Genomic DNA, 72,089 nt, shown 5'->3' on the forward strand with positions numbered 1-72,089 from the left:
TGCCATTCTGTAGACCACCGAGTCCCTGGCACAGGCTACTTTTCAGTCTCGCCAAAAGTAGTGGCCCCTTTACCCCACTGACCCCACCCTCGAGATTACCCAACATTTAATTTTACTTGCTTGCCATGCCAGAAAATATTGTCAACAGTACACTAAAACTCAGTGTACTGTATGTATTCATTGATGTTGAAGGTGGTGGTCAGAGAAGCAGGAGAGCTGAATTGCAGCAACTTTTGTCCCCACATTCTAATGATTAATCCTTTGCGCAGTAGTCATTGCCACCTCCAACTCTCCTTCCTCAGCTCTTTTAGTGATTTTTTTATAATGCCAAGGATTGGTTTCATTAGCAAAAGTCATTGACTCAATTCTCCTTTTTTATGAAGGAGAAGATATACTTTCAAAGCACAGACCTCACATTTAAAACAACCTGGGACAGTCACATTTTCTCCGCTTGTTCCTCTCTCCCTCTAACCCTCTGTCTCTCTTTGACTGTGAAAATAACCATTAAAGAAGCTTCATATGTTTATGTGAGGGAAGTCATCAGCTCTAATGTTTATTTGCTGTATCAGGATGGAGGCAAGGTGACAAATGTGTTGACTGGAATGAGGAGCATTAGCAGGTGTGGCAATGCATTAAATTCTTCAGACTTAGTAATTTAGATAATGTTCCATTTGTTTTAGATTCATGAATTGTAGTGTCTTTTTACAGATGGAGTGTGGCCAATGTGAATCTCAGGCTGCCATTATCCTGTAGTGTTTCACACGGTTTATACACTGATGTCCATCTCATCATTTGCTGAAAACCAGATAGAAGTCAGCTGTGATTTACAGGTTGGACACTTAGTTTTATAATAAGGGAGTTGCTGGTTCAAAACTGTATGTGTAATAAGTTCACTTGTTACTGTCCAGGCACAGTTGAGCAACGCCCTTCCAGAGGCTGTAGTTCAGTGTACTTAGAATAAAATGTCTGTCTGTCTGTCCAAAAGTCATCTGCCTTCATATGCATGTGAAACTGAGTGACATCCTCTTCTTAATTCATAGGGTTTAATGGTGTTTACTAATGGGAATTTTTGATCATTCTTCCTTGCTTTCTGCACTGGTGCACAGTCATGTTGGAATAGGAAGGGGCCACCCCCAAACTGTTCCCACAAAGTTGAGAACATGAAATTGTCCAAAGTGTCTTGGTATGCTTTACACTTTAAACTTGGCACAGTGCAGTGAGACAAGTACTGTTTTCCTAGCAATCGCCAAACACAGATTCATTCATCGGACAGCCAGATGGAGAAGCGAGATTCGCCACTCCAGAGAACATGTCTCCACTGCTATAGAGTCCATTGGCAGTGTGCTTAAAAACACTGCCTAGGAGGCTTGGATGCAGCTGCTTGGTCATGGATGCCCTGGAACCATGAAGTTCTCTATCCCTTGTTCTTGTGCTAATCTGAAGGCCACTTGAAGTTTGGAATTCTGTAGCAACTGAGTGTACAGAAAGTTGGCGACCTGTGCGCACTATGTGCCTCAGCATCCGCTGACCATGCACTGTCATTTTGCATGGCCTACCATTTCATGGCTAAGTTGCTGTTGTTCCCAAATCACTTTCACTTTGTTATAATACCACTAACATGTATATATCTATACTGTAGAGATAAGACAAGATAGGCTTTGATTGATTGATGTAATGACATTTCAATAATAAATTGTATATCTTCACTATCTGGTAGATGATTCTTTGCCAGACATATTTAAGTTTTCAATTTGCAGCCAATCACAGAGCCCGACCATTTCATTTAGTGTGCTGGGATTGACAACTCATTGACAGCACAGCAAAGTAAACCATGCTTGCCACAACACACTAATAGAAAATATAAACATTTTGATGCACACATTAATGTATCTAAGCTTCCAGACTGAAACTGCCCATCCCCTTGTTGTATATAGCCTGAGTTGGTCTTCCAGTTTATGAGGAAATTGTAATTCAGTGGTGGCAGCATGTTGGCAGTCCATTGGAAACTAAAGACCTCAAGCACCTTGTGGCAACTGTTTGTTGTGATTTGGCACTATACAAATAAAAATTGAATTGAATGAAATTGTACTCTGCATCTACCTGCAAAGGACATCTGTTGTCAGATGGGACCAGTGTCAAAAATATGTGGTACAACTGGTATGTGGGCTATTCCTGCTTGTGGTGTTATTAGTCCATTAGGCAGCCACAGAGATGAGCAAATTTATAACATACAAAGAGCTGAAGTGAAATGTTAAGCGTGTTTCTTTTTTTATTTGTGAAGGAAGACATTTAGTTTAACTTTAAACTAAAGTATTTAAATTTAACTTTAAACAAAAGTATTTTAGTTTAAAGTTAAAACACTTAATATATTAAAGAATCAGAAGAATTACACGTACACGGGCAATCTTTATTCATGAAATCACAGGCCATCCCAGCAGCTGGCTGTGACCCCCCCCCAAGAAGAGCAAAGATTCTAGGCTAAACATAAGACTTTATACTACAAGCACTATCTACAAACACTATCAGTTCATAACAGCTGGAGAGAACCGTGGTTTAGACTTGGCACAAGCTTCTCCAATCAGCACTAAGAGCTCTGTAAAGCCACTTTTCCAAAGACAGGGTTCCGGTACCGGTGACAGTATTTGAACCATTCAGCAGTTCAAATACTGGCAATACCATGAACGCACTCGGTTCTCGGCTCAAAAAGGGGTTCAGCTCCAGCCCCGCAAGCTAGCTGGTCTAGAACCAAGAACGTGTGACGAAAGCGTCAGAAGGGACGTGACTTTCCCGTCTCAACATAAACTTTTCTACCATATTACACGTGTATTACATGAGAAAAGCGAAGCGATTTTCACGTCTGTAAATTAGGTTGTGCCTTAAGGCTGAAATTGCTGCTTTGTATCAGTTCAAATCACAGATAAAAGGCTGCAAAGTGTGTACCTGTCGTCTTGCTTGTAATCGCTTTCTGCGTTTATCTCTGTGCTGCACACAGATACTGCAGTAGTTGTGTTTGGACCGTAAAATGTATTTGCAGCACAAGAAAGGGGAGCGTGTTCTCCCACTTTTGCGCTCTTCGGCTTCCGTGTCCAGACGAGGACCCGCCCACACTCATGCCTAAAGGAGCAGTTTGCAAGCGCGGTGGAAATGCAGGCCCATTCTTAAGCTTTTCACTGGTTCTTTTGGGAACAGGATGGGCACTGACACTGGCACCAGAACCCCGGCAGTGGAAAAGGGGCTTAAAAGAAACACCTGCCTTCCTCCCCTCACATGTCCCTGAACATGACTTGGCAGTTTTATCCAGCTTAGTAACAGGACATGGTGGCATTTACTTTATGTCCTGTACACCTAATTGTTCATATTATGGCAAAACCCTCAAGGATAAGATAAATATATTTTTCCTCTGAGACTGGGAAGGCTATAAATAAGATAAACATATCTTCCAAAGGCTGTGAAGTTAGCCTGATGATCACTGGTCCACCATCTGTCTGCTCTCTGTCTAATTTATTTATTTAATTGTCTATTATTTGCTTCAGCCACTACTTATTTAATGTCCTGGAGTTTTACTTTTACGCATTTGTCATTTTATTAATTGAATTAAAAAACAAACCCAACAGAAACCACGTGTTACAAAAAAGTAAAAAAAAATGTCCTCTGCAGGTAATATCTGCAGTGTAGTTTTCATACACAATTTTTTGTTTTGTTTTGTTTTGTCACTCATATTTTTATCACACTTGCTCTGCTGTTACGCCCTTCCCTGTTTCGGCCTATAAAGCAACCAATCTGCTTCCATGTCAAGCAATGTGCAGTTGGGTTTTTGGAAGACTGCATGGAAGCACATTTGCATTGCTAAATACTTTTCCATTGGCTATCTGAAGGCAAATATAAACACAGATGGACTGTTGGCACGTGGGCAGCACGGTGGCGCAGTGGCTAGCACTGTCGCTTCACAGGTCTGGATTTAAATCCACCTTGGCTGGGGCCTTTCTGTGTGTAGTCCAAAATTATTGTGTCTCATCAAAATAACTTGCATGTATTGTTCAAAACGATTGACTCTGTTCTTAATGTCTCACAAGCTCTTCCTCTGGAAGCTTGTTCTGCAAATGACCCTTCTTCCCAGATAGCAAAACACTTCGGGGCGGATCCGCCTTCAAGTCAGCCGATCCGCCCCACCCTTCTTGCTCTCCGGACTGGGCCCGCCCCACCTACTGACAGCGGATTATCAAAACGCGGCTCCGCCACGGCTCCACGGCGGAGCCCTTCAGCAAACTCGCGCCTTTCCCCACCCCCCGCTTTTTTTCTTTTTCAAAAGTCAACGACTGCTGTCATAAGGAGCGCAGGAGCAGAGCTTCTCTAAGGTAAGAACTGTAAGCTGTTCTGTTAAATATTCTTCATTCATGGCTTTACCTGTACAGTAAAGTTATCCTGGTAGGAGATAATTAAGGTTTTATTTATTTTTTATTCAGAAATGTGAGATTGTGGCAGCGGAGTTAGCTTATAGCACATTAGCTACTGGCCTATTAGCTAACACAGCGGGAAGCTGTGAGGTTAAAAGAAAAAAAAAACCTCCTCCGGGATTTATTTCGGTGGGGAAGGCGATGTGATTTGGTTAACTGTCCAGGTAGCTGATGTTACAGCAGACTGAGCACATGAAGGATTTTATTGAGCCTCTCCAGGACTGACTGCAGGTAAAGTTAAGCTAACACAGCCTATTGTTCTCCAAATTTAATCTGAGAGCATCCATCAGGTTAAAGTGGGTCTCACGATTTCAGGTGTTGCTGTAAAGTATTTAATAAGCTTTAGAAATGGATTTAGTTATGTCTCTGCTAAGACTTTTTGATTCAAATTTAATTCTTTTTTTCTTATCCTTGAAAATGCTTCCATTTTAAAATTGTCCTTTCAAGGATTGAAAAGTGCTTGATTTTGGGGCACAGTGCTTGAAACTGCTTAAAACTGTAACTGCCTTAAAAAATATCTGAATAGTTAACTTATGAGATGGAAACGAACCTGCACGTCTGCATATGAGCATCTCCCCAGAAGACAGTCTGTGAGAGAGTGAGCGGACCTTTAGGAGGTCACATTTTTTTAACCGGCCAGAGTGGGGCTTTAATTATTGTTGGCTGGTTGGCTAGAAAACCGCAAATTCCAGTAATGGATAAGATCAGTATGGAATTATAATTAAGTCAGAAGAAAACAATCCTTGCAAATTCCCCAAGCGTAGGTATTCACTTCTCGCGAGTAAATTCAACAACTCCTGTGCGTTGAAAGTGTATGAACCCTATTTATTGTCTTTGCTTGACCTTAAACTTTTCCACAATGCATATTTGGACTCTGACTTACTGAAAGTCCCTATTGATACAATTAAAATACTTTAAATTACCAAAGTTTAATATCCAACATGCCACAAAAAGAAAGATTTTCTGTAGTTTCATCATTATAATCGTTAATTTTATTTATGTCTTCTGTTACAGATCAATTCAGCCTGCCTTCCTCCCTCCACCTTGTCTGCTACCTCACTGAAGTAAGCCAAAATTCAATCTTAGAGTTCATTTAGACACTTTTTCTAAAACTGCAAATAATTTCTGCCAGAAATATTATGTGTGTGTTACAAGGGGAGGGAAACCTGAGCTTGTAATATGCTATCAGAAATCTTGCACACGCACATCTGTACTTAAAAAGCAACTGTAATGGACGTTAAGCTTTGACTGTTATAATATATTCTTCATTTAAAAAAAATAGCTGTTATTGCCAGTATAAGTGGCTATAACAGCTTCTTCTCTGTTATAATGTGTAAGTTCTGTCATTTCAATGTTTTGTCCTGTGGTCTAGGTTGAGGCTTGTTTGCCTGCTTTAAAATCCTGTCTGGTCTCAGAATAATAACAAAAATGTGTTTCTAAAATTTTTATTTTTAGATAAAATTAATAGAAAGACTCTACCTGTCTCCAACTCCACCTTAAGAAGGAGGGCCCGTGTAGACGGAGAAAACCGACTTAAACAAATGCGGGATGACGCCACAAATTTAATTGACTTTCAGATGACAACAGAGAGGAACCTTGACCATGGACACATCAGTGAAGAGCATTTTCATGAAAGTCACACTGGAACTGATAATCCACACTGTCTAGACACTGAAACCGGTGCTGGTTTTAGTGAGCAAGATGGCATGGAGATAGATCTAGGCCTGTCTGAGGATTTTGAGGATGCTGCTTGTGATGTTCAGACTCAGACATCTGAGTCTGATCATTTTGATGATGAACTCCAAGACTCGGTTTCACTCTCTGACAGTTTATCCCACTGGGCCATACAATTTCGTATTTCCTTGGTCGCTTTGACAGCATTATTGGCCATACTTCGCATTTACCATTCTGATATTCCAAAGGATGCTAGGACACTCCTCAGAACTGAGACAGAATACTCAATTCTTGAAAGGGCTGGAGGACAGTACCACTATTTTGGCATTCTGGCTTCTCTTAGAAATACATTGTTAAAGTTCAAACACACGTTAGCAGACAGTTTCACTTTGAAGTTACAAATCAACATAGATGGACTTCCTTTGTTCAAGAGTTCTTGTCTGCAGTTGTGGCCCATCCTTGGTCTACTATTAAGTGTTCCCATGAAGGAACCTGTAGTTATAGGTTTGTTCTGTGGACCAAAGAAACCAAGTTCAGCAAAAGACTTCCTTGAAGACTTTGTTACAGAGTTACAACAGCTTGAAAATGGTTTTGATTTAGAAGGTAAACGGTTAAATCTCAAGCTGCACACAGTCATCTGTGACACACCAGCCAGGTCCTTTATTAAAAACACAAAGAACCACAATGCCTACCATGGATGTGACAAATGTGTGCAGCCTGGAAACTATATTAACAGACGCATGACATACCCATGTGCAGACTATGCCCTACGGACAGATGAATCATTCACAAACATGGCCGATGAGAGTCATCATCATGAAGGACCACATCCATTTATTGGCAGTAGTGTGGGTATGGTTTCACAGTTCCCTCTAGATTACATGCATTTAGTTTGTTTAGGAGTTGTTAGAAGAATGCTACACATCTGGCTCAGGGGTCCTCTGAATTTTCGATTGCCTGCGAGCATAGTGGAAAGAATGTCAGCAAAACTGTTAGAAATGCGTTCCTTTATTCCTGTAGAGTTTGCACGGAAGCCCAGATCTCTGAGGGAATTGGATCGTTGGAAGGCCACAGAATTTAGACAGTTTCTCCTGTACACAGGACCTGTAATGCTAGGCACATTTCTGGATCAAAATATGTACTATAATTTCATGCTACTCTTCTCTGGTGTTGCTATTTTAGTTAGTCCTAGACTGTCCTGCCACACACAGTATGCCCGTACTTTGCTGAAATGTTTTGTTAGTCACTTTGGTGAAATATATGGAAAAGATCAAATTGTTTATAATGTACATGGTTTGGTCCATCTAGCAGGTGATGTGCAACTACATGGTTGTCTGGACTCATTTTCAGCATTTCCTTATGAAAATTATCTGCATAAGCTTAAAAAGCTCATCAGGAAACCAGAGTTCCCCCTTGCCCAAATAATCCGTCGATTGTCTGAAATTAGAATTATGGAAGCTCCTTTAAGTTGTACCTCTTTTAAAAAGCCACATTATGTTGGACCAATTATAGGTGGACTGTCAGTGAAAGCACAGTATGGTGAAATGACCTGTGATAAGTGGACTGTTAAAGTTTCAACTGGGGATAATGTTTTTGTTATTGGAAATGATATTTGTTGTATACATAACATTGTAGAGTGCAGTGATGGAGTCTATGTGGTATACAAGGAATTCTCAGATAAATCTTTGTTCTTTGATTATCCATTTAACTCTGACTATCTGAATATTTATAAAATTTCACAAACATCAGATTCATTCAAGTGTGTTAAAGTGTCAGAGCTTGTTGTAAAATGTACTGTTTTGCCTCATAGAGATGGTTTTGTGGCCATACCAATGTTCCATGCCTTTTAGGGACACATCAGATTTTTCTCTGTACCCGTCTGTTGTCCTTGCTGGCAGTATAACTTAATAGCTATTAAGGCTGTTTTATTCTAACAGGCATTTAAAATGTCGAGGATGATACCATTTTGTTACATTATTTTCTAAGCAAAGCAATTGTGGTAGTGTTGCTTGTTGCAGCTCTTTTTTTTGTTATTTGTTGTTGTTTGATTTCTTTTTCCACTTCAAGATGTTCCATTTGGTCGAGTTCCAGAGCAACAAAGCAGTAGCAGTAGTACCAGAAAACTGGTGCTGTGATGGTGCTACCTACTGGCCCAACTATAGAAATGATGAAAGAGTGGATAAGGCAGTAAAAAATGTAGAGGAACCAGGACCAGACTGGAAGACATACGATATCAGAATTATCAAATCATGTGGTATGCAATTTCTAATACACCTCTGCCTATTTTAATTAAATACTGAAATATATTTGCTATTATATTTTATGTGTTTAAAGACAACTGTGTTATCTGTTGTAAACTCAAGTTTGTAATTTGTAGATCAGTACTTTGAGGCACGACAGCTTCTGAAGAAATCGCTTACATGCAGCACATCAGACCTTCAGTCAGAAGAGGAAGAGGAGGAAATACGACCAAAAAGGAAGCCAAAGGCAATGTTACTATATACATTTTTTTTTTCTTTCTAGATTTGCTTTTTTTGGTCATCATTATTCAAAACACAGGCAGCACAGTAGTGTGGTGGTTAGCACTAACATAACAGAATAACATCTAGAAGGCCTGGGTTTGATTCCCCCTTGGCCCGGGCCTCTCTCTCTCTCTCTCTCTCTCTCCCTCTCTCTGTGTGGAGTTTGCATGTTCTCCCCGTGTCTGTGTGGGTTTCCTCCCACAGTCCAAAGGCATGCACTTACTGGGGTTAGGTTCATTAGTCACTCTAAATTGCCCATAGGTGTGAATGGCTGTCTGTCTCTCTGTGTTGGCCCTATGACAGGCTGGTGACCTGTACAGGGTGTACCCTGTGACAGGTCACCCTATGACAGCTGGGATAGGCTCCAGCCCCCCCCATGACCCTGAACAGGATAAGCAGAAGAGAATGGATGGTATTCAAATCACAGAATTCGAAAGCAATTAGAGTAGTGTACAGCTTGAGTAAAGTAAAAAAATACATGTTTTAATAATGACAAATGAAGTATTAAGTATTTTTATTTTTCTATTCTGCTTGACAGTCATTTCTTTGGGGACTCTGACAGTGACACAGAAGAAGTTTACCTGAAAAGGAAAGCCAGAGCTGCAGTAAGACGCCCACTACAACCACCTGCTCCAGTTATCCAACCACCACCTTTCACTGGAGCTAGCATCCACACAATTGCTTCTTCTGCAAAAACTCCATCACCACCACTGCTTGCCCAGATGGAAACTAGACCAAGAGATGAGCCAACTCCTTCTTCAAGCCATGTCTACAGGCCTACTTGGAAAGGGGGACGGTATGGCTCAGACACAATTACCTGCTCTGGTAAGCAATCTCTTAAACAGCTAGTATTCACCTTTCAATGACTGATAATTACATCACAAATTCAGTTATTCTCAGTGTAACATCCAATTGAAAATAAACTCATCGAATGCAACAATGCATTTCTTCCTGAATGTACACTGATTTTTCCAAAAGTGTATACAGTAAAGCTTGAATAATCGGTATATTGTATTCTTTGTAAATATGAATACTACACTATAGCCATTTGCCATGTAATTCAGTTATTGGAAAAGATTACAGCAAATTTGTCTCATTTCTTCTTCCAACAGCTGCAGAAGTTCAAATATTGAGCTTACTGGAGTACATTAAACACCAACAAGACCAATTAACCACCAAAGTAAACTATCTGACCAACAAGCTGAACTCAACTGTCCAAGAAAGAGAAATACCTGACCCTGTACAGTTTCCACTACAATCAATGGAGGAAGTGGAGAATTTTGAGAAATGGCTCAAAGATCCTGCTAACTCTCACCTGAAGCAGAGTGTGGTGAGTTTTCATCTGATTACCATTCTACTTGACATTCAACACAAAAAAATCCCACTTTTGTCAATGTCATGGTTTTGTATAATACGAATGATGCTGTTTATAATGAAAAGCTGAATGTTAAATATTACGAACAGCCAGATCCAGGTTTTTACAGTCCGGATAAGATGTGGTTATTTGCCAATACCCGTGTTCAATTGATAATCTGTATCTCTCACTGAAAGACTGGAAATGCTTCTTTGTGAATAAGGAAATGTTCCACTTAACTCAAATGGCATTCCTAACTTTTTAAAATGAAATGTGAGAAATACGTGTAAATAAATTTACAAAGTATGTTTGCATTTATGTGTGTTGGCTGTGCAGCTGAAGTGAATTTATATTTAATCACACTGACAACAATCAGTTATGTTTAATAAAAGTATTAAACTGTTTTATGTGCACTGGTAAAATTAATTAAAGCACCTGTCATAAAAGTGAGGAAGACCATCCAGCAGCACAAAGTGCTTTTATGCAGACTCTGTACTTTCATATTACCATTTTGACCAGGGATAAGTAGTAAGAATTGCAAAATGAATAGCCCTTTCAGGAAAAATGTAAAATGATTATTTTTTAATTTTTCTATATACCCACATTTGAGCTGGCACACGGGACCTTTTTGATAACTCAAATACAAATGAAGCTGTCTTTTGTTGTTGTGTTTAATTGCCTGCAACTTATTTTTTGTGAAATGTGTTTAAACTTTTCCCATTATTTCCTCTCCATTTTTAGATTTCTTCACTGGCAGCCATCGGGGGGCTGATGCAAGAAGTATCACATGGAACATTCTTTCCCGCATGTTCCACAGTGACATTGGACAGAAGATAAATTGGACAGGGGCCAATGGAAAGGGAGGTTTCTCCCAGATGGCATCAAAAACAGTACTCTTGGGTAAGTAATTGTAATAGATTTTGCAAATGATTTGATTGTCATGGTTTAATGAAGCACAAATCTTTTAACTCTGAGAGTCGTATTGTATCATTTCATTGATAATGCCAGTTATGGGCTTTGGAGGACAGTTTTCAGGTGTACCTTTATTCCACTCACTGATCACAGCACTCTTTCAAATGAAAAACTCCCCTTTGAGATCTGTGATGTTCCTCTGTGGTACATAGTTGGATACCCGGACATGACTGCATTGATTGGCAATAACTGATGCTGTTAAATATTAAAGATGAGTTGTAAATTTTTGGAGTTTTTTCCCCACTATGTCCAAAGCTTACAATCAACATGCTACACTTGCTGGCCACTTTATTAGGTACATGATGCCAGCACTAGGTTGAGCCCCCTTTTGCCTTCTGAACTGCCTTAATTCTTCATGGTATAGATTCAACAAGCTGCTGGAAAGATTTCAAAGCTTTCATATAACATATACCTTGTGTGTATAGATGCAGTAAGAAAGACCCATGTGTCCCGTGCTGCCACAGAAGAGGAGATTCGGATTCGGAAACATGCCATACGATGGTTCAATCTGGCAGCAGACAGAGGAAGAAGGCGGCGTCCTCCTGTTACCATCCCGAATCAATGCTGAGGACTTCAGTTTGTTATTGTTACTGTTATTGTTCCAGAAATGGTTATCTTTCAGTTATTTGTCTGTTAATGTTTTAATGAAGTACAGTAATGAATCAATGCATCACCTGCTTAATTAATTTGTGATAGTATTTCCTTTCTTTGCCATTTTACTTTTTCCTTTACTGCATTTTGTTAAAGAATAAAGAAGTGTTAAAGGATTTATAGTAAATAAACAGTATTCTTGATACATTTATGATCCCATTATTTTTGTAATACTCATATGCTCATCTTGTTATTCAAATGGAAAATTAGGCTTTAGATAAGGATGCCGTAATTGTTAAAGATTTTTCATTTTCCCTAAAGTCAGTCTTCATGTCCAAATAGATATTTTAGCTTTAACTGTAGCTAGCATGGCTACAGCAATTTTTAATAAGGGATCCTGAAAATATTCTGGCCAAAATAAGCTGTTATATGAACGGATTCAAAACGGATCCGTGTCGGATCAGTTTTTCCACAGACGGCTCCGTAAAGGATCCGTTTTGGATAACCTGAAACGTGGACGGGTCCGATTTGTATCCGGTCCTGATCTGTTCCTCAACCGTGATCCTGATCCGTTACTGATCCGTCCCGCTGTGCAAGTGGACTCCGATACGGACCGGTTTTGCGGGTCCGTTACGGAGTCAGTGGCACATCCGGGGCGGATCGGGGGCGGAGTCATTTTGCTATCTGGGTTGTATGGCTTCATGTTCAGCTGTGTTAGATAAATTTGAACCTGTGGATCTGACCTTCTTACAAGATATAGTTGAACATATTAAGCCATCGGGCTCACCTCGTGATCCTATTCCTCCTCATTTTCTTAAGGAAGCCTTTTCTACTGTTGGTCAGTCCATTCTTACTATTGTAAATAGTAGCTTGTTGTCAGGTGCTGTTCCTGCGAGCTTTAAGCATGCAGTGGTGCAGCCGTTTCTTAAGAAACCCAGCCTTGACCAGACTGTCTTGGCAAATTTTAGGCCCATTTCTAAACTGCCTTTTATTTCTAAACTGTTAGAGAAAATTGTCTTTTCCCAGATCAAGCCCTTTTTGGATGAACAAAATATTATGGAGGTTTTTCAATCTGGTTTTAAATCCCAGCATAGCACGGAGTCGGCTTTGGTGAGAGTCCTGAATGATATATTCAGGGATACTGATTCTGGTGACTATGTTATCCTTGTTCTCTCGTTTACAAACCCAACTTGGTTTTTGTGGTACTGTATTAAAATGATTTGGGTCTTACTTGTCCGGCAGAAACATGTCAGTAAAAATTGCTGATGCTGAATCCTCATCCGCTCCTTTACTTTGCGGGATTCCACAGGGCTCAGTCATTGTGCCACTACTTTTCTCTCTCTATCTGCTTCCCTTGGGCTCAATATTCAGAAAGCATGGGATTTCGTTCCACTGCTATGCTGACGACAGTCAAATATATATGCCCCTAAAGAAAGGTGCCCTCTTGATCGAGCCATTATTGCGATGTCTTGAGGACATCAAAGTGTGGATGGCCTTAAACTTTCTTAACTTTAATGATAAAAAAAACAGAAGTGATGGTGTTTAGTCCGAGTAGTGCACATGATACATCTATAATTGACCTGGGGCCTCTGGCGTCCTATTTGAAGCAGACTGTTTCTAACCTGGGCTTTAAAATTGATACAGATCTGAAATTAGACTGCCAGGTTGGAGCAGTGGTTCAGTCTTGTTTTTATCATTTACAGCAGTTAGCAAAGGTTACGCCAATTCTTTTAAAGCAGCATTTTGAAATGGTGATTCATGCCTTTATTACAACTAGGCTTGATTATTGTAATGCTCTTTACTTTGGAATTAGCCAGTTCTCCCTTAAGCTCCTCCAGTTAGTTCAGAATGCTGCTGCTCGGCTTCTGACTTGGGTTAGGAGGAGGGAGCATGTTACTCCTATCTTGGCTTCTCTACATTGGCTGCCTGTATATTTTAGAATTCAGTTTAAGATTCTTTTACTTTTATTTAAATGTTTGCATGAGCTGGCTCCATCCTATCATTCTGAGCTACTTAATCCATATCGCCCAACTCGTTGCTTCAGATCAGCTGATCAGCTGTTCCTAGAGGTACCGAGGTTAAAATTGAAGCACAGAGGAGATAGAGCTTTTAGTATTGTTGCCCCTAAGTTATGGCATGACCTGCCATTACACATTAGTGTGCCCCTTCACTGTCAGCTTTTAAAACCCTTCTTAAGACGCATTTTTATTCCTTGGCTTTTAATACACATTGAGATTCTTATCGTCTGTTTTTATTGTTTTTGTTTCTGCTCTCTGTGTTTTTCTTATTTTATTGTGCAGCACTTTGTTGCAGTTTCTGTTTAAAAATGAATAAAGTAAAGTAAAGTAGTATGCATGTTCTCCCCATGTTTGCGTAGGGCTTCTCTGGGTAATCTGGTTTCCTCCCAAAGACATGCAGTTAGTGGGCTTAGGTAAATTGGTGTTTCTAAATTGCCCATAGGTGTTAATGTGTGTATGGATGGTTGTCTGTCTCTCTGTTACCCTGTGACAGAATGAGAGACCTGTACAGGGTGAACCCCTGTCTCTTTCCTTATCCATGCAGCTGTTACAATCTAGATGGGAGTGAGCTCTCTGCAGCATGTAGATAATTGTAGGGCTGCACCTAGCAATTCTTTTCATAATAAATTAATCAGCTGATTAGTTTTTCAATTAATTGATGAATCAGATTAAAAAAATGATTTCCATCTCTTTATTCAGAAACAGAACATTTGGAAAAACAGCAAATAAGCACAGAAACAACACGTTGCTTCTCCATGTCCTTGAAGGTTTCTTCATATTTTCTCTCCATGAGCTTTATATAATGTATTTTTCAGTGAAGTGTAACTTGGAAAAAAGGTGCGTATCATTTTAGTGAAGTTTTTGTCTTTTACCATCAACAGAGACCTCATGTCAGTGATGATCATGTTGAGGATGATTTCAGTCAAGACAGCTGCTCGCTGTGGTGTGCATATCTTTCGGATGATGAAAACTGCCACTGTTTGCTGTTTTGTCCTGGAATGAGATACAGTTGTACTGTCCTGCCCCAATGCCTTGCCAGGGTCGACAGCTAGTTAACTCCTCTCCAACAAACCACACAGATGACAGGTTCCAGTTAACTCTTTATATTAAGTTATGGAAGCTTGTTTCTGCCTCAACTCAAAATTTGGAGTTGTTTTCTCAAAATTTCGAGTTGTTTTCTAGAAATTTCAAGTTACGCATCTCAAATTTTCGCATTAATAACTTGAAATTTTGACTGGCCAATCAGGAAGATCCATACATCATTTCCTTGTTAACTGGAAGCTGAAGGTATCAGCTGTCCAACAGATAGACATAAAAACATTGATTCCTTACCTTGCAACTGTTTTTTGCTAGAAGACATTTTGCCCATTGACTGTGAAAAATGTCCCGACAATTTGTTCATGTTTGCTAGAAACTGCTAGCTCACTGATACTGTCACTACCCCATTTTGAGTGCGCATGCGCTGGCTGCATCTGTTTCTGGGTAAGAAGGAAATGACCTCTTTCTCGTAAAAAAAAAAAAAAAAAAAAAAGGACCTACAAATTTAAAAACTCAAAATTTCGACTTACAGATTATGTTTTTTTTTTTGGTTTTTTTTGTGGCAGAAACAAGCTTCCATAGTAAGTTGAAGTAGGGTAAAACTGTGAAACAAAATACATTTCCATTCAGAGGGCGATTTGACAGTGCCACAGAAAATAGCTTAGAAGCTAGATTAGTTTAGCCAACAGATAACACAAATATGGAACTCTACTAGAGGTTTGCATGGCTCTAAACTAGGCTGATTAACATTGATCTTGTTTTATACACACACATATGCATATAAGGAATACAAACATACCGGCGATGCCTTCAAGGGATGACTTGGATCTCAATAGACAGAGAATCTTACACCAAGCTGTTTCCCAAGTATAATAATGTCCACAGCTTATGACATCAGTTGATGCCCCAAACATGAAAAAACTACCATTATTTCCCAGTAGATGGTAGTAAAGGACCATGCAAACCTTATGAACACCAAATAGAATAAAACAGGAGTAGAACATTAAACACACAGCAAATTCAAAAGTGTTACTTTTCCAGAGTTCGAGTATGTAGAGTTGGTTTTTTTACACTGTGGAGTTCATTAGTAATTAGATACACTTCCAGTGTTGCAACAGTGTCTCCTATTGGTGTCAGTTATTTCTGCAGTGTTAGTGAAGAGTTTATATTAAACTCACTAACTCTCACGGTGTGTATTTGTGATTGAGTCTTCACGGTTCGCATTTTACGTACCGTGCGTGTGCACGTCGGGTGCGTATCTGTTGCGACGTACTCTGAATGCGCATGCGCCAAACAAGCAGACGGCGGTTATTTTTCAGCGGGATTAACTAGTTTGGATATAATGCCTTTTCAGACAACAGAAAATACAGGTAAGTACATTCAATTCAATTCAATTCAATTCAATTTTATTTATATAGCGCCAAATCACAACAAACTGTCGCCTCAAGGCGCTTTGTATTGTGGGTAAAGACCCTACAACAATACAGAGAAAACCCAACAGTCAAAACGACCCCCTATGAGCAAGCACTTGGCGACATTGGAAAGGAAAAACTCCCTTTTTTTTTTTTTTTTTTTCTTTTAGCCTGTCATGTCTGGCAGTTTTCGCACTCAGAATATGATCCGAATACGCTGGTGTACCAAACATATTTGCTTTTCCAAGAATAGCTCTTTAAGTTTTACAATACTCTTGTTAGCATGTATTTAGTTTGTATTTTGATTTTATTTTATTTATTTATACCAGGCGTGACAGGCAGAAAGGAAAGGGTACAAAAAGGAGTGAGAAAGAAAAACAAAAACAAAACAAAGGTGAGAAAAGAATAATCAAAGAATGATATCCACATATCTACACCTGCACACACATACGCATACACCCATACACACACATAATCCTGCTGTTGCTTGCAAGTAATGTGTGTATGTGCCTCTGTCATGGAACGTACTCACCAATGGAGGCAAGAAACTGCAATCCTGACCCTCGTGATCCAGAGGCGAACGGGAAAGGACCCAGGGGACGCGGCCTATCCACGGCCCACCAGGACATCAGAAGACGAGAGGCCACACATCCCGATGGCAACTGCGCACACACCCCAGAGGAGAAAGGAGGGAGACCCCAGACGGAACCCCCCACGGCCAAACGGCAAGAGTCCAGACTGCCAGAGGCAATGAGCAGCCAACCCCCGCCGCGGGCCGGCATCCTCCGCACGAGCCGCGAATGCGGCCCCAGGGCCCCAGGCGCCCGAGAACCGCCCGACACCAAGCAGAGCCCCCCCACGCCAAAGAGGCCCGAGCCACCCCCAGGCCACAACCGCCAAGGGAGCGGGCCAAGAACCACGCCAAGACATCCAGCCGCGAACCCCGGGACCCACGGGCACCCGACACTCCAGGGGCAGCAGTGGCAACCAGCAGGAAGTAGCAGGAAGCGATAGGGAGTGATAGGGAGGGGTGACTCCCACCCTCCGCAACCATGTCCCACAGGTGCCAAGGCTCAGTGAACCACAGGCCCAGACCCTGCTGTCCATACACTCACACACATGCACACACACACACACACACACACACACACACACATGTACCACACACATACATACGCACACACACGTACCACACAAACACACACACACACACATGCACCACATGCACACACATGCACCACACACACGCACACACATGCACCACACACATGCACCACACACACACACACAAATGCACCACACACACACACACACAAATCATATATTCATACTCACACATATGACTGTCACACATTCATGCACACACACAGAACTTATATGGACACCAAGTGTGGGTGAGAGGGTACCAGCACAGAGCCAGTGGCACCCCGGCGAAGCAGCCAACCCGGCCCCAAACCACTAGCCAGTCCCTACCCCAGGCGGGGTGCATGAAACTGGGGTGTGGAAGACTCGCCCTCCCCCTCCTTCCACTCAGCGTGTTTGGAGTGATATGTTGGGTGTATGTGAGTGTACGGAGTGGGAAGAATATGTATGTGTGTGTGAAAGCTACAGTGCTATTAAAATTGGAGGGACAGATGTGATGAGCACTGTGCAACAGCGCCCATCCACACCACCCCCCAAGGCCCTCAATGTCTAAGATGTAATTAAAATTGAGGAGCAGGCAGCAGTGAACAGAGGTGGGGCCACCTCAGCAGTTCCACACAATGACCACTGGGTGACACACCTGCCCCCCAAAGCCCTATGTGTACTATGACGTGTTGTGAGCTATATAATGTAATTAAAAAGGGAGAGTGGGACATCACGCAACGTAGCGAGCAGAGCCAAAGAAGTGGCCCTACTCACTGCAGCGCAAGTCCCCCTCACCCAAGACCCTACGTGTGTGTGATGTAATGTTTGACTGAGTGGGAGGAGGAGAAGGGCCAGGATATTTAAGACCGGTGGTAGAGAACTACCCCCAGAAGAAGAGAGCCAGCAAACTGCTGGCTCACTAAGCACCCCAGTTCCCTACACCCAACCACAGTGCAGGGAAGGCAGGTCCAGGGCCTGAAGTGGTCACACCCCCAGGGCACCACCGTGCCCAAGGCCAGCACCCACAGTCCACACCACAGACAAGCACAACACAAAAACACCCCCCCACACACACATACACATACAGAAGACAACATATCACACACACACCCACCACATTCATACAAATATCTCTTTCTCCTATACATACACACACACACACACACACACACCCACAACACACACAAATATCTCTCACACACACACAAATGTCTTTCACACAGACACCGACACACACAGACACACACACGTACGCACGCACACACACACACACACACACAGTTGTCCTGAGTCCGGAACCAACGGCCCCCTGTGGGAAACTACTGCTCCCTCGCCTGCGTGCCCCTCCACCCCAAAGGATGCGCGGGCACCCCAGAATCCCGGAATGACGGCCAGACATCCCAACGTGGTCCCACCCACGCCACTCGACGGTGTGCCCAAGGGGGCACAGACCCCCCCAACGCAGGGAGGAGCCCAACCGGGAAACGGGCGACCCCGGGCACCAGGGCCCCAGACCCCACACCCCGACCCCTGCGGAGAAAGCCGGCCACCCGGCCCGGAGCCAGCACCCACCACCACGGGCACCCCAGTCCTACGCCCCAAGACCATAAGAGCGCCCGTCCAAGCCCCCACCACCAACATCCAGGGCCCGTACACAGAAACCACAAGACGGCAGTCCCCGTCTCCCGTCCAAGGACCATCAGACACCCGAATCCCCCAGCCCACCCCCAGCCACCTACTGGGTACACTGCGAGACGAGACTACAGCCGATCACCCCCACTAAGTGATGGTGCTGATCAGTGGAGACCAGAGAGATTCGAATTTGTCCAACTGGTTTTTAGAGGTGGCAGACATTCTTTCTAGACTAATGTGCTCTAAAAGTAAATTCCTATAGTGAGTAATGCATAAGTCATTTTTGGATTTCCAGTTCATGAGGATAGTTTTCTTAGTGATGCATAGGGCAGTAAGAACTATGTGTGATATATCCGCTTCCATGTTTAATTCACTGATGTCGCCTAAAACACACAGTTTTGGTGATGCTGGGATATCGCAATTAAAACATGTGGATAGGTCTTCACATGTTCTCTGCCAGAACCTCTGAACAGATGTACAAGACCAAATTGCATGCATATAGTTCTCAGCATGATTGCCTGAACAGTGGGTGCATAAATTTGTGTCTCTGAGGCCCATTTGGAACATCCTGTGCCCTGCATAATGTATTCTATGAAGAGTTTTGTATTGTATGAGTTGTAAATTTGGACTTTTAGTCATTTTGAAAGTATTTAAACATATCTGTGTCCAGAAGTTTTCACCTAGGTTGATGGAAAGATCTCGCTCCCATTTTGCAGTAGGGAGGGAAATTGAACCATTCATTTTTAATAATAACTTAGATATTTTTGATAACAATTTAGGGGTATAGAGATTTAGAAATTCTGTTACCAATACAGGGATTTCTAATTTCAGATCATTGAAATTAAACCTTGCCTGTATGATGGACCTCAATTGTTGATATTCAAGAAATTTGTTTTTGCCAATTCCATATTTTGTAGCAAGTTCTTCAAATGAAATAAAGGTTCCATCTTGAATGACATGTTCTAGATTCTTTATTCCTTTCTCCTGCCATGCTGAAAAATTCAGTACTGTCTTTTGCTGACATATATCTGGATTGTTCCAAATGGGTGTCAGTTTACATGGGATAAGTGAAGACGTTGTTATCTTTAAAAATTCCCACCAGGCTGTCAGAGAGGTGTTTATGTTAAGATTTCTAAAGCAGCTATGATGTTTAATACTGGGGCCAATGAAAGGTAAGTCAGAGATTTTGACTTTTCCACAGAGTGTTTGTTCTAAATCCAGCCATGGGCTGTCTAAGGGGCTAGGTTTGATCCACCTTGAAATACACTGCAATCTATTGGCTAAGAAATAGTGATAAAAGTTTGGGAGTTCTAGACCACCACTGCATTTTAGCTTTTGTAATGTCTTCAAACTAATTCTTGAGGTCTTATTTCTCCATAAGAATTTTAAAATGTATGAGTCTCAAGACTTAAACCAAGTAACAAGGTTTATTAGGAATCAATGAAAACAAATAATTGATTTTAGGCAAAATCATCATTTTTAATGTGGCAACCCTCCCCATGAGAGATATAGGTAGAGAGTTCCAACGTGTGAGGTCATCCTCTATTGTTTTTAGTAGAGGAATATGATTTAATCGTACCAGGTCTGACAGCTTGGAGGAAAAATTTATACCTAAATATCTAATGTTGCCTGACTGTAGTGGGGTAGTAGTGATATTCTGAAAGTTACAATTCAGAGGTAAAACTGTTGATTTACTCCAATTAATGGAGTAGTCTGATACAGATGAGAACTTATCTATAAGTGAGATTGTCTTTAGAAGAGTCATTTGTGAGTTCCCAAGGAAAAGTAATACATCATCAGCATAAAGGCTTATCTTATGATCTGTGTTTTCTGTTTGAATTCCTTTAATATCTACAGTTTGTCGGATTGCTGCTGCTAGCGGTTCAATGAAAATAACAAAAAGTGAAGGAGAAAGTGGGCAGCCCTGCCTGGTACCCCTCTGCAGATTGAAGCTTTGGGAAATAAGATCGTTTGTCCTAACACGTGCATTTGGAGAACTGTATAGTGTTCTGATCCAGTTTATGAAGGATGAACCAAATCCAAATTTGTGTAGAACTGCTAATAAAAATTTCCAGTTAACCCGGTCGAATGCTTTCTCTGCATCTAAAGAGACAATTGTGGTTTCTGTTTTGTTAATGGAGCAGTAATCTATTATATTTATTAGACGGCGTGTATTATTGGCTGAATGCCGACCCTTGATAAAACCTGTTTGGTCTGGATGTATAATAGATGGAGTGATTTTTTCTAACCTTCTGGCAAGGACTTTGCAAATTAATTTAAGATCTACATAAATAAGAGAGATTGGCCTGTAGCTAGATGGGAGTGTGGGGTCTTTGCCTGGTTTAAGAAGTAGGCTAATATTAGCAGAGTTCATGTTTGGAGAAACCATGTGATTACTCTGAATCTGAGCCACCATTCTGAGAAAAGAGGGTTCTAGGACAGACCAAAATTCTTTATAAAACTCTGCTGGAAAACCATCTGGGCCTGGGGCTTTATTATTTGGGAGATGCTGTACTGCTTCGTAAAATTCAGATGGTGAGAAAGGTGAATCAAGAGCCGCAGCCTGTTCATCATTTAATTTAGGTAGATTTATGTTACTGAGATATTCTTCAATTTCAGCATCAGATGGATTAATCTGTGATGAGTATAAGGCCTCATAGAAGTCTTTAAAAGAGTTATTTATTTTTTGTGGGTCATGAGTAATATTACCAGTCGAGTCTTTAATAGAATAAATGGCTGTTTTTTCTTTATTTAGTTTTAATTGGTTAGCCAAGAATTTTCCAGATTTATTTCCATGTTCGAAGTTTTCTAAACGCAACCTCTGCAACACGAATTGTCCTTTTATCAATTATTTCATTTAACTCCAGTTTTAGTTTCCTCAGGTTGTTAATTATATGTTCTTGTGGTGAAGCAGCATAGGCAGTTTCTAAAGATTTAATTTTCTGTTCTAATTCTAACACAAGTGTGTTTTCTTTATTTTTCTTATGCGAGCAGTAAGATATTATTTTGCCCCGCATTACTGCCTTTCCTGCTTCCCAAAGAACACATGGTGATATTTAAGGAAGATCATTATTTTCTAAATATGCTGACCACTCCTTTTTGAAATAATTAATGAAATCTTGTTCTTTAAGTAATGATGTATTAAATCTCCAGTTCCTGATTGGTGGTGTGACTCTTTTCTGTGTCAGAGACATAGACACCGGTGCATGATCACTGATAGTGATACGGTGGATCTGAGTGTCTATGATATCCATCATCATGGAGCTGCTAACTAAAAAGTAATCTAAGCGGGACTGAGAGTGATGTACTGCTGAGAAAAAACTATAATCTCTCAGAGTGGGGTGATGTGAACGCCAAGCATCACAAAGACCAAAATCCTTCATGTACTGTTTAAGAATGTCTGCAGACTGCCAGTTCCTCTGACTCACTGCTGTACTGAGCCTGTCAATGTCTGGATTAAGTACCAGGTTGAAGTCTCCTCCTATTATAAGTGTGGTGTCAGAGTGATCGGACAGTAAAGTGAAGAAGGTATGGAAGAAGGAGGGGTCATCAACGTTTGGCCCATATATACTAGCAATGCATAAATCTATATTTTGAATAGTTAAGTTGAGTATTATAAATCTACCTTCTGGGTCTGATGTAGTATTTCTAATGATGCAGTTTATCTTTTTGTTAATCAATATGGCTACACCTCTTTGTTTGGAGTTATAGCAGGCTGAGTACATGTGAGGGAACTGTGGAGAGGAGAGTGTGTGCGCAGATGTTCTGGACACATGTGTCTCCTGTAGAAACACAACATCAGCCTGTAAATCATTCAACCGATTAATAATTTTCACTCTCTTTTCCCCCGAACCAACTCCGCATACATTCCATGAGACAAACTTGAGTGTACTCATGTTTAGATTAACCGGTAAAGTGTTGTGTGTTTACTAAAGATGTGTGTGCGCGTCCTCGCATGTGTCCTGCATGACCTTGTGTACGCATGTGTATGCGTCCCGCATGACTGTGTATCCTGTATGGCAGTGTGTGTGCTGTATGTCCATGTGGCAAACATGTTGGGTGCAAAAAAAAAAAAAAAAAAAAGAAGAAAAGGAGTGTAAAATGAGAGAAAAATGAGACAGTGCAAACACCAAAGAGCTGTTCAAAAGTGTCAAAGTATTAAAAAAACTCAACATGATAACAAAACAATGCGCTGTGCATTAATTGTTATATACAGACCTGTAGACCGGCCGCGGTTTAAGTTTACCTCTTATCTAATCAATTACATGCTTTAGATTAACATGAAGTTGCTCCTAATAAAGCCATGGGGTAACCTCCCGATCCCTGTACAGCTGATCGTTAACATAAAGCTTATCTACAGCCACCGTAGCTCTGACGCCCTCAGTGATGTATTTCTTCCTTATTGGAAATAATACTCGCCTCCGATCGAGAATCTCTTTTGGAAATTGTTCGTTAACACTATAATTTGTTCCACGCAGCTCTCTGCCCCGACTCCTGACCTGCTCTTTTTGCTTGTAATGTTCAAATTTAGCTACAATTGGCCGAGGCCGTTTGTTATCGGGCTTCTTACCTCCGAGCCGGTGAACACGATGGAAAGTTATATTTTTTACCGCTTCACTCGGGAGTTTCAGCTGATGCTGGAGGAATTCGCGAATCGAGGCTTCGGCATCCTCCTCTGCTTGCTCTGGGATCCCGGAGAAGACAAGGTTGTCCCGCATGCTCCGAGCCTGGATGTCCAGAATGGTCTCCCTCATTTTCTTGTTTTCCCCGGTCAGCTGTGTCATCCCATTGGTGAGTTGTTTCACGGTATCCCTCAGTGTTTGGTTCTCGACAGCGAGCGACACCACCTGCTCTTGGCTAAACTCCAGAGACACCCTCAGTTGTTTGAATTCCTTGTGGAGAACCTCCACCAAGGCAAGTCGGGCATCTAGGCTAGTTAGCTTCTTGTCGATGGAGTCCAGGACATCAGTGAAGCTTTTCTCTGGGGATAATGTGGATGTGCTTGTTGAGCACTCGGAGCGAGTGCGTTTAGATGTTGGTGTGGCCGTGGTAGCGGGATTTTTTTGTGGTTTGTTGACAAAACACTCGTCGACGTAGCTCTCCAGGCTGTTCAATGTTTCCTCGTCCAGTTTGTTATATTGAAAAAATTAATAGGCAGAGGTTAGTATTAGAAATAATTCTATTTTGGTATAAATATATTGGTTTGATTTACCTGAGTTGGACCGGTTTGTTTAATATACCGCCATATTACTTACGCACAGCTCTCGCGTGATCTCAGCAGTGACGCATCTCCAAGTCACCTGACCTCTCCTGTCTCTGTCCTCTCATCACTCCCTTTTAACAGGAAGAAACCTCCAGCAGAACCAGGCTCAGGGAGGGGCAGTCATCTGCCGCGACCGGTTGGGCTGAGGGGAGAGAAAGACATGCTGTGGAAGAGAGCCAGAGATTAATATCAATTAATGATTAAATGCAGAGTGGAGTATAAACAAAGTAAATAAGGTGAATGAGAAACAGTGCATTATGTGAACCCCCCAGCAGACTAGGCCTATAGCAGCATAACTAAGGGATGGTTCAGGGTCACCTGATCCAGCCCTAACTATAAGCTTTATCATAAAGGAAAGTTTTAAGCCTAATCTTAAAAATAGAGAGGGTGTCTGTCTCCCGAATCCAAGCTGGAAGCTGGTTCCACAGAACAGGGGCCTGAAAGGTGAAGGCTCTGCCTCCCATTCTACTCTTAAGTATCCTAGGAACCACAAGTAACCCAGCAGTCTGAGAGCGAAGTGCTCTATTGGGGTGATATGGTACTATGAGGTCTTTGAGATAAGATGGTGCCTGATTATTCAAGACCTTGTATGTGAGGAGAAGAATTTTAAATTCTATTCTAGATTTAACAGGGAGCCAATGAAGAGAAGCCAATACAGGAGAAATATGCTCTCTCTTTCTAGTCCCTGTCAGTACTCTAGCTGCAGCATTTTGGATCAGCTGAAGGCTTTTCAGCAGGCCCGGATTAAGGTGGGTCTGGGCCCCGGGGCAAGGAGATTGCAAGGGCCCCCCCTCCCGCTCCGAGCCCATACCGACCCAACCCCCCCCCCCCCCCCCCGACACACACTCCCCTACAAAAGTCTCTTTCTGCACTTCCTTCGTGCAAAATCATCTACCAACTCATCAAAGTTCAGCTGTTGCACAAACTGTGATTCAATTGCAAGAAGTGAGAGGGAGTTCAGACGATTTTGGGTCATTTTCATCCTGAGCTCATTTTTTATTCGAGCCATTCTGGAGAATGACCGTTCCCCTTCACAGTTCGTAATTGGCAGAGTCAAGAACAGTCGAAGTGCGATGTAAAGACTTGGAAAAGTGGACTGCAAATCCAAATTTACCACGGTCTTTAGCATTGTATTTGGGCATCTTTGTTCTTTTGGAATGAATGATTTGAATTGAACAAGTTCATCTGCCAGGCTCATGGTTAGATCAGTGGGATATGCTGCAGCAAGTACTTCGGCCCTTGAAGTGAGCTCACTGATTGACATATTATCAGGCATGAAAAGAACATGAAAAAGATTGGTCAAGTGTGTGTATGCAGTTAACCGATGGTCAAGACAGGACACAAGCTTGTCAATTAGAACATTGAACGTTTCAATTCGAAACTTTTCTTTTCCACCTAATTTAACATCTGGCTCTGCACTTTCATCAGCCATATGTTTGCACTTCTTTGTGCGCTGGAGATCATGTCTGTAGTCTTGGGAGACTGAATCAGTAACACTTAAGGCTGATCTTTCAAAATGGGCAAAATTGTCTCTCTGTGCTGCCACAAAATCACAAAGAGAACTGAGAAGCTGTGTTGCCGTATTTATGTTGATGTTAGGCTTCTGTAACTGCAGGCTTGTGGCTTGGAACCGCTGCAGTATTGTATCCCAAAAGTATGCCATGACAGCTATCTCTAGGGTGTCCAGCTTGCCACAAAGTGCAGAGGCCTCACTTCTAGTGTCATGTTTCTCCTGTGGATCTTTGGAAATATTGTTCAGTGAATCTCTCAGTTGTGCATAATATTTCCACAGAGCATTTGTTGATTCAGCTCTTGCACTCCAGCGAGTGCCTGACAAGGACTTCAGTGTGAGTTTCACATTTGTATTTCTGAAAACCTTTCCCCACCTGTGTGTTGAAGAGGCACAAAATGTGTACAAAAATTGCAGGAAGTCAAAGAAACGCCCAGCTTCTTGGCTACTGTCAACAGCATTGACACCAACTAAATTTAATGAATGCGCAGCACAGGGGACATAACAAATCAATGGGTTTATGCGTTTCAGATGAGCTTGAACTCCATTGTACTTTCCTGACATATTACTTGCATTGTCGTAAGACTGGCCACGACAGTTACTTATGTCTAGGCCCAGGTTCTCCACCATTGCAACAACACACTCAGCCAAATTGCTCCCGCTATGATTCTCAATAGGCTCGAAACCCAGAAACCGCTCAACAATGTCTCCCCCAGCTTCGACAAATCTGAAAATAAAAGTGAGTTGGTCCACATGTGCAAGATCGGGAGTGGAGTCAACGATAACAGAAAAGTATTTGGCCTCTTTTATCTCACTGATAATCGCTTCCTTTGTTCTTTCTCCCATTAAGTGGATAAATTCCCCACAGATTGTGGATGAGAGATAGGACACAGAGCCTTTGCCCTTGCCTCCAAACCTTTGGAGATGGTCAGCTAGAAAAGGGTCAAATTTGGCCAACAGTTCGATAATGCCTAAGAAATTACCATTGTGAGGTGATCCAAACTGCTCGTCATCTCCCCTGAACGCAAGGCCCCTCTCTCCCAAAAACTGAATTACAGCAACAACTCTTCTCAAAACGTCCCGCCAGTATTGCCTTTCTGCATCAATTTGTTTCATAAGATCAGAATCAATTCTTCCTGTGTCTTTGGAACGACTGTGTAATGCTAACATGCAAGCCCTATGCTCCTCCTTCCTCTCATGCTCACCGATACGCTCAGAATGTTTCCAATCAGAAAACCCATTGACAAATGCATTGCAATTACTTGAGAACAGTTTGCAAGCAAAACAATAAATGCAACCAGAGGAAGGTGAGTAAAGGAGCCACTGCCTTTCCACAGACTGACCATTAGGTAGACAGCATTTGACTAAGGAATTTGTGAAACTCCTAGTGCCACCCCCCATGGTCATATCTCTAATTGAGGCAGGGTACTTTTCACTCCGATTTTGAAAAGCAACTGCTCCTCTACTAACCAGAATCGACTTAGCCTGTTCAGTAATGGCATTTGGCCACAAAGCAGGGTCATTAACGGTTTCACACCAGGAGTTTGAGGTCCTAGCTGCTAATGGGATACTGGTCTCAGTGTACTCCTCCTGTCTGACAGTGAGTCTGCTGTTGTAAGAGTACACGAGTCTGGAATGGCTGTGGTATTTGAGCATGAAGCAGAAGATCCATGACTGGAGATGGTGTCCCCAGCTTCTGGGTGGAAACTGAGCTCTGTGTGTGGCCCTGAAGCCTGAGCCTGAGAGGCCAGGTCTACACCGGATTGGATCTGTGTGGGCTCCGGCATGATCAAATCAGTGGTGCTCTCTACACTGCTGCAACTCGGACCACTGATGACATTATCAACATTGGTATCAACATTGGAATCCTTTGGCTTATCAAAAAAGCCAGAAATCGAAGGCACATTTTTTAAGAAGTCAGCCTGTTTTGCCTCTCTGTTTTTTTTGGCTCTTTGCTTTGAAGCGCCACTTTTTTGTTTGCAATCCATAGGCCTACTATTAATGACAGTTGCAAAAAAAACCAAAAAAAAAACAAGACAAACAAAAAACCAAGTCGCCACTGGCTCTGTGAAAAGTCACTTGATGACAACACAATATATGATTAAGGGCAGAAGCTAGATAAAGGTAATATCTCAACCGTGTAAGACTTCCTAAGACAGAACAGAATATGATGAAATGATTAAAATGGGAAAAAGTCGCTTATCAGCTTTTTAGTTATTAAAGATGGCCAAAAGTTGCAGTGTGAAGCTTAAAGGCAGAAAGTACCTGTTGTTTACATATCAAAACTAATAGGCAATGTCGCTAAATTCACTAAATGAAGTTGCCAGAGAATGGCCAAATACAATACAACACTCCTTAAAGTTCGGAAGGTGTTATATTTAAACACGAAATACACTAGCCTTTTAAGGTAGGCTTTTAACCTTTAAAGGTGTAATGTGATATGCGTATAATGTGATATAGTATAATGTGATATAGTACACAATAATAAAATATAAATGTATACAAGCCTTTAAAAAGGCTGTTGAATATTAAACTACATATGATGATATAGTATGATATAATATAATACAATATAATATAAATGTATACAAGCCTTTAAAAAGGCTGTTGAATATTAAACTATACGTATAATGATATAGTATAGCTTAATATAATATGATACAAATGAATGCAAGCCTTTAAAAACCCTGTTGATTATTACAACTAAACAAGTGATGCTGCACAGGTTGAATGCAAAGCAATTTGTCAAGCAGTAAGCCAAGGTCAAGTTCTGAGTGAACAGAAGTGATGCAGGGGGTTATATATATAGAGACAGAGCCAAAGTCTCCGCCCCTTCTTTCAGTCCACTACTTGTGGCCAATTCAGCGACTTTTGATGGTCCCTGGCGACTAAAAATGTCGTGTAGCGCCTTTGGCAACTTTTTGGTCAGCTGATGACTCAACTCATCTTTTCAGTGGCATTGTCCGTTGATTCTCGCTATCCCGACATGCCGCTATTCCGACAACTAATGTAATAAATATTTGCCTTTACTGACGGTTAGGGTTAGGAATAGTTTTAGGGTAAGGCATATGCCTTTATTGACGGTTAAGGTTAGGAATAGTTTTGGGTTAGGCACATTTAATTAAACAGTGTGTCAGTAATAAACAAAACCAAAACATACCGCTATGCCGACAATAGAAATCAATGGCAATAGCGACATGCACCCGGCATAGTCATTGTTTTTCAGCATAAATGTAACTCTGTGCTGCTATCAGAAGTGTTTCTCATGGTGAAATAGTGCTGCAGATTAGCTCTAATCTTTAAAAATTGCTAGCATTGCCCTTTTGCATTATGAACGCAGCCATGCATGCACGTTTTCTAGAGATGAGCGTTGTGTATGACGCTTTGCCGTCATATGTCACGTCATGACGTCATCTGGCGATTTTTCAGAGAGCCAATAGTGACTTTCTGTGATTTCCACAGGAAAATCCATATTGGACATCCAAATTTGTTCATATGGACATATGCAAGCGAAATCTGCAAAGTTGAGAGGTACAAAACCTTGTGTTCTTAAGGTGAATATCTACTGGTGTATTACTCTCCCCGAAGAGAACTAATAGGTTATAATGACAAGTGAATCACCATGTCATTTTGTGTGCAAACAATATTGTGCAGGAGCGAAATCACTTCCCACAGAATATAGATACAAGTTCTGCTAGCTCTCTACTGGGGCCAGCGTTAGGCCCAGGATATGCGGTGGTCACAAAGCGACAGTGTTGCTAGGTCTAGTAACTTGTGCGCATCTCTAGCGATAAAAGAAACCATCTATTGACTTTGGCGATTTTAAGGCGAATCTGGCTACTTGTCTTTTAAGTGACAAAAGCATTATTTTTCAACACAACTGTAGCTCTGCGCCACTGTCAGAAGCCATTCTAATGGAGAAATAGGGCAGCAGATTAGCTCTGATCTGTAAAAAGCTGCTAGCACTGCCTTGGTTAGCAATACCTATTCCGACATCCCGCTATGTCGACATGTCGCTATTCCGACACTTCTTCACTGATGGTTAAGGTTAGGAATAGTTTTGGGTTAGGCACATATCGCTATGCCGACAATAGACATCAATTGTCGGCATAGAGCATGTCGCAATAGCGACATGAATCCCACTGCCTTCTTGTAGGATAGTCGTAGCCGTGCACCCGTTATAACGCTGTGACATTATACATAATGTCATGACTTTATCTGGCGACTTCTAGCGACTTTTGAGAGAGTCAATAACAACTTTCTGTGATTTTCTTAACAATACTGAGTCCACTGGAAAATCGACATTGGAAATCCAAATTTGTTCACTGAAAATTACAGTTGCTCTTTCAATGACATAAGTACAATATAATTTATTCCAATACAGTTATAATATTATGTAAATGTCTATGAGCTTTTAAACAAATTGTTGGTGGCTAAATCTGATATGTGAGATATTAATAAAATAATATTGATAGAAGTTTCGATAAATGGATTTAAGAATATTAGATTCAATTTTCACTTAACTGTGGGACATATGGAAGCGTAATCTACAAAGTGAAGTGGTACAAAACCTGTTGTTCCGAAGGTGAATGTCTACTTGTCTATTACTCTCCCCGAAGACAACTAATAGGTATCATGACAAGTGAATCACCATCGAAATCACTTCCCACAGAAAATAGATACAAGTTCTACTAGCTTTCTACTGGGGCCAGCTTTAGGCCCAGGATACGTTGTGGTCAGGAAGCAGGTGTTGTCAATTGAGAAACTTTGCCGTTAGATTTAGTGACTTGTGGGGGTTACACCTCTCCATTACGAAACCCCGCTACTCCGAAACCCGAAACCGGGGGTGCATATCCCTACCCCCTTACCCTAACCCTAACCCCGTTCAGAGTGGCGGGGTTTTGGAAAGGAAAAACGTCCGCACTTGTGGGCGTCCCTAGCGACAAAAAAACATTTAGCAACTTTCGCAACCTTTTGGTGAATCTGGCTGCTCGTCTTTAAAGTGACAAAAATCATTGTTCTCAACATAACTGTAGCTTTGCGCCGCTGTCAGAAGCATTTCTAACGGTGAATCAGTGCTGCAGATTAGCTCTGATCTGTAAAAATCCGCTAGCACTGTCTTCTTCTACTACAGACATAACCGTCCCCACACGTTTTCTAGAGATTGGCATTGCGTGCATGGTGCTGTGACATCATACGTAATGTCATGATGTCATCTGGTGACTTTAAGCGACTTTTCAGAGAGCCAATTGCGACTTTCTGTGATTTTTAGCAGGACTGAGTCCACTGGAAAATCCATATTGGTTTTTCTCTTACAATGGCTGCCGTTCCTCATGGCCCAGGGATCCTCTGGTTGTCGTCCCCCATGCTCCAGGGGCCCTCTGGTTGCCATATTCTGTGGCCCAGGGGCCCTCTGGTTTTCGTACTGCATGGCCCAGGGACCATCTGGTTGCCATATCCTGTAGCCCAGGGGCCCTTTGATTGCCGTTTCCTGTGGCCCAGGGGCCCTATGGTTGCCATATCCCGTGGCTCAGGGGCCCTTTGATAGCCGTCCCCCGTGGCCCAGGGGCCCTCTGATTGCCGTCCCCCGTGGCCCAGGGGCCCTCTGGTTGCCATATCCCGTGGTTCAGGGGCCCTTTGCCATCCCCCGTGGCCCAGGGGCCCTCTGATTGCCGTCCTCCGTGGCCTAGGGGCCCTCTGGTTGCTGTACGACATGGCCCAGGGGCCCTCTGGTTCCTATGTCCTGTGGCCGAGGGCCCTCTGACTGCTGTCACTCCCCCCAGCCCATTTCAGTTAACCCTTATAGACTAAAGAAGTACAACTAAAGAAGATCCTAGAATAGAGGGCTCTATCGCAATCAGCATCGACATCGGTATCTGGATTGTTGTTGGGCCCCCCCTGGGCCCCCTGGATCCATGGGCCCCGGGGCGCCAGCCCCACTCGCCCGGTCGGTAATACGGCCCTGGGAGGGGCCCAGAGAAAACTACAGAGTCCGACATTGTTTTTGCAAAGTTACACACCGAGTCAATATTAATTTTAGTGACCTCCGATTGGCGTAACCGGGTGTCATTACTGCCGACGTGAATAACGATCTTACCAAATCTACGATTAGCCTTAGCCAGCAGTTTCAAATTTCCATGAATGTCGCCTGCTCTGGCCCCTGGAAGACATTTGACTATGGTTGCCGGTGTCTCTAGCTTCACGTTTCTCAAAACAGAGTCGCCAATAACCAGAGTTTGTTCCTCGGTGGGTGTGTCGCTGAGTGGAGGTTAGAGACGTGAACAGGTTGGTGGTGTACCCGGGGCTTCTGCTTAGGACTACGCTTCCTCCTCACCGTCACCCAGCCGGCCTGTTTTCCCTGCTGCTCGGGATCTGCTCGGGGGGGGCTAACGGCGGCTAAGCTACCATGGTCCGCACCCGCTACAGGGGCCTGGCTAGATGCAGGATTTTCCAGGGTGCGGAGCCGAGTCTCCAATTCAGAAAGCCTGGCCTCCAGAGCTACAAACAGACTACATTTATTACAAGTACCGTTACTGCTAAAGGAGGCCGAGGAGTAACTAAACATGTGACACCCAGAGCAGGAAAGTGCAGGAGAGACAGGAGAAGAAGCCATGCTGGTAGTGAGTCGGCTAAGGGCTAAGCTACTAGCTGAGCTAAGCTAGCGAATTTCTAAAAACAATTAAAGTGAGTAATGTGAATACAGGTGATTCAGCAAAGAGTATGCTATTTAAAGTAGGTGAAGATTACACTAAAATATGTTATTATCCAGATAAATCGAGTTATACAGATATAACAGCTAACAGACAGCAAAACACTGTGCTCCGAAACAGGAACAGGAAGTGATACAATACCGCAGTGAGAGCCAACACCAAGTGACAGCGCCATTGACAGTTATGTATGTACATTTAATTTTCACCAAATGTTAGTGGCATCAGCTGACAATTAAATGTATTGCAAGACGTGTAAATGTCAACTCAAGGCAGATGTACAATTTATCGGTGCTAGTTGAAATTTTTTTTTTTTTAAACTAAGGAGACAGACACGTTTTATTCCCACTGATTTTCTCAAAAACTGTACTTTCTGTTCCCTCCATGTTCTGTTCGCTGTGTTTGCCCTTCTGTCCTGCTCCTTCACCGGTTGCTCTCGAGATCTAGCACCTGCTGCTGATTAGCATTTCCACCTTTAGTGGCTTCTTGACTTGTAGCGTAACTTAGGATGCCTAAAGAGTACCAGTCATAGCCGATATAATGCAATGAAAGCCACTATCCCATCCACACCCTAGTTCTTCCGCAATTTTGAAAAACTTGCTACGCCATTTTGACCCAACCCTGTTGCAGTGTTCTAGCTAGCGGTTGATCGCCAGGCGCCTTGCTGAGATGCCCTTGCACTGGGCTGAGGATTTCACCGCTTCACTTTCGGAACTCTGCTGTCACTGAATTTAATGACGAAACGCTATTATCGCTATTACTGCATTCCGTTTTAATTCTGCAGCTCGAGTATCACTGTGTAAACAGAGCATTCCATACTCTCTGTCGCTGTGACGGATTTCCATTATTTGAAAAAAAACAAAAAAAAAACCGACCCTTTAACACGAGTGGATCATCGCTGTTGTGCTCGCTGTGCTGAGAAGGTCAGCTGTTATTTTTTTTTCTTTATTGCAGCTGTAGCCACCAGAACAGGTTGCTATAACCACTGACTCTATAAACACACCTCGTCTCCAGCATGGTAGCCAAGCAGCATATCATTCGGCGCTGAATGGCTAATGCTACACAAACTATATAAAACTTAAAAATTTTAAACGCAGCAAGAAAAAAACAAACAAAAAAACAACACTTAATGGAAGCTGTCTCTCAGCCTTCATTGGGGATGGGCAAACATGGCATAGCTGCTCCCCCGCACCCCCGCCTCAATTTTATTTTTTTTCTTAGTTAGATTAGGCATGACCACAAGGGTCTGCCTTTACACTCTATGAACCAGTGACTGTTAAAACCCATAACAGTTTTGCTCTGCTTGTATGGTGGTGACACTGTTAACATGACCAGGTCACCGTTTAAGTAATGTTGAACTTATATTTTTTTCTCAGATATCTGTGACAATGCTCTTTAAAGTCCAATATGCAGGAAAGAAACGCTACATCAAACTCAATGGAGCGTCATATTCAACATTTTTGAGACAAGGTAATGTTTTTTGGTTTATTCAAGTTGACCTGCTTAAAATCCTACATTATATTTTTGCCTGCATTTTTAAATATTTGTTCACCTTTTCTCATAGAAGTAAATTTGCAGGAATATTAGTGATATATAAAGAACTGACAGAATTCTATATTTGAACAATTTAGTAATCTCCAAAAATGTATGTGCATTTACAGCCAAAGAGAAGTTTGACATCCTTGAAGAAACAAATGTATATCTTGTGGATTAAATTGGGACGGAGGTGAATGAAGACGTCTTCAGTGACGTTCTGGAGGAGAAATCTGACATTGTCTGGACTCTCACTGATGCCTCTTCTGTTGAGGGTAACAGTAGCACTACAAAATTAGGCCTATATTATTTCATACAACTAAAACTGAAGTATACAAAGTTCAGAAGGTTTTGTTTTTATTTATGTTTTTAGTACTTCAATTACATCACAGACAAAATCATTCTCTCATTGTAGGCACAGATTATGTAATGGTGGTCCACTATCTCTTTGTATTGCTGGTTTCTCCTTAGAATCTCCAATGCAGTCTTCATGCACAGACACTCTCTCTGTGTCATCACGTTCATCGGACAGTGATCTTTCGTTCATGTCCCCTAAACGAAGATGCATTGATGACACCTTGATGATGTCCCCAAGAAGAGATTCAAGTGATGACATTTCCTTACAAGCCAAAGAGGTGATATTTTCACTTTATTTATATAAAATTACTTGGTTTAATTATGTGGGAAATAGTTTCTGAATGGAGTGGGGCCAATCTAATAGCTGTGTGAGACACAGATACTGCAGTTCTCCACTATTTTACCTTTCAAATTAAACTTTACATTCTTATTTTAACACAGTTGCATATATTAGCTGCAAACTGAAAAAATGTGAGTGGGTTGACAAATGTATTGTGAGTGGGTTGACAAATGTATTTGGATGACTGAATAAACCTGTATATCAATAACTTTGGATGTTTCACACTTTTAAGCTTGTCAAAACACTCCTGGATGCTAAGCCAGGAGGAGAGAAGATACTCAAAGAATACACACAAACAGGGGAGGTTAAAGACCCATTACGAAGGAAACTGGTCAACATGGTTGTAGCAGCAATGATTGAGCAGTATGGGTAAGTTGTTTTTGTTACACTTGTAAAGACAGGATACTCAGATACACATGAAAATAAAAATGTCAGGCCATGGAAAAAAGAAACCCTCATCAGAGTCTAATATTAAAATCATGTTAAGGACTGCTCCACCGATGGATGTCAGGACACGTTATGCATTGGGAATTGTCACCCTGTTCCCTTGTCTGAAAGATCTGTACTCTGAAAAAGGATATGTGAGTATTCCCATTGAGTAAAAAGTTTTAGAGAAATATTGTGATGATTATTTAACGATTAACTTTTTTTTTTTTTCCTGGCAAATAATGTTATTCACTGTAGGAGCACTTCTATGATTCCAAAAGTAATGAAGGCTACATCGCTTGGAAACTGAAAAACATGCAGCGCGAAAGCAGTGGCAGCAGGAGGAGCAGCAGCACCAGTCGTGATCCATCGAGCAAGAGAGGACCACAGTTTGCAAGGGCTGTGACTGCGGAGCGTCAGTGGAGGGTGACCAGTGCAGAGAGGCCATTTCCCTTCTGAGGCACACCACAGATGAAAGGCAGATCTTCTTGAAAATGGAACAAACATTTCAGTACAGACAAGCACTGATTCATGATTCTGAGAAGTGTGAGACCCTCCTCAGCGTGTTCCCAAGATTCCTTGATACAAGAGGCCTGGTGAGTCCACTTTGAACAGAAAATCTTAAGATGAAGGCTTTGCTCTAAAATTTTTTTATTCTTCACAGCTGCTTTGACACATTAATAAATCCAGCAAAGCATCTCCCTTTTCTTAATGCTGACATGTACGCATGTGCACACGCCAATCAAGTTTGGCAGTTCCTTTTAAATTTACCTCCTTTAGGTCACATCAGTAATAGTGGCTAGCTGAACGTTATCTTTTCACCTCAACTCACTGTATCTTGTCTTGTTTTCTCCTGCATTGATGTTCCATGTAATTTATAGTTTAATGTAGATTTTTTTTCTTTGTTCTTTTTTTGTTGTTTTTTTTTCTTTAAGGTGCTGCAGGATTTCCAAATGATGTTTGGAGAGGAAATCTCATCAAAACTAATGGAAAAGTGGGAAACCTCTTTGAGGCAGAAAGTCATCAAAGAAGCAAACAACCTCACTAGGATGCCGATGCTGGAGTCTCTCCTTCAGTCTGCTCAGGAGAACCCAGAGGACAACGAAGAATCATCAGGTTAGTAGCTTTGGCATACTTATTTTTAAAATGTGCAGATTATTGGAATCACTTTTTCCATTACATTGACAAAATATCACAACTTAGTTGAATGATGTATTTTTTGCAAATAACCAACAAATGTCTTTTTTTTATAGAGCAATTATGAATAGCATATTTGATAGTGTTTCATTTAAATCTTGTAGAGTCTGCCTGGAACAGTGACATGGCAGCACTGTTGCTGTTGGTGTACCTCCTGCCTCCACCTCCTAGTGGGAAGAAGAGGGCTGTGAAAATCACTGTTCGAGAAGCTCTGAGCCACGTTGTCTGGTTTCACAAAGTAAGTGGCCCCAACCTTGAGTGAAGTGTGTGTTTATAGTGAAGTTGGAAAGCTGTTATCTGATTTTTATTTTTGTTCCACTGAAAATTTTCTTTCAGTCATGCCGCAACCTTCAAGAGACAAGCTCAGTCCAGGGGAGGCAGCCCTACATTTTAGCAGTTGGAACATCGCGTCACACCATCAATGACTACTACATTGTTGTGGATCGTCAACTCATTCCCTGCAAGGCTAAGTCTTCAATTTCAGCCTTTGATGAACTTTTCAAAGCACACTATGTGTTTGGCATTTCTTATGATCAGGCCCTGCACAATATGTACACATTTGTGCAGACCACCATTTATAATATTGATGTTGGTCTGTGTCATGAAAGCCCCAGGGTGAAGGATCTTAGAGTGAAGCTCCTTAACGGAGTGAACTAAATTAACAAATCAAACAAGATGCTTCAGTGTTTTGTTTGCAAGTGTTTGTTTTGCTCTGTCAAAGATTTGGTTTGCCATCTTAAGTTCTCTCATGGCTTTTACCCCGGTTTGAAATTTAAACTGTTATGTGACCAAGACGGCTGTTGTCAGAGATTTTGCACATTTTCAGGCTTTCGAAAACATCTTCATAACAGGCACAGAGCTTGTATTGTGGATAATTTTGAGGTAACACGCCCTAATTTAGCAGTAGATCAGTCATTTGAGCGTTCTTCTGAAGAGCTACCTTGTTCTTCTGAAGAGCCACCACATAGTTTGCAAAGCAGTGAAAGAAATAGGCAAAATACTCAAGAGATGTGTGCATCTCTGATTGGAAAACTGCTTGGCTGCGGTGTGGCAACCACTGTAATAAAGTCTGTTGTACAAACTGTAGAGGAACTTGTAGATGAAGTTCAAACAAATATACAAGATGATGTTCTAAACATATGTTCTGACAATGAGAATTTGAAAGTCCAATTCGAGGATTATTTCAGAAGTGTAGGAAATCCATTCAGTGCTGTTAACACAGAGACAAAATGGAAGAAACATTTTGTGGAAAAATGGGGGGTAGTCGAACCTGTCGAGATTGCCCTTGGTGTACGGTACGATGCATGAAGAAATCAAACCTCCTGTACATATGATCAGGTTCCAGTAACAGACAAGTTTGTTTACATTCCCATATTAGAGACTTTAAAATTTATTTTTTCCAACAAAGAGATATGTAGCCATTTTGTTCAGCCTTCAGGTCAACATGGAGTGTACAAAGATTTCTGTGATGGTAGTTATTTTAAATCTCATCCCCTCTTCTCCAACAACAAAAATGCTCTTCAAATTCAGATTTTCTTTGACGAGTTTGAAACTGCTAATCCACTTGGGTCTAAACATGGAATTCATAAAATTGGAAGCATCTACTTTGTTCTTAGAAACTTGAGTCCAAAAATTAATTCTGCTCTCATGAATATCCATCTTGTTGCACTATTTCACAGTCAGGATGTTAAAAAGTATGGCATCAACTCAATCCTGGAGCCCCTGGTACATGATCTGAAAATCCTTGAGTCCTCAGGAATCGGTGTCCCTTTTTCCAAAAATCCAGTTCATGGAACAGTAGCACAAGTCACTGGGGACAATTTAGGTTTGCATACACTGCTTGGATATGTTGAATATTTCAGTGCTAACTATTTTTGCCGTTTTTGTGTGGCTAAGAAAGATGTCTGTCAAAAGCTTTTCACTGATGATGAACCAGACTTGATACTGCGCAACAAAGAACTCCATGTTCAGCATTGCCTTGATATAGAGGACCCTACAGTGGCGTCATCATTTGGGGTGAAGCGAATTTGCTTACTCAATGATCTGCAGTATTTTAATGTCTCTGACAACTATGCTGTTTACATTATGCATGACATACTGGAGGGTGTCGGGCAATTGGAGTTAAAGTTACTTTTTGGTCACCTCTCGGACAATAAAATCATATCCAAATATGAGGCCATTAAAAGAATATACTCATACAACTATGGATATCTTGAACGAAAGAATCGTCCCAACAGAATAAACTTGGAGCAAATGAGTAATTCCATAGGTCTAAATGCTCTTCAGACATTTTGTTTGATTAGAAATGTCCCACTAATATTTGGAGATATCATGCCAGAAGGCAATGCTTATTGGAGACTATTGCTGCTGCTGCTTCAAATTCTCAATATTGTGTTTTCACCAGTCATTACAGAAGGGATGACCATTTGTTTGAAGCATCTCATTATTGATCATCATCAGCTGTTCAAAGAGCTCTACCCACAGCAAAACTTGATACCCAAACACCACTTCATGATCCATTATCCCAGGATCATACGAAAAATTGGCCCAATTCTTCACTTTTGGTCAACCAGATTTGAGGCAAAGCACAAGTTTTTTAAGAACACTGTAATAAATTTCAAAACATCACTAAGACATTAGCCCAAAAACATCAAATGGCAATAGCGTACCACTGGGAGTCATTGCCTTTGAAAGGTGTTGATTCTGGACCTGTAAAGACAGTGAAAGTATATGAGTTAACAAATGGGGACATGGTGGCAGAAAACCTGCATGCTGACATGAACTGTGAGGTGGATGTGGTGTCTTGGGTTGCCTGTTATGGCACAGAGTATCGCCCTGGTCTCATTGTGTGTTCCAAGATTGAAGATGGAATGCCAATATTTAGTCAAATAAGTGACATTATTGTTTTTGCTGGGAATTATTTTCTTGTTGTTGAACACTTTGAGACGCTTGGATTTGATGAGCATTTTCACTCCTACCATGTGGCGAAGGGAAATGAGTTTGATGCTTCTCTTCTGAGCGTTGACCAGTTGCAGTTTTTCCAACCTTTTGACCTTCAGACAACATATGGTTTTGAGAGGAATGATCTGTATGTGGTTCTTGTACATGTGCTGTTGTAGAAGACATTGACAGAGAATTTGTTCTTGTTTTAGACTAACTCTTTCCACAAACTTGTTCAGTACAAACTTACTTTCCTCAAGTTGCTGTATATTTTGAACTCTGATGACATAATGCTATTTTTAACACTTCAGTTACCTGTTTTAAAAATAAAGTCTACTTGGACTTTCTGTTGTTGGTTGCTCATTCATGTGTAAAATTATCTTTAAAGTAAGAGTTAATATTTCTAATTAATGTTAAATTGTAGCTTTGTAAGTGTGCATAAATGAAAAAGAGGGAGTTGTTGGATTTTAACCCTTTTACTACCGCAGGGGTCAGGGTCACCGTGACCCCTGTGGTAGTAGAAGGGTTAAAGCTATATTACGCAGTGATACAAGTGTCAAAGATCAAATCTATAAAGCTAGAATTCACTCTGTTTTGGTGATGAATAGTCTCTCTTTTCCATGGTACATTGTACTCCATATCATATAGATTAGACACCCTGTCAGAGTTTATTTTTATTCTCTGTCAGTCTGGAAAGAGTCGAATATCATTAAAAGAGTTCATTTATACTCTTAAAGTGTAAGAATGTTACACTATTCTGGTGTTATTTATTTAACTCCAATGTCCAGTGTGTTTTCAACACTCGGAATTTGGACCCAAATGATCACCGAGTTCGGTGTAAACTTTACTCTTAAAGTGTAAAATATACACTTCACAATTTGCTGTGCAGAACAACAGTATAATATGAGTATGTATTATAGCTCCAATAAATGCCATGGTTTTTTTTTGCAGTGTCAAATTAAAGCAAGTAAGCAGCTCACATAGCAATTAAACAGAAGATCCACACACATATTCGAACCAGTAAGAAGTTGTAAGTAGTTCAGGTGTTCTATCATCACCGTGGTACTCCCACACCAGGTCAAATCACTTTTGTAAATCTGCACATTACACGTGTTTTAATTCTGTGAAGCATCAAATGCTCCCACACTTTGTGGACTTGAGTCAAACAATTTTCTCCTTTTCATTTGTAGAAGTTATTCACTTTCCTTTTAATTTCCTTTGAAGTTACCACCTCCACCTCACTCCATTCAGCTTGTGCTGCAGGTGGAATTTTTTTTTAATAAACTTTATTAGCAAGCATTTATGAAGCTATGGGTTTGATGTAAATGGCCCTGCGACATGGTCAGTGATGCATAAATCAATCAACAAATCCATAATGAAATAATAAATTTTTATTGATTTATTGATTCATTATTGCCACCCTAGTTGAAAGCCATTGATTTGAAGTCCAATAACAAAACACGATTCGGGTTCAGGCAGGCTGTTTCTCTCAGTCATGCCCCCCCCCCCTTCAGGTCTCACTGTCATTGTCCACATGACCGCTGAAGTCTCCCAGTAGGACGATGGAGTCACTGAATAGAGTACCCTTGAGCACCCTGTCCAGCGATTCCAAGAATGGTGGGTACTCTGAACTGTCATTTCGTGCATAAGCGCAAACAAGTCAGGACCCGCAACCAGCAATCATATTCAGATGTCTTCCAGGAACCATATCAGGCACTATTCATGGAGATTTTAAAACTGCTGGCTAAGGCTAGATGTAGATTTGGGTAAGATCATAATTCATGTCGGCAGTAATGACACCTGGTTACACCAATCGGAGGTCATTAAAGTTAATATTGAATTGGTGTATAACTTTGCAAAAACAATGTCAGACTCTGTAGTTTTCTCTGGGCCCTTCCCCAATGGGACCAGGACCGACATGCTTAGCTGCATGTTCTCCTTGAATTGCTTACTGTCTGAGTGGTGTCCAAAAAATGATGTGGGCTTTATAGATAAATGTGAAACTTTCTTGGGAAAACCTGGTCTTGTGAGAAGAGGCCACATCCATCCTACTTTGGATGGAGCAGCTCTAAAAATCTGGCCAAATTTATTAAACATCCTAAAAGCTGACTACGCAGACCTGAGACCAAGAAGCAGAGTTGCAGTATTGCACACCACTCTGCAGCTTCTCTCCTCCTTCCATCATCCCAAAACCCCATCCTCATAGAGAAGATGCCTGCTCCCAAACCACCCAAAATCAAACCAAAAACCAGCAAAAACTATAAAGCATAAAAATTCAAAAAGAAAAACAAAACAATATAGCATCCTCTACTGCACCAAAGGATAAAATAATTACAACTCCCTTTCTAATGAAGTTGGGATGTTGTGTAAATCATAAATAACAGAATACAATGATTTGCAAGTTGTTTTCAACCTTTACTGTATTCAATTGAACTTTGTGCTGATAACAATCCAGACAGTCCTTTTCCACTTTGGCCCAGAGGACACAATATCCATGATTTCCAAAGACAATTTGAAATGTGGACTTGTCAGACCACAGACACTTTCCCATTTTAGGCCCAGCCAGCTAGATGTTGTTGATATATGGCTTTTGTTTTGCATGATAGTTTTAACTTGCACTTGTAGATCGAGTGACAAACTGTGTTCACAGACAGTGGTTTTTGGAAGTGTTCCTGAGTCCATGGGGTAATATCTGCTACAGAATGATGTCAGTTTTTAATGTACAGCTGCCTGAGGGATCAAAGGTCACAGACATTCAGTGTTGTTTTTTGGCCTTGTCGCTTACTTGCAGAGGTTTCTCCAGATTCTCTGAATCTTTTGACTTTTTATCTGATTTAGTGCTCAGTTCAGATAAAATAATTAGTGGGCTATTTTAACATCCATGTAGATGCTGAAAATGACATCCTCAACACTGCATTTAATCTAATATTAGATTCAATTGGCTTCTGTCAAAGTGTAAAGGAGCTCACCCACCACTTTGACCACACTCTGGATCTTGTCCTGACATATGTTATAGAAACTGAAGAATTAACAATATTCCCTGAAAGAGCCCTCCTGACTGGTAATTTCTTAATAACATTAACATTTACTGTAGCCCTTTTATGCGTGAATTATGAGAACCTCATTCAAGATTTTTTTTTCTGAATGTTTTTATTTCTCTTTAGGCAAGAAAAAAAATGCAATTAAAATTTTGTTTATGAACCTATTTTTCATGGAGTTACAAATATGTCCACTCAGCTGGACACCATGAAATGTGTATTTAACACACCAATAACAGAAAATGATATTGCATCTTCAGATCAACTGTCACTACTGCTGATATTCACTAATCCTGATTCTGTTAATTACATTCAAATAACAAATAATTTAAAACAAGCAACTCCCCATCACTGGACAATCTGTAGCAGTGTATGGGATGATCACAAGCATCCACAGTGTTGACTGATAAGCAACTATAACAAGAAAACACAGGCATATACAAGAGAACAGCTGTCCACTGTAGTGACCACTATGCATGAAAGGGTTAATGGATTACACACAGTAGAAGTTCTTCTGAAAGTGCTGTAACTAAATTCCTTCATTATCCTCTTCAATGCCATGTGCCAGCACAGTGCAGCTCTAAACTCTGTTCCCAGTGAGGTACAGTACCATATTTTTCGGACTATAAGACGCACTTAAAATCCTCAAATTTTCTCAAAAATCACCAGTGTGCCTTATAATCCGGTGCGCCTTGTGAATGAATTCTTGTTGTCCTTACTGACCCTGAACCAATTTTATGTGGTAACTGTGCTCAAAAATCTTTTAAAATGCTTTAGTGCGACTTTGGTAAGGGATGCTTAACAAATATTGAGATTTTCCAGAGCGTACAAAGCTTACAACGGAGGAGGGGGTAACACCCAGCGTAAGCTTTCCAAATAGTTAGAAAATGTTGGTCGGTCTGTGTAATTTGAGCGCTGCCGTCTGACCGCCGATGGCCGAGGTAATCCACATCACTGCACCAGTGTGTGGTCTGCGGCAATATGGCCTCAGGTCTGGCGGATCAGTTCAAAGGCCTCATTAAATTCTCTAAAATAGACCATCATCGATTCACAAAATGACTCTACTGACAATATTAGACAGGAACAAGCTGTGAGTGCAGGTGTGGAAAGCAGCCAATGCAGCCAGAGATAAATTCAACTAGAAGTGGAAGCATTGTTCCAAAAATGGAAACTGTACACAGTAAACAGCAGAAAACGATGATGGATTTGGCCTATTTTCATCTGTGGTGGCCCAGATATTTGTGCCTAATCTGTCGATCGGCAGCCGGCACTGTTGCTGATGGTTGTATAACAAAACTCGCTGTGGGCTGTCTCAAAAATCGCTAGAAGTAGCTAAAGGACGAATCGAGGTCCAGGGGTGTGTGCACTGTCCCCCTCTGTGCCAAAGAGAGGTCTGGCTGATGCCACAGCGTATGAAGGGACACAGTACGAGCACTTTATGTACACAAAACACGATGACAGTGGAGTTTTCAGGTTTCTGGTGTTGAATCAAAAAAGGATTTCCTTTTTTTTTCTTTGCTTATATTGATAAATATACTGGTGCACAGGATTTGTGAAGGGCTTATATATAAAATGAAGAAATTACTTGTTCTTACCCTAATTAATAAAGAGTATAAATGCAGCGTCTGTTAAGACGTCGAAGAAGATGGCGAGAGATTGCCAGCAAAAGTTGCCCTTTTATTAACAATTAAATGGTTGCTGTGTGCCGCAACTAAAACAAAACGGTAACAACAACGAGATTGACTCGGATAATGATGAGAGGGAACCCGGCAAAATAAGAACAACCCAGGTTTCTTTTCAGCACTGTAGCCAGGCTGACAAAAAGTCAGAGCTCTGTTGAGCTGAGTATTTCTTTCACTTTAACTAGTAATGATTTCAAGATTTTTTTCACAAATAAAATGTTTAACCAGTGGAGAAAAAAAATTATTCATAACCATCTCAAAGGCATATCTTTATGTTCGCTGCTTTCAGTACTGTGGGTATTTGTTTAGACTCTCTCTCCAACTGATCTTTCTGACTTAACTGCAACAGTTACAGTACTTTGTTCAAACCAACATGTCCATAGATCCCATTCCCACTAGACTGCTTAAAGAATTCCTACCATTAATTGATGCGCCAAACTTAAATATGATCAGTCTATCTTTGTAAATTAGCTAATTATTATACTCTGCCCCGCAGATCTTAAAAACTTGGTATCTGGCTAGGTACTTGCTCTGGATGACATTACCTTGGCCTCCAGTAACACTGAGAAATTTTGACCAGGATATGTCCTTCAGTGCACATATTAAGTAAATATGTGCACTGATATAATATCAGTATATTAGGCAGTGAATATCAGTATATTCACTGCCTAATATACTGATATTGAATATCGTGGCAATTGCTTTCTGCTTCATCCCTGGATTTGCTTCAGCAAATTTTCTAATCTCGCATTTCAGCTCATAAGTGTGAGTTTTTAGCTAACGCTTGCATCCTGCACTTTCCATGATTATCTCTGGTGAAATTAACTGATTTGCCCAGTGTAGCCAATCCAGATGACATGACTGTTTAGACACTCAAGCGATCTCTAGGCATCATTAGTGCTTGTAGTTGTGCATGAACAAGCTGATACATGGAGTTTGCGTAGATTGTATATATTGAAATTGGGCATGATGGGAGCTAAGGAGGACTTTTGCGCCAAACTCATTCGACTTATGCAATCACATTTAATTGGAAATGTATTATAAGGGGACCAGATTTTTCATCCAAGGTTGTATAAAATCCGACTGGTGTGATGTGATTTAGGAGATTATTTTTCCTGGAACAATTGGGACCTGCAGAAGCTATCCAGCTAGGGCAAAAATCTTGATTTAGGCAACTTTGACTATATGTAGGACTTCTTTTTTTTAATTTGTGCAATATTTTTTAAGAAAAAGCTTGAGTTAGAGTGATGCTGAAAAGGTAATTCATGCATTTATTACTTCTAGGCTGGACTATTGTAATTCATTATTATCAGGCTGCCCTTAAAGCTCCCTGAAAAGCCTTCAGCTGATACAAAATGCTGCAGCTAAAGTGCTGATAGGGACTAGAAAGAGAAAGCACCTTTCTCCCATATTGGCTTCTATTCATTGGCTCTCTGTTAAATTCAGAATAGAGTTTAAAAGAGCCCCATCTTATCTTAAAGACCTCATAGTAACATATTACCCCAATATGGTACTTCGCTCTCAGATTGCTGGCTTTCTTGTGGTTCCTAGGATACTTAAGAGTAGAATGGGAGGCAGAGCCTTCAGCTTTGTGTTTTCCGTGCCGTATTGTGTGACAGCATCTGTAGTAGCTCCCTACTGCAGTTTCTCCATTTCTTTATTTTTTCTTTGTTTCTTTGTCTCATTTCTCACTGTGTTGTAGTGTTTGTCTTTTGTGTATCCTATGCATATGGATTCAATTCAATTCAGTGTTATGTATATAGCGCCAAATCACAACAAAGAGTCACCTCAAGGAGCTTTGCACTGTGGGTAAAGACCCTACAATAATACAGAGAAAACCCAACAGTCAGAACGACCCCCTATGAGCAGCATTTGGTGACAGTGGGAAGGAAAAACTCCCTTGTAACAGGGAGCTTTAACAGGAAACAACATCCGGCAGAACCTCAGGGAGGGGCAGTCATCTGCCATGACCAGCTGGGCTGAGGGGAGAGAGACAGGACAAAAGACATGCCGTGGAAGAGAGCCAGAGTGGAGTATTTACAAAGTAAATAATGTGAATGAAAAGAAATAGATAAGATAAGATAAGATAAGATAAAACTTTAATAATCCCACGACGGGGAAATTTGTGCATTACAGCAGCTCAATACAGAGAAAAAATGAAAAGGATGAGTAAGAACAAATAACTAAACTAAAAACTAAAATTCAATAGAATAAAATAAAATAGAATAAAATAGCAAAAAACTATACACATATACATAAGCACTATATACATAAATAGTGCATTATGAGAACCCCCCCCAGCAGCCTAGGCCTATAGCAGCATAACTAAGGGGTGGTTCAGGGTCACCTGATCCAGCTCTAACTATAAGCTTGATCATAAAGGAAAGTTTTAAGCCTAATCTTAAAATAGAGAGGGTGTCTGTCTCCTGAATCCAAGCTGGAAGCTGGTTCCACAGAAGAGGGGGCTGAAAGCTGAAGGCTCTGCCTCCCATTCTAGTAGCATGTATAATGTAAATAAAATTGGTCCTAGCACAGAACCCTGTGGAACTCCATAAGTAACCTTAGGGTGTGAAGAAGACGCCCCATTTACATGAACAAATTGAAGTCTATGAGATAAATATGATTCAAATCACTGCAGTGCAGTACCTTTAATACCTATAGTATGCTCTAATCTCTGTAATAAAAGGTTATGGTCAACAGTATCAAAAGCTGCACTGAGGTTCAACAGGACATGAACTGTCCACTGTCAGAGGCTGTAAGAAGATCATTTGTAACCTTCACAAATGCTGTTTCTGTACTGTGATGAATTCTGAAACCTGACTGAAACTCTTCAAATAAACCGTTCCTCTGCAGATGATCAGTTAGCTCTTTTACAACTACTCTTTCAAGAATCTATGAGAGAAGGGGGCGCTAGTGAGTACCGAATGGACTAGACGTACTTTCTCTGAGCCCCTCTCCTTACATTGAAATCTTCGGTTAAAAAACTTCATTGTGAGCAGTTTTAGCTGTCTTAATTGCTTCTGTGTCATTGCATGAAACTTTCAAGATGCCAAAAACATCTAAAACAACCAATGCCGCTAAGGCAGAGCGTGGAAAACAGCCAGAGAAGGATTTACCGGAGGTGGAGCCACAGCTAGCAATTCTAGCAGAATCTGCAACACTTTATGATATGGGTGGGAAAATATCCTTTTGGCAATCCGACAAATGAGCAAAACTATGACTGAACGATTTGACATACTAGAGACAACTCTGGCATCCACACAGACAACCATATTAAGCCTGGGAACTCAGATGAGTGAAGATGCTAACGCTAGCTTTGACCAACGACTCACAAACCTCGAACAGGCATATATGAAACTGCTCTGTGCTCTAATCTGATCGAGCTTGAAGCTCGAGCAAGGAGGGTGAACATCAGAGTTGTGGGCCTACCTGAGAAGATTGAGGGCAGACGACCGATGCAGTTTCTAACGGAGTTTCTACCTGAGCTGCTGGGGGCTGATAACTTCCATAAGCCAGTGGAGGTGGATCGGGCACACTGCCTTGGAACTCCACCAATAGACGGGAACGCACGGCCCTGTGTAATGATTGCTCGGATTCATCACTTCCAGAAAAAAGAAAGAAGAAATACTGCAAAGAAAAAATATTGAAACTGGCCCGCCAGCAGTTCCCGTTGAGCTACAAAGGCAAACTAAGTCACATCTTTCCAGACTTCCCAGTGGAGGTGATAAAGCAACGGCAGGCATTCCAGGAGGCCCAAAACAAGCTTAAAAAAGCCGGCGCGAAGGTTGGCTTTGCCTACCCGGCCCGATTGTGGGTCACTTTGAATGATTCGCAGAAGGTATTCTCTTCTCCCAATGAAGCTATGGCTTTTGCTGAAACTGTATAATGCATATGCTTTGTAAAATAGTTTACAAAGTCACTAAAGTTATATCTTTTGGCTGTTTTGTTTGTTTGTTTGTTTGGTTTTTTTTGGGGGGGGGGGTGTCTAGGGTTAATACTGTGAGACTTTTTTTTTTTTCTACCCAATGGTTCAGCTACCTCAGTTTAAATATATGGGGTTTATGTTCTCACTTTGTTTGGGAAAGTGGGACGGGGGAGGGGTGGGGGGTACAGCTTTATTTTTTTTTAGTTTGAATGTTTTTTGCATTTTTCTGATTGTTTAGCTGGGCAGTTATTCTTTGTAATACCAGTTAAGAATGCACTGTAGTATCTCTCAAAGAGGGAGTGGTATTACTTTCACCAGTTGGAATGTTCAGGGACTAGGTCATGTTTTGAAACGTGCAAAAGTTTTCTCTCACTTAAAAGCCCTAAGCGCAGACATTATATATTTGCAGGAAACGCATATTAAACCTTCTAGAGTGAGTTGGCTTAGATGCAGCTGGGTTAATCAGATCTTTCAGGCTCCATTTTCTAGTAAAGCCCGTGGAGTTGCCATTTTAATTCGGAAATCTGTACCTTTTAGGCACATTTCTACCATATGTGACCCAAATGGTAGATATATACTAGTTACAGGTCGCATACACTCAGTACATGTTACTCTTTTAAATGTGTATGACCCAAATGTTGACGACCCTGCCTTCTTTAACAGATTATTTAAGTCGCTTCCCAGCCTTTCGGACACGAACCTCATTATTGGGGGGGATTTTAATTGTGTGCTTGATATTTTTCTGGATAAATCGGTACAATCCAATCAAACACCCTCAGCTGCTTCTAAGGTTATTCAGAATTTTATCTCCTCATTGAATTTAACAGATATATGGAGGCTCCAACACCCTAAAAGCAGAGATTACTCTTTTTTTTCCTCCAAGACATTCATCTTAATCTAGAATTGATTATTTTTTATTAGATTCAAATTTAATTTCAAATGTAGTTTCTTCTTCATATCATAATATATTAATTTCCAATCATTCACCAGTTACCCTGGTCCTGGACTGATAGGTTCAGATCATTTCAATAACTCAGAGAACAAACACACAACTCTTTTGAACTTGCGCAAGGAGCACTGCATGAAAAGAGGGTTTTTCGACAGTTTCTTGCATGTAATATTGCCGCGGGCCTTGAGCTTCAGGGCTCTCAGCAGGAGGCTTTGGCCAGAACAATAAACTGTAGGGAAACTGCCGTGAACTCTCTGTGTCAGTGCTCCCTCATCGCCCCCCTCTCCTCAGGTCTAGAGCAGGCTCTCATATGTAAAGAAGGTTTCTGTGAGTCATACAAATGCAAATCAAGTACTCACCAGTGGTCACCAGTACTCAACAGTGGTCTACCCCTCCCAACAGTTGTAACAGGTTTGTTTGTGAGCTTCTGTCTTGTGAGCCTTTGTCATGGAGTTTTTTGTGAACCCTGAACTAGTGGATTGAGGGAGATAAACAAATGCTATAACTTGATTTTGGTGATACCACAAGCATTATTTTCATAAGCATACTCAGCTGTCAGTCTAATTCACTGTATCAAAAAGTCTGTCACACCATCATCTGCTTCTGTGCAGTGGCGTCCCAGCTAGCATTGAACATTCAGACAACATCCCATGAACGCTGCTATAAACGTTCAGAGAATGTTTGCAGACAATGTTCACATGCATTAATGAATTTAAAGACTACTAATAAGAAAACATATACTTGTATTTTGCTACACATGGATGTACATAAGAGATATCTGCTAAACTTATGAGATAACTAGAAAATTTTAAAGCAACAGGTTTTGGAATAAGACTCTTACAATAAAACAATTCAAGGAAAATCTTTAATATTTGAAAATTATGCCAGACAAAAAGCATGAAGATGTTTACAAAGTTCGTTAAAATTTAAAGACTTGAATGAAGAATCCCCTCATTTCTAGGGGCACTGCCCCATACTAAATCTATATTTCAACCACTGTGCAGAGTGGCAGTACAACAGTCCCCTTTTCAGTTGTCCTGCTTAAACGCACAGTGGATGTGTGCACAACACATCTTCCAGCAATGCGCTCCACAGGAAGAAATGATGCTGGGAATGAGGTGTCTGTTCCCTGCATGCACCAAACTTCTACTGGCTTGCCATAAAAATGTCTGTCTGGGTGGGGATTGAGCCAAGAGACTTGTGCAACAACATGTTTAAATGTACTGCATCTTGACACAGCATTTACAACTATGAACTGCTTTATAATGGCTGGCCGTGGTTCTGCTAAAGGGTCAATGACAGGTTCCTCAGAACTGTTAGTGTCTCGACACCACTTAGCATAAACATGTGCTGACCTTTCTGCTCTAGATCCATCTATGGAGTAAGTTACATTATGATGTGTAACCCTGTTGCATGTCATGGCAAAGCAGTCAACATCAGTTATACCATTTTCAGGGAACATCTGATGATACATGTTCAACAATGCATGTCGGACTCATTTAAGATTGTCTGGTGGAATGGAGACAGAGGCACCGCTGTACAGTCTTCCAAGAGAAGTTTTTCTGCAGACACCAAAGCACTGTGCTTTACATAAAGCATATCAGTTGTGTCATTAACTAACAAAGTTCCAGGTATTTGTGAATGCAAAATCTTAGCAATTTCAGCCCCATATTGGCAAGTCCATGGCATGCTAAGTTGTTGATTTTGCAGAAACTTTCTCATAATCTGGACTTCAATTGTTCTATTGTTGTGATGAAATTTCCCCAGTGTTCCGTTAAAACGCTCAAATGAAAAACACCAAAATGAATAAACTGGTCCATAGTCCAACATGCACTCCTTTAAATGGAGATGTAAATGCATGTTAGGGGTGCAGTGCAGTGGGCCAAACAGTTTGACAAATTTTGAGAGAAATGTCTGCAGGTGTCTATCTGCTACTTCCAGTCTATTGATGGATATGACTCTGGAGCAGAGTATGATGCAAGCCTGAACAAAGTCATACCACATCTCATAGTGACTGTTACTGATCAGCCCTTTCAGACAAAACAGTGAGTAAATGGTAGTCCAGTTTTTCCACTGATCAGCTGTAAAACCTGTAAAACCAGTAGCAATCCGTAAGGGGATTCTTCCAACCTCATTGGGTACTTTGATGTTTTCCACTCTTCTTTGCAGTTCATCAAGGCTCTTTGTTGATAAAATTCCCAGTTCTGCCCAAAGTCGGAACACATGTCTTGCTGTACCTAGGAGAAGGTTGTGCATTTGATCTATGACAACAAATCTGATGGCATCGTAGTAACTCAAACGGAACAGTTCTGACCATCTGGCTCCATACTTGTGTTCGATTCTCTTCTGCTCTGTCTTGGTCGTTGCCCTCTTAGATAATCCAGCATAGTGTTTGTGATCTTTTGATGTGCGTGGCTCCCATGAGGACCGCTTAAACTCTGAGTAGTCTGTTTCACCTGCAGACACTTTCTTCGTGAACGTCTTCAAACACTTGTGGCAGCCTGCAAGAGGACATTAAATGCATGTTAATACCTTCACACATTAAAACATAAGCCTTTTATACTGATAATAAAAATTAATGCTGATTTTTTTTATTTCAATTACCTCTATATGCTCCATGTCCAACAAAGCCTCCACATTTTCGAGTCGCAGGGATATCTGAAGACAGACAAAGCAGAGCTGCCCTGTACACCTGGTGCCCTATGAAGGAGCTATCTTGCAAAATAACTCCACTCCAAAGGTCTTGGAGCTCATCAACCAAGGGTTCTAAAAACGAATTTATGTTCAGGGATGGTTCTTTTGGGCCTGGTATTAGTCCAACAAGAATCATATTTTCCTCTTTAAAACGGTCTTCACGTGGTAGATTCAAAACAACCAAGTAGATTGCTCCTACTGAATATGGTGCATTTTTGAAAGGCTGGAACCAGTCCACATTCAGCATCAAGGCCAAATTATTAGGCTCTGCCAGAAAAGGCTGTCCATCCACATACTGGTAATCATGCCACACTTGTCCATCATACACATCCCCTAACACTCCTTCAGGTATTTTCCGCTTCTGCCATTCTTCGCATTTCTCTTGAAATCCAGGTCTTCTAACAAGTGCTTCCAGAGACTGTACAATGCTTTTGTAACAGTAAGGTCTGATGGGATAGACATACTCTTTACCCTTGGCAGATTTAGCTCTTCTAAGCAAGGCAGAGCCACATTTCTTTCTCTTTGCAGCCATTGGGTGCTTGTAGAATTTGATGTATCCGCATGTCTTGCATGCCCTGGTTCCATCTTGTCTCAGTTCATAGGATTCATCCACTGTGTACACTGTCATACATTTTGGACACACCACATACTGTAAGAAGTTGTCACGGAAAACACCTGTCCATCTCCTCAAAGAGAATAAAGTTTTTGGAATACTGTTGGCAAGGCATTTAGGGAATCGGCACAGAGGACATTGGCAATTATCCACATGAATTGTTTGATGCACAGAAGAAGTGATGTAACGGCATTGTCAGAAATCTTGAAGGTTGTTTGCCATGACAAAATCATCATGGCCAGAAGTTTCATCAGCAGGTCTTCTTTTTTTTCTTCAGCCTGATCATTTACATCTTGTAGCTCGGCAAAGCTTTCCTCCTCTTCATCCTGAAAACATGAAAATTTAAATTTGAAACACATCAGTATGTGTTTGCATTGCACGTGAAAATAACATGTACATCTTACAAACCTAGCTTTCTTTTGTGAAATAAATCCAGTCATTTGGTACTGAATAGGCCGTACTGGAACAGTTTCACACCATGTCGGGCTGAAAGAGTGGTCAGATTTTACGAACCTAGCTTTCTTTTGTGAAATAAATCCAGTCGTTTGGTACTGAACAGGCCGTACTGGAACAGTTTCACACCATTTCAGGCTGAAAGAGCGGTCAGATTTTACGAACCTAGCTTTCTTTTGTGAAATAAATCCAGTCGTTTGGTACTGAACAGGCCGTACTGGAACAGTTTCACACCATTTCAGGCTGAAAGAGCGGTCAGATTTTACAAACCTAGCTTTCTTTTGTGAAATAAATCCAGTCGTTTGGTACTGAATAGGCCGTACTGAAACAGTTTCACACCATTTCAGGCTGAAAGAGCGGTCAGATTTTACGAACCTAGCTTTCTTTTGTGAAAGACCAAGAACATCATAATCAGGTAGCTGTTGTGCAAGAAATCCAGGCATCCATCTAGCACTGAGCTCCGATATTCATCTATGAATTTTTTCACTGTCATGTTCAAACCTGTTTTGATACTCACCTGAACACTGGTGGTGTTTGGTTCATCATCTTGCTCTGAAGCTGAACTGCTGGAGTCAAGGAAAAGGTGAATGCTCTGGCCATCTTCTGTTTCATCTGAAACCAGAGCAGAGTATTAAAAGACAGGCCTTCATTCTACATGCGCACGTAAACAATCACTAAACAATAGTCTATAATTATAGTCATAACAGTCATAAGTAGTCACAGTTACAAGCTGTGTTCTGCTGCAAGCTAAAGCAAGACAACAAGATAGCGTTACATTAAACAAGTACAACACCTTAAACAGTTACAGAAGAGCGCCTGCATGTAATGGAGTACATATGAGTTGTAAATATCCAACACTGGCAAAATGAACAAAAACATAATTTCTTCAACTTTGCCGTTTTCTGAATTTACGTTTTCCTGTGCATAGTTACTCTTCTGAGAGTAAGAGCAAACAAATAAACACGTAGAAGTAGATGCCAAGTTACTGCTTACCGTTGTCTGAATTGTCAGAATTGTCCATATCATCCGATTCCTCCATCACCTCCCCTCTGTATGGGTCGTCGGGATGCATTCTGACAGTCTTATCACAATCTCCAACTCCAACCACGGTCAATTCTTGGTCTTCAAGCATCGACGGTGCAAAAGCAACAGGACCATCCGATGTTTGAACATCCTGCACATCTTCTGATCTTCCGGGATTGTTTTCTTCCACGCTGTTGCTTAAAAACCGTTTCTTATGGTAAAAATACTGTGAATGAGAGAGTAGGGTATTGCAGTGCTCACAAAGGCGCCGCGGTCTTGGCCTCTTGGTTTTACGAGTGACTTTCATCGTCTTCTGTCAATAATTACATCTGGATTCTTTCCGGCTGTTATTTATTTTGGTTGAATTCCGTGTGGCAGCTTCCGCGCTTGTGATTGGACAATACAGATCACGTGCGGGGTCACGGTCACCCCGAAGGTCTCGCGATACCACAGGATATAAGTCTCGACGTTCTCTTCCGTCTCCTCATTTTTCGAATTGCTTCGCGGTCCGTTTCCACGCTGCTTTGTAGTAAGAGAATGGCTGGACGTCGTCTACATTTCAACACACCTGAAACCCCTCGTGAAAGTGGGTCTCTATACTGGCCAGCTTCAGCCAGTCCCGCTGTCGACGAGAAGACACTGTTGGCTGCACTGAGTGGGTTGTCTCGTCAGCTTACTCAAGTTTCTTCCGAAATCCGCCAGGAGCTCGCCCAAGTAAAAGACAACATGGCATCTATCGTGAAGAGACTTGATGCTTTGGAGTCCAATAGAGGCCAAAGCACAGAAGGACGCCAGAGGAAAAGACGGCAGCACAATCCAAAAATTGCGGTAAGACTTAAATACCAAGATTCGCGGAAAGGTCGCAGTAAGTTGAAAGATATATTGTGATTTTGGTTTCTTATTTTTATTTGGTTTCATCTTACCAAATAGGAAGCAGTTTGCCGGCTGCACAACTCAGAAACCAACAAAAGCCGATATGATCCTCTGCAAAGGTAAGCATCAAAAACAAAGCACGCAATATTCTATGTGTGTAGGAGAGAATAACTTAAAATGTTTTTACTGTTTTTTATTTTCACGTTTATTTCAACAGACTGTGTTCGCCTCACAACGCGAGTGTAATGTCTATATTGGTGGCGACTTTGCAGGCAAGCCCAGATCTCCAGGGCGTGGATAGTGATGTAATTGTGTGTAAGTATCTATTGGTGTTGTATATTTGTGTGTGCTTGCTTGAATATTGTTTATATATGTAATGTGGCTACGCTCTTCATCTAAAATGATTAAAAAAAACAAATGTTTTCCAGCATCTTGCAAAACTTACTACGAGACGGTCCGACGCAACTTCCGATACACCCAACCTCACCTTGCAGAGAAGGCTGCAGCCATTAAACAATCTGCCCGGTGTCGTGCAAGAAGGAAGCGGGTAAGACGTACTGGATTGTATTGTTGGTCTGCTGTATATGAAATGCAGTTTGATTTTTGGAGAATATTAATTACTGTTTTTTTAAACTTTATTTTGGGTTGTTCACAAGAAGCGATATTTTATTTTTATACAGGTGATGCAGTGAAGGTAAAAATACAGAACATTGAAAGTAAATTATAGTTTCAGAAGCTGTAAGAATTTGAGACCTAAAGATTAAGTGTATAATCTGTTTAAAGGTGCCTCAAGGGTTAATGAACAAAATCACCGAAGTACTTTAATCAATGTTAAATTGTTTCAAAGTACTTGTTCATTTGTCTTTTATTCACAGGATGAACAGGAGTTGGTACTTTGTCACACAGCCATTGTTTTTGATGACAAAGGTGGGCTGATATAAATTTCTTTTTTTTACCTCCCGTTTGTTCCCTTTTTTTTTTTTTTTTTTTTTTTTCGTTGTCGTGGGGTTTTTTTTTTGTTTTTTGTTTTTTTTTGGGGGGGGGTTGTTTGGTTTTTAATTCTGAGTGCTACTGGTTATGTTTGAATTCTAAGTCAAGAGACACAAACTGTCAGTGTAGTCCTATGATTTTTTTATTTTTTTTTTCACAATATTTCATATAGTTTCATAATGACTTAATGTGTGCTCTGTGTCAACAGCTGCTGGAGGCGAGGGCGAGTGTCCTGGCAGCGGAGGAGGTTGCCTTCTGGGACGGTGTCACCATTGACCTAATGTCAGATGAGGAGGATGCCGTCTCTGAAGGCATATCGGGCTGGATTGTAAGACCCCCAAGCTTCCGCAGCCAGGACGTGGCAAGGCATTATGTGTCATGATGTGCTTTTTCCTTTTACTTTTTTGTCTTTTTTTGTATATGTGTGTGTGTGTGTGTGTGTGTGTGTGTGTGTGTGTGTGTGTGTGTGTGTGTGCTTTTGTTATAAATAAAACAAAGAATTTCAAACTTGTGCCTCTCACTTTTTCTCATAATTGAATTAGGATATTAGCATACAAGGTATATCACAAAGTAATAATTTAAAAATAGTTTTTATTACTGGGTTATTATTTATAGTGGGGGGGGGGGGGGGGGGTGACCCAGGCCTGCTTTTATAAAGGCCAATGGGGGGATAGATCTACCAACCAATCACATGTGAATACTGAATTGTGATGTCATTTTTATCATCCAATGACTGAGAAGCCACGTGGGTCTCTTGCCGCTGCTTCGGCTTGCAGCGCTGCTATTCATATGTAAAGTGGAGTCGTTAACACCTCGCGCCTGCCGGCTCCCCCCGTACCTCTACCCCCCGCTGATTCTAGTGGTACGTAAACGACCATATCCGTCTCAGGCGAACGAATATGCGCATCCCCGTATGCTGACGAAAGCTGACGATAACTAGGTGCGCCCGCGTCAGTATGCGGGGACGGATATGCTTCTTTTCGTGCAGTGGAGGAGAGATCCTTTCCTTGAACTCAGCTCGCGGCTGAGCGGAAGTTATCTGTCCTAAGGGACTGCTTCCTGCGCAGCGCTTTTATTCTGACTTTCACAATAAGATCACGTGGGTTACACCAAACGCAGTTTACAGCATGTAATAAACAATATTCTTGGCTTTTTCCTTACCACATATGGTCGTAAGCATACCGTGACATGTGCGCATGTAACATGGCGTATACGAAACACGTATCCTATATGTGTTCTCTGCAGTCTTGAAACAGCCTGCAGGTAACTACAACTTCCTTTGTAAGAAATGTCACCACGTGTTCCCATTTCAAACATAAAAACAACAGTATCATATGTACATAAAACAACTTATAGAAAATATACAAACAGAAGATATGATAAGTTATAATAAACAGAATGGAATTTATACCATAACTCCAACATGGACATTATCCAAAAACAGCGGCAATTTAATTGGCGATTTCATCCAACCTTGTTGTCAGAAGTAAAATTTAACCAGTTTATTTCTTCAAAGATTGCTGAATTTGTAGAAACGAATGATAAGGCAGAAGTGACAGATTCAACATTATGGGAAACTTTTAAGGTTGTAATTAGGGGACACATTATCGCTTTTGAATCCGCGTCCAAAAATCATAATGACAATGGTGGCAGCGTGTGTACATCGCGAGGCTCTGTGTCTCACCAGTTTTCGCAATTTAGTGTTTATTTACTTGCGTTTTCACTCGTATATCTCGGGCGAACTACATATACGACAGACAGATGCTGTTGGACATTACTCTATACTACTCAAACGCTGTTTTGGACCATCCATTCAACTTCGATGAGCTACCTCCGGAGTTGATCAGAACACCGCACCCTAGCAAGCTGTTCGTCCTGACCGGAAGCGCTCGGCGCTGGTGTAGAGACCGTAAACAAAGAAGGGGTAAGCGCGGAGGCTTGCGTGCTAAGCTAAGGCTAAATCCATTCCGGCCAGCGCTTCCTACTATTTTCCTTGCCAATGTGCAGTCTCTGCCGAATAAGATGGACGAGCTAAAACTTTGGACCCTGATACAAGAAAGGCTTAGGGACTGCAGCGTCATGATTTTTACGGAAACTTGGCTAAACAATGATGTTTTGAACAGCGTGGTGGAGCTGGAGGGGTACGCTTTCTTCAGAGCTGATAGTGTCGTGTATTTTTATCTTGATGACATCAGTATTTTCTATCAATATTTTTATATCATGTATTGTTATATATATATTAATCACACACTCTAATTAATGGTCACATTATGTATTATTTGTCACCTATATTGTCACTCACACACTGAAGCTCTGCATGCTGTAGACAGGTAAAAATGCTGAGGCCTGCTCTGCAGGCAACCTGGGATTTTTCCATTAAGTAATGCTAGCCCCCACCTTTGTGAGGAGCTTCACCTTTTACACAGTGCACTTTTGACCCAGCTTCTCCCGAGGGGAGGGCGAGTAGCCGGAGTGAATCCCGAGGGGAGGGGCAGAGGCGCACCTGGACTTCGGAACGTGGGAAAGTTGGGTGTTTTGCTAGCCCCCCCGAGATCAATTCATAGAACTGTTGCTTAAGGAGCATCTTAATATGTCCCCTCCCCTGATAACAGCTGGAGGAGGTGTGAGATTGGGCTATAAAAGGCCAGGCTAAATTTGGGTGATAAGCTCTTTCTCTGGTCTTCCTTATCTCCGTGTAACGGCTTCAAGGCGCTTGACTCCCGGGAGAAGCTTTTTGCTTTCTTGCATTTTGTTTAACTTTTTGCTATCTTGTACTTTGTTTTACTTTGGGCTTTAATAAATCCTGAAAACGAAACCTGCTCATCTCCAGTGAGTTTTTGTGAAGTGTGGTGGTTTTTCAAGGTGCATTGTTTCCATTGATCTCCCCTCTGCTTGGTAAGAAGAACAGCGGGAGAGAGCCGAAACCACGACCCGACAATAGGGTAGCAGCAGCATTGGGTAAGAGCCGTGGTGGTGGTGTTTGCATTTATGTAAACAAAACATGGTGCATGGACTCTGTCATAGTGAACACCTACTGCTCTGCTGACCTGGAATACCTGGTTATAAAGTGTAGACCATTCTATCTTCCATGTGAGTTTTCCTGCATTGTTGTTGCTACAGTTTATATTCCTCCGGATGCTAATGCTAACATAGCTATGAAAGACCTTTTTAATTCTGTTGGCAAACTTCAAACTTTGCACCCGGATGGAGCTTTTATTGTTGCTGGGGATTTTAATCATTGCAGTTTAAAATCTGGACTTATCAGAACGTCCACTGCACCACAAGGGGACTAAAAACTTTGGACCATGTTTACACTAATGTAGCTGATGCCTACAAAGCCACACCCCTCCCCCACCTGGGTCAGTCTGATCACCTGTCTTTGTTCCTGCTCCCCAAGTACACACCAGTCATCAGGCGTGTGAGACCCACCACGAGGACAGTTAAGATGTGGACGGAAGGCGCCGACTCAACTCTTCAGGATCAATTCCAGCACACAGACTGGAGCCGATTTGCTGTCCAAGCCACTACGGATCACACTATCTGCATTGACTCCTACACTAACTCTGTGCTGGACCATATTAACAACTGTATAGACAGTGTGACAACATATAGGAAAATAAAAATATTTCCCAATCAGAAGCCCTGGATGAACAGAGAAGTTCGCCTTCTGCTCAAAGTAAGGAATACAGCCTTCAGGTCTGGAGATTGAGCAGCCTACAACACTGCCAGATCCAGTCTGAAGAAAGGCATCTCCAAAGCTAAATACAACTACAAACAAGGGATTGACGATCACTTCAACTCCTCTGACCCTCGGCGTATGTGGCAAGGGATCCAAACAGTTACGGACTTTAAACTACTTAACTCCGCTCCCTGTGCCGACAGCGACTCACTCCCTGATGAGCTTAACAACTTCTACGCTCGCTTTGACCGGGGTAATAACATGGTTACCTTTAAAACAGATCTTTCTCCAGAGGAGCAACCAATCACACTCTCTACCAAGGATGTCTACCGCATGCTGAACCAGGTGAATGTGAGGAAAACTGCTGGCCCCAATGGAGTACCTGGAAGTGTGCTAAAAGCTTGTGCTAAGCAGCTTGCTGGGGTTTTCACTGACATTTTCAATCTGTCTCTGGTCCAGGCTGTGATTCCAACGAGTTTCAAGACAGCTACCATCGTGCCAGTACCAAAACATTCAACTGCTTCAGCACTGAACGATTTCCGTCCTGTTGCTCTTACTCCCATCATCTTCAAGTACTTCGAAAGACTAGTCTTCTCTCACTTGAATGCCAGTCTACCCGCTACATTAGATGAGCATCAATTTGCTTATCATCACAACAGGTCAAAAGACGATGCTATCTCCACTGTACTTCACACTACACTGACCCACTTGGACTCCCATAACACCTATGTTAGAATGCTTTTCATTGACTTCAGTTCAGCATTTAACACAGTGATTCCATCCAAGCTGATTTGAAGCTCAGTCACTCTGTAACTGGATTCTGGACTTTCTAACTAATAGATCCCAGTCTGTTAAGTTAGGCAACCTCCACTCAGCCTCCATCACCCTGAACACTGGCGTGCCACAAGGCTGTGTGCTGAGTCCCCTCTTATACTCCCTGTTCACCTATGACTGTGTTCTTGTTTATGGTTCCAACTCCATAATCAAGTTCGCGGATAACATCACGGTTATAGGCCTAATCAAAGACAACGATGAAACGGCCTACAGGGAGGAGGTTCAGCATCTGGCTGCATGGTGTGAGGACAACAACCTGGAGCTTAATACAGGGAAAACGAAGGAGATTATTGTGGACTTTAGAAGAACAGCAAGTCAGGCACACACCCCCATCTGCGTCAATGGTGCTGTAGTAGAGCGGGTGCCCAGCTTCAAATTCCTCGGCGTCCACATCTCTGATGATCTCTCTTGGTCCCTCAACTCATCAATCCTGGTCAGGAAGGCACAACAGTGTCTTTACTTTCTTTGGAGACTCACAAAAGCCTACTTGTGTCCCAGAATACTCGTGGACTTTTATCGCTGTACCATTGAGAGCATTCTTACAAACTGCATCTCTGTGTGGCTCTTCAGCGGGTGGTTAAAACCGCCCAACGCATCACCGGCACTCAGTTACCCACTGTAACGAAGATCTTCATTACATGTTTAGGGCGGAATATGAATAAATGGTTTTAGCAGACAAGTAAAGGAATGCAGCCACATTAAGGGTTTGATATGTTTTATTTGTGTTGTGGATCCCTGTTTGTAGTTTCCCAGCTGGTGCTGGTGAAGGTCTGCCTAGGAACAAATGTTGTTTTACTATGGCAGGTTTGGTAAATCAACAGGAACTATATTTTAACCTTTTTTAGAATTAATGTTTTAATGGTTGGCATTTATTGATATTTTAAAAAGGTAAACAGTTAAACCGAGATTGCTTACCTGTACTTTCTCCAAAAGGTGTTCCAGCCAAAAGAGTCCCCAGGTTCCTAAGAGCCTTTTAAAGGTTCCAGGTTATACCAAGGAATTGGAAAGGGGATTGAAGAAGCAATTACCGGTTTGATTTGTACATTTTGTATGGTGGGTCTATTGGAGGAGTATTTTATGTAATCGATTTTGTGTTGTGTAGTATGGTTTTAATGTTAATAAAGTTAATTAGCTAAGTTGTGTGTTTAGTTTGGTAGTATAGTTTTTTTTTGTGTACCCCAGAGAATGGTTAGGCCCAAGTGGTGAATTAGCAGCAGTCTATAAAAGGCTGCCAGTTAAGATCAGACTGTTGTTGAAACCCTGGCCACCATTGTGCTGGACAGTGTGTTTGTTTTTTTTGGTGTGTATGTTATGAATGTTGGTGAATAAAACACCTGTGGGTCAGCACGTCACAACTGCCTCAAGCCTCCTGTTTCAATTCAGCTGCTACGGTCATCCTAACAAGTGGTGTCAGGAAGCTGGGGCTTGGACTTGAGGGAGGAGTTGAGGATGACAAGAGATTAGATTAGATTAGATTAGATTCAACTTTATTGTCATTACACATGTACAATACAAGGCAACGAAATGTAGTTTAGCATCTAACCAGTAGTGCAATAAGCAGTAGTTAAACAGTAATATAATATAACGAATATGCTTGTGAGTATATTAATGTGAATATATTAGGGGTATTATAGACATACAGTTAAAATATAAAGGTGCTATACATATGTATGAAAGAATTTATCAATTTAAATCTCAATATGAGATGGATGTTTTTATGTCCGCATTTCAATACAAAATGTGCTAAATGAGTAAAACTATGAGAATATGCAATATACAGTTATACAGTGATGTACCATGTAACAAGTGATGTAAATAAATGTGGTACAGTCAATGTCCAGGATGTAAGTGAATGTTAATGGTGGACAGAGTTCAGTAAGGAGACAGCTCTGGGGAAAAAGCTGTTCTTCAGTCTGGTCGTCCTGGTCCGTAGGCTTCTAAAGCGCCTGCCAGAGGGCAGAGTGACAAAAAGTCTATGAGCAGGGTGATAGGGGTCTTTAAGAATACTGCGAGCACGCCGCAGACAACGCTTCGTCTGGATGTCCTCAACTGATGGAAGTGAAGTCCCTGTGATCTTCTGGGCCGTTTTCACTACTCGCTGTAGAGTCTTGCGGTCTGCGACAGTGCAGTTTCCATACCAGACTGTAATACAGCTGGTCAGGATACTTTCTATTGCACAGCAATAAAAGTTCACAAGGATGGTCGAAGACAAGTGTTGTCTCCTTAGTGTCCTCAAGAAAAAGAGGCGCTGGTGAGCCTTCTTGACCAGGCTAGAAGTGTTTGTGGTCCAGGAGAGGTCTTCTGTTATGTGTATTCCCAGGAACTTGAAACTGGCGACACGTTCAACAGCCATCCCCATGATGTAGATGGGGTCAGGTTTGTCACTTTTTATCTTACTGAAATCTACAATAAGTTCCTTTGTCTTACTGGTATTAAGGAGCAGGTTACTGTTAGCACACCACATGGCCAGATGCTCCACTTCCTCCCTGTAGGATGTCTCATCGTTGTTGCTGATGAGGCCGATCACTGTGATGTCATCAGCAAACTTGATCATGGAGTTAGATTCATGAACAGTTTTGCAGTCGTGAGTGAAGAGGGAGTAGAGAAATGGACTCAATACACAGCCCTGTGGTACACCTGTGTTAAGTGAGATGGTGGTAGAATGGGTGTGGCCTGACCTAACATGCTGAGGCCTGTTGGTCAGAAAGTCCTTAATCCAAAGGCAGAGGGAGGGGTTAATGTCCAGATCTCCAAGTTTTGTGACTAACTTGGCAGGGATTATGGTATTAAATGCTGAGCTGAAATCAACAAACAGCATTCGTGCATATGTGTTATTGTTGTCCAAGTGTGAGAGCGCGGAATGTAGCGCAATGGAGACTGCATCCTCGGTACTCCTATTGCTTCGGTAAGCAAACTGATGAGAGTCCAGTGTGGATGGGAGGCAGTCCTTCAGTCGTACCAGGACGAGTCGCTCAAAGCACTTCATGATGATGGGTGTGAGTGCTATGGGACGATAATCATTTAGACACATTGGGTTGGAATGTTTCGGCACTGGTATGATCGATGTGGATTTGAAGCATGTTGGTACAGCTGACTGGGTGAGGGACAGGTTGAAGATGTCTGTAAAAACTTCAGTGAGCTGCTCCGCACATGCTCTCAGTACACGCCCAGGAATGCCATCAGGGCCAGCAGCCTTGCGTGTGTTGATCCGGTTCAGTGCAGCATAGACGTCTGTAGAGGTGAGTGTGAAGGGCTGGACATCTGCAGAAGGTCTGATGTTGATAGCTGCCTCCCTGTTGTCTTTGTCAAAGCAAGCATAGAAGTCATTTAGCTTGTTCAGGAAGGAGACGTCTGCAGTAACCAGAGTGGAATTGCTGGGCTTATACTCACAGATGGCCTGAATGCCCTGCCACATGCGTCTGGGGTCAGAGTTGGAAAAATGATCTTCCACTTTAAGCTTATAACGGAGCTTGGCCTTTTTGAAGAGGAAAAGAGAAGAAAAAGCATGACCAGCAGGAAGAGCCAGATGATGGAGGAAGGAGATCAACTGACCAGGGAGCCACGGCAGCCAGCAACCCAGTAGCCGCGGTAATTCCAGCTCCAATAGCGTATCTTGAAGTTGCTGCAGTTAAAAAGCTCGTAGTTGGATCTCGGGATTGAGCTGATGGTCCGCCGCGAGGCGAGCCACCGTCTGTCCCAGCCCCTGCCTCTCGGCGCACCCTCGATGCTCTTAGCTGAGTGTCCCGCTGGGGTCCGAAGCGTTTACTTTGAAAAAAAAAAAGTTGGAGGAACTTGCACATCTGGTTAAGTCGCTCATCCAGTCTCAAGCACAAAGGGACCAGCAAAGGGATAAAGACGCCTCTCGCCAAGAACAACGATGGAAGAGTATGCAGCATCACTTCCAACAGATACAGTTACAGGTGAATGAAATGACGGAAGACTCCAGAGGCGAGCGACTTGAGCCAGACATACAGCACACACACAGATTAAGTAATGGTAAAGAACCAGGGGAGGAAGTAAGTCAGACTGTTAACCAAGCCATGTCTCAAAGGGAACCCCCATCTCAAAGAGAGTTCAAACTGCTTCCCTTGTCTTCAGAGGATGACACTGAACATTTTTTGACGACATTTGAAAGAATGGCTCAAGCCTGTTGGCGGCCAAAAGATGAGTGGGCCATTCACCTTGTCCCCCTGCTTACAGGAAAGGCACGTAGTGCCTATGTGTCAATGGACATCACTGATTCAGAAGAGTATGAAAAGGTAAAAGCAGCAATATTGCAAAAATATGAAATTACATCAGAAACCTATCGTCAGCAGTTCCGGGCCTTGGATATTCTTCCTGAAGAGACCCCCAGAGAACTGTATGTTCGGCTCAAAGATATGTTCACCAAATGGGTAAAACCAGAAAAATCAACAGTGAAAGAAATATCAGAGATGATGATACTGGAGCAGTTTCTGCAGATGGTGCATCCAGAGCTTGAAGTGTGGATTCGTGAGCATGATCCACAAACAGCAGAAAAAGCAGCCCAGCTGGCTGAAGTTTTCATGGCAGCTAGAAGACGGACTATGCACAGCACCTATGGCCGAGACAGCAACATCGCCCAAAGAAGTCCTCTGGGGGTGAGCGGGGTGTTGGTCAGCCTCAGAATAGAGTTTGGTCCAGTGGCAGACAGTTTGCAGCTAGTAATGCCAATAAGTCAAACCCTTCTAGGAATTTTACATCTAGATTCTCTAAACAAGATGTGAGATGTTATTTGTGTAATGGTTTAGGCCACACTCAGTATTCTTGTCCACTTACAAACCCGATGAAACCATCTCTCCTTTGCACAGTCCCTAGGCCAACTGCACAATTTATAACTCAGGAAGCAGCTTGTACAGTTCCAGTTCTGGTTAATGGTCAACGTGTTACAGCATTGTTAGATACAGGAGGATTTCAGTCAGTGGTATTGTCCAGTTTGGTGCATAGAGAGAAATGGAGTGAAGATAAGTCCTGCATAGGTTGTATACATGGAGATGAGCATGTATACCCAACAGCTGAAGTTTATCTGACAGTAGGGGGCCAGACATTTCTTATGTTAGTAGCCTTAGTTGAAAAGCTACCATATGCAGTCATTCTAGGTAATGATGTCCCCATTATTCTAGATCTCGTGCACAAGACAGACAACATGAATTCTGATACATCACACCAAGGAGCTATTGAGGTTGAGAGCCTAGGGCAAGATAGTGGGGAGGTCTTGTTGGAAGCTGAAAGAATCCCAGTTAAAGCTACAGCTAAATTATGCAATATGGTGACCACTAGGGCTCAAAGTGCAGGAGACATTCTAAGGGAGCTGCCATTTTATGGGGAGGTGTTGGAAATTACTCCAGGTAAAACTCCAAAATCAAAAGCTCAGAGAAGAAGGGAAAAGTTGAGAGGTACAGTTGGGAAGGAGAAAGAGCACCTGGTGAAGCTAAGCCAACCACTAGATATAGATCTCCCTTTAGATGTAGGTACAGGAACAGACTGGGACGAATGGTTGCCATATTTACTCTTTACCTACAGAGAAGTACCTCAGCACCTCAGCAGCAGGATGTTGCACCGCTTCTGGACCCAAGGCTCTTCAAGGAGACTCCGGGTTTTACAGACCTGGTCCAGCACAACATCCATCTGAAGAGAGATGCTCCAGCACGACAAAAGTGCTATAGGATACCTGAGCGGTTGGTGCCTGTGCTAAAAGAAGAGATCAAGTTGATGTTGGAGCTGGGTATAATTGAGGTGTCCAGCAGTGAATGGTGCAGCCCAGTTGTTTTGGTGCCAAAAAAAGATGGCTCACTAAGGTTTTGTATTGACTTTCGATACTTGAATGCTGTGTCTCAGTTTGACCCATATCCTATGCCCAGGATAGATGACTTGTTGGAGCGAGTGCGCCGAGCCAAGTACATTACAACCTTGGACCTCAACCTTGATTTTGGAGTTTTACCTGACTTTATACATACATGTAAACTCCCATTTAAAATTACAGATAGATTGAAATACCTGGGAGTAATCCTTCCAAAAGATCCTAAATTAATCTTTAAATTAAATTTTAGTGTAAAATTAGAAAAGCTGAAATAAGATATAGAAAAATGGCGTACACTCCCTCTTTCCATGATAGGCCCATGAATGCCATTAAGATGGTCCTTCTGCCAAGATTTTTATATCTCTTTCAGAATCTCCCTTTCTTTTTAACGAAGTCATTTTTCAGAAGTATAGACTCTATTATCATACCCTTTATCTGGAACTTCAAGACTCAGAGAATATCTAAGGCTCATTTATATAAAACAAGGGAGAATGGCGGGCTAGGCCTACCCTGTTTTTTACATTATTACTGGGCAGCAAACTTGCGGGCCTTAGTTTACTGGCAAGAGGCTTACAGTAGAGAGATATTTAAGGATACCCCGGCCTGGATAGCAATAGAAAAAAGAGACGCCACTAATACCTCATTACCAGCTCTTCTTTTTGCACCACCCAAATTCGTTACAAGCTTGAACATACAGAATAGAATAATTTTAAATTGTCTCAGAATCTGGCAGCAAATTAGGAGGAGTTGTAAATTACCAGACACTGTCATTTACGCTCCGATTTGTTATAACCACGCTTTCCCTCCATCTTTTACGGACAGGACTTTTGAAAACTGGAAGTCCAGAGGCATTAATTCTTTGAAAGATTTATATGTCAATCAACAATTTGCCTCCTTTACACAATTAAATGAAAAGTTTTCCCTTCCACCTACACAATTCTTCAGATACTTACAAATTCGAAACTATGTCCTTCAAAATATTAAAAACTTTGAACATCTTCCAGAGGACAATAGATGTGTCACGCTTTTGATGAGTTCCCCACATTCAAAAAAACTGATTACTAATTTTGTTAAGTTATTTTCTGATTCTAACTCTGGTACTCAGTCTGTTAAGATAGCTTGGGAAAGAGACCTGAATGCACAGATTGATGAAATGGTATGGGAGGAGAGCCTCCGCATAATGAGTTCTTGTTCTGTTAATGTGAGACATCAGTTAATTCAATTTAAGGTAAAACATAGACTCCATTATTCCAAAACTAAACTACACAAAATTTATGCGACAATTTCTCCTTTATGTGATTGATGCAAGTCTGCTGAAGGCTCTCTGGCCCACCTTTTCTGGACATGCCCAAAGCTGTACAGTTTCTGGAGTGACATATTTAAGTGGTTTTCCAAAATGTATAATTCTGAAGTTAAGCCTGATTCCAATATTGCTCTGTTTGGATACTCTCTTTCCATTGCTAAATGTTGTTCTTCAATACAAATCACTTTTAAGTATGGAATGATAATTGCCAAGAGACTGATTTTAAGGTTGTGGAAAACAGAAGCTGTGCCTACATTTAAGGAATGGCTCTCAGAACTGACTGGGGTATTACATATGCAGAAACTTAGATATGACATAATGAACAAATCCAAATCTTTTCTAAATATCTGGCAGCCATTCCTGGACCTACTTTCCCAACAAGACTGTTTGAACACATTTCGCCACTTTCCTCAGTTTTGTAAATCTACATCACTCTAAAAGGTAATACCTATTCTTACTTAAATTACGTTTGTGTGCTTTACTTAAGTCTCACTATACTGTTGATTTAGCTCAAGCAATGTGAGTAATGTACATGTTTAGCCTGAGCGAGTTACAAGACTAAGTTCTAGTGTGTAAACTGGACTTGAATATTTTTGTTACTGGAGTGAATGCTGGAGTGAGTTCAGCAGTGCGCATGCGCAGTACAGAATTGCGAGAGGCTTCCAGAAACCCTGTGGACTTACACACTGGAAGAAGCTGATCTTCTCTAAAGGTGAGCTATCCATCTTCATTATATTTTCATGTGTCATGTATGACTTTATTATTCAATGTATTGTTACAGGCTAGTTTTGCATGATGATGCATAAACGTATTTGCAGACTAATGCTAATGTTAATGTTAGCATGGGCTTATGGGGCCAATATTAGCTAAAACTGCCATGTACTGCATTTTACTTGAGAGCCTTTAATGTTTTGTCCATGATAAGAGCTCTTAACATTAATTACCTGTATTTCAAATGCAGCACGTTAGCATGTTTGTAAGCGTAAACCAGGCCTGCTGTCCTGCAATGTCTCTCAGTTTTCCTCGGGGATGATGAAAGAGACTTCTACAATGCCTCTTTTGTAGGCATTGTAGAGGTTAGAGTTAGAGGTTCTGCACTTGGAAATCAAGATTTTCACCCCATTCTTTTTTTTTTTTCTTAATATCCACAGGATTCAGATGCCATGGCAGACTTCACCCAGGTTCCTGTGGGATTATTGCCTGTTATTCCTGAAGTCAGTCAGCAACCAGGTCCAAATGCTCTTCACCTTGAACCATCCAGCATGTTATCATTCTGGAAGGTACAATTGTCATGGTTGACACTGAACGCCATGATCAAGCTGTTTGCCTCATATTTGGACTGACCTGTGCCCTTCATCCGGACTGTCCAAAATGCCTAAAAAACCCCTTTGACTTCATTCACAGGCTGATGCTCAGTCTGGTTTCTTTTTTTATGCCATTACTTGTATTTCTATGTTTTTTCATATTGTGTATTCATTTAATATGATATTTTTTTAACATACTGTTGTATTTTATTTATATATATATTTCTTTGCACTGTTGCACTGTATTATCAAATAAGTTGGTAAAGTTCTTATTTTGTATTTGTTGGATGCAATGTTTGGCACATGGATTACTTCATCAAGCTATTTATTTATATGTTATTGCCAAGTATGTCAGAATCTGTCCTTCATATATAACTACTTAAATCACTTTTTTTCAGGTAAATGTTACAGTGCTAGAGTGCCTACTTGTTACAGTTCAAAATAAACCGTTTCAGTTGCTGCTCATTCAGCCTGTAAGCTGACTTAAGCATCTTTCTGGTATTATTGTTATTGAGCCCTGTGGAAGGGTAAAAACGTGTTTAGTTTTGTATTTGTTCATGTGTGGCCACATTGGCCTTTTGTTAAGAAGGTAAGGATAGTATTTTGTTAAAAATAAAACACTGAACCTTGTGAACTTATCATGTTTTCTTGTACTTACTTCATTCATTTAAGGCAATCGGATTCCTAGAGTCTGCTGAGTAAACTGTATTGTTCATGTAAGTTGGACTAACTTGATGTAGCTAAGTTAAAAACAGGTTAATTTACTTCCTATTTCTGAGTTGAAACAACTTCACTAAACTAAGTTAATTTAACTTAACATGATTAAGTTGACACAACAAGGTCTTAAGTACACTGAACAAGTGTATGTTAAGTAAACAAACATAAGACTTAATAGTTATACTTACATTTTTCAGGGCAATCGGTTTCCAAGATTTTCTTAAGGTCAACTTGTCAAATTTTAGAGTGTAGATACACTGGTTATACTGACGCACCAGTGCTCTTAATAACTGTATATGCCCAGCTCCTTTTTTTGCTTTTTTTTTTTTTTTTTTTTTTTTTGTGTGTATGTGTGGATTGTTTTAGGTGTTTTTTTGTTTGTGTGTTTTCTTTTTGTTTTATTTGATGTTCATGTTCATTTGTTATTATTTGTAGTTATTTTATATGTATATGAAATTGAAAAACTTAAATAAACTTAAATAAATAATTAAAAAAGAAAAAAAAGAATCTGAGAGAAAAGGAAGGCTGGAGATTGACCTATAATCAGCTAAGACAGCTGGGTCAGTGATGGCTTTTTAAGTAGCGGTTTAATTACAGCCACCATAAAGCCCTGTGGCATATACCCAACTAATAAAGACAGACAGATATTCAGTATTTTCCACAAACATGAGACATGCTAGCTTTACCTGGCAGAATTTGTTCAACAGGAGTCTCATTAACCAGTGGAAACAAAGGTTAAATATTATTCAACTTTTCCAGTTATTTGTTTCTGTTTCAACAAATTTGGCCGTAAGAGTAAGTCTTATCACCTGGCATCTGGCTAATAGCATATCACCATAGCATTACTAATTCTAGCCAAACTTATCACATCACAATTTCATCTGGATTCCATTGTTTCCCACATTGCAGAGGGAAAAAACAAAAAAAAACATTTTCCTGCACTGACAACCAGATGGTTTGCTAATCTATAAACACACAATCTTCTCCCATCCCAACAAAAGTAAGAATCATTCCACAAAGCATCCTCTGACATTACAGCTTAAGTCCTTGGTAAATACACAACACCTGCTGTCATCCTCCACCACCAATCCTCCCCTGACTTCACATGGTATAATTTTAGAACTGGTCTATATGCAGTCAGGGTTTGTTCACACATCTGTGTCTATGAGTCCAACTCGATATTTGTAACAAGAGGATGTCACACAGTCAGAACGCTCAACAAAATGTGCCGCAGTGACTTTTAGTCCAAGATTTTCAAAATTTATTATCATCCTTAATTGGATTTTAAACCTCTATTGCAAGACAAACTCTTGCCGTTATTTGCTGTTTTTCCTGTATATTCTTTTGTTCTTGATGTTTTATGTAGGACCTCTGTGGTGAAGTTTGGGGATCAGGGGAAAGGTCGAGCTCTTGATTAACACAGTATTGAACTTTTCTATTTAAACTATGTGTCTTTTGTTTGCCTTGCTCATGCTCACTGTCTGCTCTGTGCTGATAATTACATTTTGTGTCTATGTGTAGGTGTGAGAGAGAAAATAAATTCATCCGCAACACGAAGCATGCTATTTTATCTTATGTGATAACCATCTGGTAACTGTTTTCACAGTGTTTGAGCAGCTCATACATCTGTCAAAAATCTTCAGGAAATTGAACATTCACAGGCAAAAGTTAAATGTGAGAAAAGTCTTCAGAGAATGGACACAGGGCAGAGGAAAACAACATCTCCACATATTTTGATGATTAGATTGCATTTATCTGAGGTTTGCTCCCATTGTGGTTTCAGAGGTGAAAGCTCCTAAAACGAGGTGTCATTGCAAATTATAGAAGCTGAGAGCCACCACTGCCCCACCAGCTGAGCTTAACCACCAAGGTAACACCCACTGTAATCAGTCTTGATCTGGTTCACAGTTAAGTGACAGAAATTGCTACTGTTTTCAAGAGGCAGGATACGCCTGGTACAGGTTGTCAGCCTGTCGCAGGGCTATCTCAGAGAGAAAGACAACTAGTCACACTTACGGGCAATTTTAGAATCACCAGTTGAGCTAACCCCAATAACTGCAAGTCTTTGGACTGTGGGAGGAAACTGCAGTACCCAGAGAAAACTCTGGTAGATGCAGGGAGAACATGCAAACTCCACACAGATAGGCCCAGGTCAAGGTGGATTCAAACCCAGACCTTCTAGCTGAGAGCAGCAGTGCTAATCACTATGCCACTGTGCTGCCCTGAATTAATAATGAATGTTGTTAAAAACAAATGAAAGTTGTAGATGATGAAAGCATAAAAATGGAGTAAGCACAGATACAAAACTCAGCATAACTAGTTAATTGCTATCAAAGAGCAAAAACAAAGAGATGGTGTGTAGGTTTTTAAGTGAAAGATCCAATGACAAGCTGAAATAATTGACAGACTAATTTTTATATATATATATATATATATATATATTAGGGGTGGGACTCGATTAAAAAAATTTTTTTTTGTTCATTTTCCCACCAGTCTACTACACAGACCAACGAAGGGTGGAAGTGCTCCTGTGATAAGCAAACTCCTGAAAATAAAGTTCAGCATCATAACTGGATAGTTTAATTCAACATTAATGTCTCACTTGTTATAGTTGGAAATTATTCATTCACTCAGCTGTATTCATTGATGTTGAAATGTGTTATGCTTGTTTTAACAGCTTATTTTGAATTAAAGACTTAAAATTAAACCACAAAAAGGAGAAAAAGTTCGTTCTCCGTTTAATCAGCTGCTTTTACACAGCTGTGCTTCGCACTCACGGTTGCTAGGCGACATGAGCTACGCAGAGGTGACGGCAGGTGACGCTGATATGAAGGATAGCCGCTCACTTCTGGCCTTTGTGGTCTTCGTGGGCTGCGAAAGACGTGGGCCGGGTCCTTCGCAGGATTCGGCCCCTAATTTGGACATTGTGCATCGATATAATCTGTATGCCTGGAACTCGTGCACTGAGAAACGTTCCACGGTGCAAAGTGCGATTAAAATGCGTTAAAATTTTTAATGTGTTAATTTCCCCGTAATTAATTAATCGAAATTAACGTGTTAATTTCCCAGCCCTTATATATATATATATATATATATATATGTGTATATGTATATATATATATTAGG

The 72,089-nt window shown here is 41.3% G+C and overlaps 1 protein-coding gene and 3 long non-coding RNA genes across 4 annotated transcripts; all 4 read left to right on the forward strand.

Annotated features, from left to right (window-relative positions):
- The first annotated feature begins 4,302 nt into the window (after positions 1–4,302).
- On the forward strand, positions 4,303–6,749 carry LOC115776862 (uncharacterized). The gene is made up of 3 exons (XR_004019521.1): positions 4,303–4,355; positions 5,469–5,518; positions 5,910–6,749. It is a non-coding gene; the product is annotated as an uncharacterized LOC115776862 (long non-coding RNA).
- Positions 6,750–6,764: 15 nt separating this feature from the next.
- LOC115776861 (uncharacterized) lies at positions 6,765–11,809 on the forward strand. Its single transcript, XM_030724647.1, has 7 exons — positions 6,765–6,980; positions 8,196–8,382; positions 8,506–8,620; positions 9,189–9,475; positions 9,763–9,980; positions 10,746–10,904; positions 11,402–11,809. Exons 1-6 carry the CDS (start codon positions 6,891–6,893, stop codon positions 10,839–10,841), a joined length of 993 nt encoding a protein of 330 aa, XP_030580507.1. The 5' UTR covers positions 6,765–6,890; the 3' UTR covers positions 10,842–10,904; positions 11,402–11,809.
- A 4,132-nt stretch (positions 11,810–15,941) lies between these two features.
- On the forward strand, positions 15,942–33,983 carry LOC115776913 (uncharacterized). Its single transcript, XR_004019526.1, has 3 exons — positions 15,942–15,993; positions 33,652–33,745; positions 33,937–33,983. It is a non-coding gene; the product is annotated as an uncharacterized LOC115776913 (long non-coding RNA).
- Positions 33,984–34,053: 70 nt separating this feature from the next.
- Positions 34,054–34,824, forward strand: LOC115776866 (uncharacterized). The gene is made up of 3 exons (XR_004019523.1): positions 34,054–34,083; positions 34,280–34,443; positions 34,738–34,824. It is a non-coding gene; the product is annotated as an uncharacterized LOC115776866 (long non-coding RNA).
- The last annotated feature ends 37,265 nt before the right edge of the window (positions 34,825–72,089 follow it).

Source organism: Archocentrus centrarchus, unplaced genomic scaffold (assembly GCF_007364275.1).
Source record: "Archocentrus centrarchus isolate MPI-CPG fArcCen1 unplaced genomic scaffold, fArcCen1 scaffold_40_ctg1, whole genome shotgun sequence".
Lineage (NCBI taxonomy): Eukaryota > Metazoa > Chordata > Actinopteri > Cichliformes > Cichlidae > Archocentrus > Archocentrus centrarchus.

What these genes read in the sequence shown, in the direction of transcription:
- LOC115776861 (XM_030724647.1), top strand. Translation starts at nt 6,891, where the DNA reads ATGCCCTACGGACAGATGAATCATTCACAAACATGGCCGATGAGAGTC. An exon ending in CAGAATTATCAAATCATGTG is followed by an intron (nt 8,383 to 8,505) that starts GTATGCAATTTC and finishes TGTAATTTGTAG; the next exon opens with ATCAGTACTTTGAGGCACGA. An exon ending in AGACACAATTACCTGCTCTG is followed by an intron (nt 9,476 to 9,762) that starts GTAAGCAATCTC and finishes TTCTTCCAACAG; the next exon opens with CTGCAGAAGTTCAAATATTG.